Consider the following 72,089-nt stretch of genomic DNA (forward strand, 5'->3'; position numbering starts at 1 on the left):
TGGCATTATCATTATCATTATTTGCTCAGTACTCTGATGAACAAGTTAATGCATGAACATGTACATGTTACACCCCTGAAAACAGGGGGAAATGAATCACGAGAGTGATTATGACTTGCGTCTCTCATGCAGTAGTTTATTGCAGTGAAAATGAACAGAAACATTTCACATTCTGTACTGCTTAATGTCACATGGTGGAAGAAAACACTAAATAATAAACCAAAATACTAAAGTGCTTACTATACATATACTTGAGCAGTTTTCCTGACAAAATGGCTGACAATAGCGGCGTTTTTAGCTCCTACCGTTATCTTACTGGCCATTACACAGTACAAAACTGAGGCTCAAAACCGCCACGTATATGTGCACAAAACTGTAACATAATGCTTCTAAAGCTTACAAAACAATGAAGGATTACCTCTTAAATATCTTAACAGCGTACACATTGGAAATATATCAACTTTTAAACACTTTTACCTGAAAACAGGGGGAAATGAATCACGAGAGTGATTATTACTTGCGTCTCTCATGCAGTAGTTTATTGCAGTGAGGAGAACGCGTGAAAGCCCCCTAGTGGAGAATAGAGACACTACTAATCGATCCCAGAAAAGGCTTACTAGCCGATCACTGATGTATAGATTGCAGTTCTCTGAAGTAACATGAAGCCATTAATATAACATGAAAAATAATAAACTCTTAACCATTTTCTTACCGTATTTACATTATTTTTGTCCTTATATCAACTGATATGAATTAGTATTAAGTGAACAGTTTTATATGCAGTAGTCCTTCAACAGTTCTCCAACTTTTCCTTGCTATGCAAAAAATGATGGTATTTGTTTAAGAGATATACTGCGATTGTGTGTGTGTGTGTGTGTGTGTGTGTGTGTCTGCGTGTGTGTGTGTGTGTGCCCTCAATGAACTGTATCAGTCTCTGCAGTATCTTCCAGCTGCAGCAGTCACTTCAGTTTCTGTTCAGTCTGACTGAGGGAGGTTTTTGTACGACTGTTTTTCACTGTGTGCACACCCACTGACTGTTAGGATAGTGCCAACTCTGACAGTAATAAACTGCTGCATCTTCAGCCTGGACTCCACTGATGGTCAGAGTGAAGTCAGAGTTTGATCCACTGCCTGTAAAACGAGCTGGAATCCCTGATTGTCGAGTGCTAGCAACATAAATGAGCAGTTTAGGAACGCCTCCATCTTTCTGTTGGTACCAGGCTAACCAGTTGTTGTTATAAACATTCTGACTGGTCCTACACTTGATGTTCACAGTTCCTCCCACAGCAGAGCTCACTGCTCCAGGCTGAGTCAATGTATATTGTCCTCTGGACTCTGAGGATACAGAGACAAAAACATAAAGCAGCTTCATGGTTTTGTGGGCTTCATTTCAGAGGGACAGATGTTGATAGAGGAGAGGAGTTTGATTCTCTGGACTTTACCTGTGAAGCAGCAGCAGAGGAGAGTCCAGATGAGGACGCAGATCAAAGTCATGTTTTTGATGAGGAGGATTTCTGTGGCTTCTGTTGTGATGAAGGACAGCTGTCAGTCATCCAGTGTTCAACTCTCAGGACTATAAACTCTCCCAGAGCACTGGAGCATGGTGCTGCTGATGCAAAGTGCCTCTCTATGGAAATGATCTGACTCCAGCATGTCTACATAAGCAGTCATCATAATGGGAATGCAAAGGTGTCATTTCAATCTGCCAGCTTGTTTTGACTAAAATGTAAAATGATAAAATTAATTTTAGTTGGTCTAGAATGCACTTTCCAGGTCCAAGCGTGTTTTCTTTTTGTTTTGTTTTTAGTCTTTTATTCATTGATTGATTCAGGATCTCTAAGTTTTTTCCTGATGTACAATCTGGTGTCGCACATTAAAAACAGATTAAACATTCATTCACCTACTGCTATAAAAGTGATAAATGACATCTTTAAGGTAATGAACCTTGTGATGTGACTTTTCTCCTGGACTGACTCAAACGCAGGCTTGAATCAGTTTCATACTGGTGGTTAGTAATGGATCAGTCAAATTAACATTCTGATTGTATTTATATACATATGATTTACATTTTTCTTTTTTTACCAGATGCTCGAAAGTAATTGAACAACAGACCTAAAGCCATTTCATGGAAGGACAGGACTTGCTTTCTCATTATTCCAAGATAAATGGAAAAGATAAAGTATTTTGAGTTGAAGAGATGAACTTCTATGTATCAGCATGAGGTACAAAGAGATTTTGAATTGACTGAAAAACTAAAACAAATATAAAAGAGAGATAAAAAAAAAATCAGGACTGTCCAAATCAACAATCTGATTCATTCTTAAAATGAATGGATGTGCTGGGAAGCTCAGCAACACTAAAGAGACCCTAAAACCACAAAAGAAAACTAAAATGGATAAAATTCACAGTTAAGAATTCACTTAAAAAACAACCCTTCATTTTGGGTCATTTACAATACAAATATATAAGTCTAAAACACTGTGTAGGAGGTAGCTGTATCATAGTCAAAGTCTACTGTCAAAGGAAACCTTCATGAAAGGAAACAGTTACTGGTTGTTGTTACACTCAAGAACTGGAAGTCTGGATTAGACTTTGCCAGGAAAACATTTAAAAGAGCAGGAACAGTTCAAAGATGAAGTTTTTTCAGCATGATTGGAAGAGAAAATTACAAAGGAGAAAAACTGATCTAAAGCAAATCACATCATCTGTCAAAGATGGTGGAGCCAAAGTTATGGCACTGATGTTTTTGGCTGCCAGTGTAGCTGGGCCACTAGTGTTTATTGATAATGTTACTGCTAATAGAGGTAGCAGGGTGAAATGTGAAGTGTACACAGCTATACTCTCTGCTCACATTCAACCAAGTGCTGCAACACTCACAGGACAACCCTTCACAGTGCAAATGGATAATGACCCAAAGACAACTGTAAAAAACACGTAAGACTTTCTTAGGCAAGGAAATAGGATATTTTTAAATGGTCAAGTCACCTTGTTTCACCTCAACAGAGCATGCTTTCCTGTAATTAAATACTAAACTGAATGCAGAGAGACCCACAAACAAGCAGAAAATGTATTTGGACTCAGTAAAGGCCTAGTAGCATCCCAAGGGAGGAAACAGCATTTGCTGATCTCCATGGGTTCTAGACTTTAGGCAATCATTGTCTACAAACGATTTATTTCCAAGTATCAAAAATTATTAAATTTGCAATGATCTTTTATATGTCCAATTAATTGAAAATGGAGGCCATGTTTGAATATGGCTGTGATTCCTAAACAGCTGATACAAAACTAAACTCCAAAAACTCCTCATGCCCTTAAAGAATAAGGAGCTTGAAGGCCTGCACTTCAATGACATCCTAATTGTTTGAGTCAGAATCAAGTGTGTTGGAGTAAGAGTAAAATTGCAAAAATTTGTCATCATCCAAAAACTTATGGATCTAACTGTATTTAAACTAACATTGTATGATGTTATTTGAAGAAGTCATATCAGCTGAGTCATTGCTGCTGTGCAAACAGTGAATTATTTTGTTGAGTTTGTTTGTTTCAGAGTCAGAGAGCCGTGTCTCTCTACAGTCAGAGGTTTTTGTACGGCGCCTCAATGAGTTTGTATCACTGTGGTGGACTTTTGGTGGAGGAACCAGACTGGATGTTGGAAGAAAGTCACATTTAAACCTGTTTTTTTTTTACTAGCTGTTTTCTCCTAATTTTGTTTTACTTATCTGCGTGTGAAATTTTAATTTGTTAAATATAATTCTGAAGATTTACTGTAGACACAGTGGAATACAGTGTGCTTTATAAATGTATATGAAACTTAAATTTGAATCATTTAAAACATCACATTATTCCACGTGATGATTTTTCTTAATTTAGAGTTTTAATGGCTAAATTTTGAGGGTTTGTAGTTTTAGTTCAGTCTGACAGAGTCAGAGAGCCGTGTCTCTCTACAGTCAGAGGTTTTTGTACGGCAGCTCAATGAGTTTGTATCACTGTGGTGGACTTTTGGTGGAGGAACCAGACTGGATGTTGGAACTAAGTTTTTTCTGGTTTAATTATCAAATACTGTATTTGTATTAAATAAAATTTAAAAAGTATTGTATGTATGAATAATCACTTTAGAAATTCAAGTATCAAACTTGTTTTAATCATCCACTTATGACGCATAGAGTAATTCAGGTGAGATCTCACAAAATTTTATGTTTTCATTTTAGTCAAATTAAGAGAAAAAGGAATCTTGACTGGTAGAAAATAAAAGATAATCTCTGATTTGTTTAGTCTGTCAGTTATTGTTTGAAAATTAGTTTGAATTTATTTGACCTTTTAAATCCACTTTAAATATAAATGAACAGATTTTGTACCTGAAGATAGTCCCTATATATTTGTTTCCAGTTAATATTAATGTAAGTCATGTACAACATTGATGATTTTAAACTTGTTTTGTAAATGTTGCCACATCTGCTTCTTTTATTTCCAGTGTAGTTTGAACATATTTCAGGTCAAACTGTGTGATGATTCTCTCTGTGCTGATATGCATGAGAGGTTTCTTAAAGGGAAGTGAAACAATGTGTGAGTTAATGACTGGTGGAGCAGAAAAAACAGCTGACAGAAACTTCTTAACGGAGAAAATCAGCTCTTACAGTAAAGGTGTCCGACTGTCTGTGGTTTGATTGACAGCTGTGTGCTCCCTGTGCTCTAAGCTGATTGGTGTCTCCTAGGTGATACCCGTCCCATCCTGACAGTGTTGCCCCCCTCCAGTGAGGAGCTACAGCAGGGGACTGCAACAATCACATGTCTGGCCAACAAGGGCTTCCCCTCAGACTGGAGTCTGTCCTGGAAGGTGGATGGCAGTGGCAGCATCAGCTGGGAGGAGAGCAGGAGCCCCGTGGTGCTGCAGAATGACGGCCTCTACAGCTGGAGCAGCACCCTGAGGCTCCCTGCAGACCGCTGGATGAAGGTGGGCTCTGTGACCTGTGAGGCCACCCAGGGCTGCCAGGCTATGGTCTCAGAGCCACTGAGGAGAGTCCAGTGTTCCCAGTCCTGACCTGACTCAACCTGATACTGGTTTAATGCTCTCATTCTCAACTCTGTAACTGTCTCTCCATCTTTCTTTTTTAAGAACAAATAAAGACTAAAACTGTTATTTTCTTTCTCATAATGACAACATTCATGTTTTAGGTAATAAAGATGTTTTGCAAAGTGAACAAAGTGGTTGATATCAGACATTTTATTTTATTCAAAATCTACAAACCTGCACTTGATGAATATATTTTTCATTTCCAAGAATTTAGACCAACTCTGCACTCCAGCATGATGTCTTTATTTTACACTGGTGAAATAAAACACAGGCTGAAAGAACCATTAAGGAGATCTGCATTTTGGCAAAAGCTGAAAAAAGAGTTTTAAAATTGTACAGGTTATTTTTATGTTTATTTAAATTTACATGAATGTGTGTGGTAGGTTGTTGGTGGTGTTGCTCACCTGTACGGGACAGACTGGTTCATGAAGCAATGCTGGGACCTGGTTGCCATGGAAACAATTTCACCAGACTTCAAAGCAAGTCTAAAGAAGAAAGAGTCTTTAGTTTGTTCTTAGGAGAACTCACAGACAGGAGAGTCAACGAATACAAGGAGTGATTAGAAAGTTTTACAAAGTTTTAATTTCATTGACGAACAAGGAGAAGATTAAATGAATGATGATACGAACAAAATATGAAAACACCTTCAGTTTAATAACAGCTTTTTCTCTCATGTTAATATTTGATTATATGTTACAGTAAAATATTTAATTCACAAGTATATTGTTTTTATTTTGGCCCTCGCTGATCACATTTCCATATTTTTGTCTTCACATTCTTATCTGTCTTGTTATAGATGTTGTGGCTTTGCTCCACTTGTAAGGTCAAAGGTCATTACAAAGATTGATCTTGGTTTTCTGTTACTGGCCCACGTTTGTTCTTTACTTAATTAAGCACAAATCTGCACTGAATGTCATTGAGAAAAAATTGTGTTTGTGTGTGTGTGTGTGTGTGTGTGTGTATGTGTGTGTGTGTGTGTGTGTGTGTGTGTGTACGGGTTCGTACTATCCTGGTGGGGACCAAAATCTGACTTTTACTATCCTGGTGGGGACTTTCTGCACCGTGGGGACCAAAATCCAGGTCCCCTCGGGGTTGAAAGCAATTTTCACACTCAAAATGCGGTTTTACTGTCAGGGTTACAATTAGGTTATGGTTAGGTTTAGGGTAAGGGTTAGGGTTAGGCATTCATTTTTAATGGTTAGGGTTAGGGTAAGGGGCTAGGGAAAGCATTATGTCAATGGGATGTCCCCACGAGGATAGCAAACCAGACATGTGTGTGTGTGTGTGTGTGTGTGTGTGTCCTCAGTGAACTGTATCAGTCTCTGCAGTATCTTCCAGCTGCAGCAGTCAGTTCAGTTTCTGTTCAGTCTGACTGAGGGAGGTTTTTGTATGACTGTTTTTCACTGTGTGAACACATACTGACTGTTGATATAGTGATTACTCTGACAGTAATAAACTGCTGCATCTTCAGCCTGGACTCCACTGATGGTCAGAGTGAAGTCAGAGTTTGATCCACTGCCTGTAAAACGAGCTGGAATCCCTGATTGTAGAGCGCTAGCATAGTAAATGAGACGTTTAGGAACTCCTCCATCTTTCTGTTGGTACCAGGCTAAAAGATGGTAGTTGTTCCAAACACGAACATTCTGACTGGTCCTACACTTGATGGTGACTGTGTCTCCCACAGCAGAGCTCACTGCTCCAGGCTGAGTCACTGTGATCTGTCCTCTGGACTCTGAGGATACAGAGACAAAAACATAAAGCAGCTTCATGGTTTTGTGGGCTTCATTTCAGAGGGACAGATGTTGATAGAGGAGAGGAGTTTGATTCTCTGGACTTTACCTGTGAAGCAGCAGCAGAGGAGAGTCCAGATGAGGACGCAGATCAAAGTCATGTTTTTGATGAGGAGGATTTCTGTGGCTTCTGTTGTGATGAAGGACAGCTGTCAGTCATCCAGTGTTCAACTCTCGGGACTATAAACTCTCCCAGAGCACTGGAGCATGGTGCTACTGATGCAAAGTGCCTCTCTATGGAAATGCTCTGATCGATTCCATCAAAGACCCGGATCAGGCTCATGGTGTGGTTTATAAATGAATCAGCCAATTCATCATAATACTGAACAAAGACATTTTATAGTAAATTTAGGAAGAATCTAAGTTTTTTCTTCAGAATACATCTTATTTCAAATTTTCTGCTTTTATTTGAAAGTTTTGTTTCATGGCTCCTTTTTTAGATCTCTCTTAAATATCTTTTGTTTTAGAGGTTTTCCAATCTGGTTTTAAACCTTTTTATAGCACTGAATCAGCCCTTTTAAAAGTTTTTAATTACATATTTTTAGCTACTGATGCTAGGGACTGTGTTGCTATGGTGCTTTTAGATTTGACAGCTGCGTTTGATACAGTGGATCATGGCATTTTACTCTCTCATTTGGAGCACTGGGTGGGCATTAGGGGCATGGCACTGGCGTGGTTCAGGTCCTACTTGACTGGGCGAACTTTCTGTGTCAGTCTCTGTAACCATGTGTCGTCCTCCGCCCCTCTCTTGTGTGGTGTCCCACAGGGCTCTGTTCTAGGCCCCCTCCTCTTCTTCTTTATATCTGCTTCCTCTTGGTTCTGTACTGAGAAAGCTCGGCATTGCATTCCACTTTTATGCTGATGACTGTCAGATCTATGTCCCTCTAAAGAAAAAAGGCAGATACCTCACACAGCCATTACTCCAGTGTCTCGATGACATTAAGGCTTGGATGTCTGTTAACTTTTTAAAATTCAATGATAAAAAGACCGAGGTGATGGTTTTTGGTAGCCCCACTGAGACCCCCAATGTGTATTTAGATACCTTGGCCCAGTATGTTAAGCTAACTGTCACAAACCTGGGGGTCAAAGTGGACTGTGATCTGAAGTTTGAAAATCAGTGATAAAATCTAGCTTCTTTCAGCTCAGGCTGTTGGCAAAAATAAAGCCAATTCCTTCACGGGAGCACTTTGAGACAGTGATTCACACCTTTCTTAGCATTCGGCTGGATTACTGTAATGCACTTTATTTAGGGGTCAGCACATCATATATTACTCGTCTACAGAGGGTGCAAAATACTGCAGCTGGTCTTTTAACTCGCACTTGAAGGTTTGAGCACATTTCCCCTATTTTAGCTTCACTTCACTGGCTGCCCATTTCTTTTAGGATTCATTTTAAAATTCTTTCATTTGCTTTTAAAGCTCTCCATGGCCTAGTCCCATCTTATCTCTCTGAGCTGCTTCAGCCTTATACACCCACCTGCTCTCTCAGGTCAGCTGATCAGCTGCTCCTGAATTTACCCAGGACCGGGCGTAAAATTAGAGGAGATCATGCTTTTGCTGTAGCAGCTCCAAAACTGTGGAATGATCTGCCTTTAAAGATTAGACAGGCCACTGCACTACCTGCTTTTAAGTCACTCCTGAAAACCCACCTCTTTACCCAGGCCTTTGCCACCACGTGAGATGTTGGTTTTTATTTTGTAATTTTATTTTAGTTGTTTGTAGACGATTCTATGCTGTTTCATCTTGTTTTCTTTTTTAATATAGGGCTGTTTTATTTTTTATGTATTATGTGTTTTATTTATTTATTTTTTCTGTTTTCTGTTATTTTTTTTATTCTGTTTATTTTTTCTGTTATTCTATTCTATTAACTTATTTTCTGTACAGCACTTTGGTCCTGTGCTGGGTATTTTAAAGTGCTTTATGAATAAAATTGGATTGGATGTTTTAAATGAGGCTGTTATCAAAGCTGTTCATGCTGATAGCACTATCTATAAAACCTCTTTCGGTAGCTACATGATAACAGTCATTTATTTATAGAATGACAGTGGGGCAGACGAAGCATAAAAATGTTCACTATATGCTGATGATGTATTTTTTTATCAATTATAAAATTACTGAATTTTTCAATATAGAATCGATAAAGTCATGTGGATGATCAAAGTAAAGTCAGTTTCTAATCCACTGCCTGTAAAACGAGCTGGAATCCCTGATGTTGAGTGTCGGCATTAAAAATGAGCATTTTAGAAGTTTCACCATTTTTCTGTTGGTAGCAGAACATATCATTATCTTAATCTACCCTATGATTGGTTTTACATCTATGGGGGATGGAGACCAAAAACTTCTTTAGATGCAATAATACACACCATGTTTGGAGGTCAAAAAGCACTGCATATCACCTGAGAAACATACCAAAAGTGACGTTTTATATACTTATTTAATTAAAGGAAGTATGAATGGAAAATGTACCGAGGTATTCCTCATAATAATCTGCTGTCATCGACCAGGATGATGAAGATGAAACAAGGGTGGATGTTTCAGCAAATCAATGATCCCAAACACAGCCAAGGAAACTTTCAACTGGTTTTAGAGACAGAAAATGAAGCTGCCAGAGTCACCAAGCCAAACAGCTTACCTGAACCCAATTGAAAATTTATGGAGAGAACTAAAGGTCAGAGTTTATAGCAGGGGCCCAGAGAACTTTCAGGATTTGAAGACTGTTTGTGTGAAAGTATTGCCAAAATTTACATCTGAGCAATGCATGCACTTAATTTCTCCAAACAGGAGGCATCATGAAGCAAATGGGATATTGCACATGAGATAAAGTGGCAGAAGTGAGCAGCAGTACAAACTGAACAGTACAAAATTCTGAGTGGCAGTTAGTACAGTATTGCACAGAGTAAGTTTTTTTTTTTTTTTTATCCTAATAAGAGTGAAGTGACCAGTGCAGAGTGTACAATGTACTTGTTAAACTGTAGGACAGCTTCTGAGTGCATCCTGTGAAGTGTGGTGTGTTTGTTTAAGTTTTGTGGTTGAGATGTCGTATGGCTTGATGGTAAAAACTGTTTTTAAGTCTTGTAGTCCGAGCAGACAGACTCCTGTAACGTCTGCCAGATGGTAACAAGGAGAACAGCTGATGTGCTGGGTGGCTGTGGTCCTTGATGATGCTGTGTGTTTTGCGGAGGCACAATTGAAGGTAAATGTCCTGAATGGCAGGAAGACTCATGCCAGTGATGTGCTCTGCTGCCTTCACCACCCTCTGTAGTGATTTACGGCTGCTGGCAGAGCAGCTTCCGTACCAAACTGTAATGCAGCTCATCAGCAAGCTCTTGATCACACACCTGTAGAAATTTGAGGTGATGTTAGCGTTCATGCCAAACTTCCTCAGCCTCCTCAGGAAGTAGAGTCGCTGGCAAGCTTTCCTGATAGCAGTGTCTATGTGAAGGGTCCAGGAGAGATCCTCAGTGATGTTGACTCCAAGGAATTTGAAGTTGCTGACCCTTTCGACCTTGACACCGTTGATGTGGATGGGCTGGTGTTCCCTGACTGGTCGTTTCCGGTAGTCCATTATCATTTCTCTAGTTTTGCTGATATTGAGAGTCAGGTTATTTTCCAGGCACCACTTGTACAGCGCCATCACCTCATCTCTATAGGCCGTCTCATCGTTGTCGCTGATGAGACCTATGATGGTTGTGTCAGCTGCAAACTTGATAATAGTGTTGGACTTATGTTTAGCAACACAGTCGTGTGTGAACAGGGAATAAAGGAGGGGGCTAAGTACACAACCCTGTGGCGTTCCTGTGTTTAGGATGAGTGATGAGGAGGTGTGCTTACCAATTCTCACCACCTGGGGCCTATTTGTGAGGAAGTTTAGAATCCATCTGCAGATTGGTGTTCCTAGCCAAAGGTTGACGAGCTTCAAGGCAAGTTTGAGGGGATGATGGTGTTAAAAGCTGAGCTGTAGTCGATGAAGAGCATTCTTGCATATGTATTCCCTTTTTCCAGGTGAGTGAGGGCGCTGTGCATTGTCAGGCTGATGGCATCCTCTGTGGCTCTGTTTCTCCAATAGGCAAACTGAAGAGGGTCCAGTGTGTCAGGGAGGGAGGAGCAGATCTGACCTTTGACCAGCGGCTCAAGGCACTTCTTGATGAGGGATGTCAGTGCAACAGGGTGGTAGTCATTCAGACAGGAGACCAATGATTTCTTAGGAACAGGAATGATGGTGGATGTTTTGAGGGATGTGGGGACCACTGACTGCCTCAGGGAGAGGTTGAAGATGTTGGTGAACACCTCTGTCAGCTGGTCTGCACATGCTCTGAGAAGCCGGCCTGGGATGCCGTCTGGTCCCGGTGTTTTGTGAGGATTGATGTTTTTGAAAGACCATCTCACAGCTTCTGTTCTGAGAGTTAGAGTTACAGCCTCCCTGTGCTCCCGAGGATACAGGATCTGCTCTCTGTCGTCTGCATCAAAACGAGCATAGAAGTTGTTAAGCTCGTCTGCGAGAGATGCAGTGGGCTGAACCCTGTCTTTGTTTTCCTTCTTGTAGTCAGTGATGCAGCGTAGTCCATTCCACAGTCGCCTGGTGTCAAAGCTGTGGTAGCTGGACTCCACTTTGTCTCTGTAGTCCTTTCTGGCCTTTTTTATGGACTTTCGCAGCATCCACGGAGCTGATGGATATAAAGCACTGATTTCTTTGCATGTGTGGATTGGATGGGTTGTTACCAACATCTGGTGAGAATTTCATGTCAGCATCACCTTTAGAAATATGTATACTCTTAAAAAAAGACATTTTCAGTACTTATTTTAACCACTTTATATTTTCTCTACTTGTTTCCTCCAAATACAGAATGTGATGTGACTATGGTGATGATTTTGTAATGTTCATGTTACATCTCATGTTTTTATTTAATGTCATTTGAACATTATTCAGGTACAAATGTGTGATGATTCTGACTGTGCTGATATGCATGACAGGTTTGTGTTTCTGTGTGTTTGTGTGTGTGTGTGTGTGTCTGTGTCCTCATTGAACTGCGTCAGTTGAGTTTCTCTTCAGTCTCAGGGTTTTTGTATGACGGTTTTTCACTGTGTGAACACCCACTGACTGTTTACACTGAAACCACCCTGACAGTAATAAACTGCTGCATCTTCAGCCTGGACTCCACTGATGGTCAGAGTGAAGTCAGAGTTTGATCCACTGCCTGTAAAACGAGCCACAGTCCCAGGATCTCTTTTGCTTACATAATGAATAATACGTTTGGGCATTTCTCCATCTCTCTGTTGGTACCAGGCTAAACGATGATCTGGACTGCTGTAATACACGTTTGGACTTGTCATACAGCTGATGGTGACAGATCCTCCCACAGCAGAGCTCACTGCTCCAGGCTGAGTCACTGTGATCTGTCCTCTGGACTCTGAGGATACAGAGACAAAAACATAAAGCAGCTTCATGGTTTTGTGGGCTTCATTTCAGAGGGACAGATGTTGATAGAGGAGAGGAGTTTGATTCTCTGGACTTTACCTGTGAAGCAGCAGCAGAGGAGAGTCCAGATGAGGACGCAGATCAAAGTCATGTTTTTGATGAGGAGGATTTCTGTGGCTTCTGTTGTGATGAAGGACAGCTGTCAGTCATCCAGTGTTCAACTCTCAGGACTATAAACTCTCCCAGAGCACTGGAGCATGGTGCTGCTGATGCAAAGTGCCTCTCTATGGAAATGCTCTGAATCAAGGACATGTAATTATTTGTTTTATGCACTGTTTGGCTTTCATAATTATCAGCATCTGACATGAAAAGGTTTAGCTTTTCTGTACCAATAAACAGAATAGAGCCCTTTCATGAATGTGAAAACAGATCCTTGAACATATTTAATCAAAAAACTTTTAATAATTCTTGGTCTGTGATGCATTTTTCAGGTACAAAGAAGATTTTGTTATCATTTTTAATGAATTTGTAAAGGGCCCTTGAATTCTTTTACATTTAAAAGTGGAGTAGAACTAAACACAAAATAACCTTTAATTCTTCATCAGATGATGGTTTAAAGCAGGGGTCTCTAACCTGGGGGCCACATCAGCCCTATTTGTGGCCAGTATATTGACATTAAGAAATAAAGTGCAATGTTGCCCTTCAAGTTGTCTTTTTTGTTAGGGAGGGTTTTTTTGTTCAGTGAAATGTTAAAATAAGTTCTTTAAAAGGCAAAAAATGATTTAACCTCCTAGGACCCAAACTTTTCCATGGCATGGATTTTTTTATTTCTCTTTGCTATTTGGGTTGATTAGGACCTGATGAATGTAAAAACAAAGAATTACCTGATTTTTTTTTTAACCCGATTTTTGTTTCTGAGAAAAATAAGATTCACATATGAGGGCATTCAATTTAAATTTCAATAGAACAGCGGCAGTATAATGTCCCCATGGGTGGATATCAGGCCCTTGTAGAGCAAAATTTTGTATTTTGGTCTAGACAACCCAAACTATGATGTTCAATTCAATTCAATTCAATTCAATTTTATTTATATAGTGCCAAATCACAACAAAAGTCGCCTCAAGGCGCTTTATATTGTACAGTAGGTACAGAGAAAAACCCAACAATCATATGACCCCCTATGAGCAAGTACTTTGGCGACAGTGGGAAGGAAAAACTCCCTTTTAACAGGAAGAAACCTCCGGCAGAACCAGGCTCAGGGAGGGGCGGGGCCATCTGCTGCGACCAGTTGGGGTGAGAGAAGGAAAACAGGATAAAGACATGCTGTGGAAGAGAGACAGAGATTAATAACAGATATGATTCAATGCAGAGAGGTCTATTAACACATAGTGAGTGAGAAAGGTGACTGGAAAGGAAAAACTCAATGCATCATGGGAATCCCCGGCAGCCTGCGTCTATTGCAGCACAACTAAGGGAGGATTCAGGGTCACCTGGTCCAGCCCTAACTATATGCTTTAGCAAAAAGGAAAGTTTGAAGCCTAATCTTAAAAGTAGAGATAGTGTCTGTCTCCTGAATCCAAACTGGAAGCTGGTTCCACAGAAGAGGGGCCTGAAAACTGAAGGCTCTGCCTCCCATTCTACTTTTAAATACTCTAGGAACAACAAGGAAGCCTGCAGTGTGAGAGCGAAGTGCTCTAATAGGGTGATATGGTACTACAAGGTCATTAAGATAAGATGGGGCCTGATGATTTAAGACCTTGTATGTGAGGAGCAGGATTTTGAATTCAATTCTGGATTTAACAGGAAGCCAGTGAAGGGAAGCCAATACAGGAGAAATCTGCTCTCTCTTTCTAGTCCCTGTCAGGACTCTTGCTGCAGCATTTTGGATTAACTGAAGGCTTTTCAGGGAGTTTTTAGGACATCCTGATAATAATGAATTACAGTAGTCCGGCCTGGAAGTAATAAATGCATGAACTAGTTTTTCAGCGTCACTCTGAGACAGGATATTTCTAACTTTAGAGATGTTGCGCAAATGGAACATCTCTAAAGTTGTTACATATTTGTTTAATATGTGCGTTGAAGGACATGTCCTGGTCAAAAATGACTCCAAGGTTCCTCACAGTGTTACTGGAGGCCAAGGTAATGCCATCCAGAGTAAGAATCTGGTTAGATACCATATTTCTAAGATTTTCAGGGCCGAGTACAATAACCTCAGTTTTATCTGAATCAAGAAGCAGAAAGTTAGCGGCCATCCAGGTCTTTATGTCTTTAAGACATTCCTGCAGTTTAACTAATTGGTGTGTGTTACCTGACTTCATGGACAGATAGAGCTGCGTGTCATCTGCATAGCAGTGAAAATTTATGCTGTGTCTTCTAATGATACTGCCTAGGGGAAGCATGTATAATGTAAACAGAATTGGCCCAGCACCGAACCCTGTTGAACACCATAATGATGTCCACATATGTGAACGCCAGGTCCTAGGAGGTTAATATGAAGGCGATATGAGCAGAGAGTACAAACATGTTGAGGGATTGGCTGTGTTAATTCAGTAAGAGAGTCAAAAACTAATGTGTACACTTCTGTCTGCATGTTTATTTTGTTAAATATGAACAAAGGTATATCAGAAGTGCTGCCACGTGTCTGGTTAGAAAGAGAGGACCAATGTGTTTATTTGGTAGTTCAATGAAAGGCTTCAGTTAGTTAAATTGAGAAAGACAAATTTACGTTCACATTTGCAGTTTTGTCTTGTTATGCAATATTTGAAGTTAAAAAAACAAACAAAACACTACATTTTTGGAAATATTTGTTGGTGTTTTCTTGTTTGGTTGGGTTTTTGTACTACTTGAACACTAAATTGGCCCTGCAATGAGATGAATTGTAGTGTATTCCTCTCACTTTTCTAAATAAATTTTTGGTTAGTTCTTGTTTTACTTTGAAAGTAAAACCAGGTGTAGATTTTCCATGCAGACTGTCATGGTCCCTCTAGCTGTGTCTCAATTCATAGGCCGCATCTTTCGGAGGCCGCATTTGAAAGCGTTACGTCACAGCCAGGCAGCGAATGCTGTCCCTGTTTGAAGGCTGCTCCAAATGCGGCCCACAAATGCGGCCTCCTTTTCACCAGATTTGAAGGATGGGTCAGTGTACCTTTCATGGCCCAACCTATCCCAGGATTCATAGCACAGCGGTGGCTGTGGAATAATTTTTCGACAAAAATGGCAGATGGCTCAAGCGGTGTGGCTGAAGAGTAAACTTTTAAAAGTAAGTATTGAGTTTTATGTCACTTTTTTATGCAGCGATACCAAGGGCGTAGATTTGACATGGATGGAAAGGACATGTTCCCACCAATATCCAGCGATTATTGAATTGTCCCCACCAATAATTTGATCTCTTCGAGTAAAGAAAAACAAACCCGATAGAAAGGAAAAAAAAACGATCTGTCAACATCTCATTCACCTAGCGGTGCAGAAAGAGTTAAATTACGTTCTCTACCGGAGTCCTACCTCATGTGACAAATATGGCCAATGTGATTGGCTGTGCCTTTCAGGGAGCTCTGTTTATTTTTAGCAGCAGCAATCCTGCACTGCGAGGACCTGCAAGGAGGAGAGGAGGATGGCAGCAAAAAGGAAGAACCTGGATATAAGAAAGTATTTTTCAAAGAAACCTGTAAGGCACTTAAAGTCAAGTTCACTCATAAAATGTGTCCGTCATAATAACGTTACAGGCTATGCTATGCCATACATGCCAACACTCCCGATTTTTCCGGGAGAATCCCGAATTTCAGTGCCCCTACCGAAAATCTCCCGGAGCCACCATTCTCCCGAATTTCTCCCAATTTTCCACCTGGACAACAAAACTGAAGAACCATATCCCAGATTGGCCCAGCCAATTCTAGTTTCCAATGATGGCTACTACTACTGCAGCTACTTAGTTTTAATATTACTCTTATTACTCTTTCTGGGTCGCAAAATAAACTTTTAACATATTTTCAGGCGATAATGTAGCTGTGTAAACTTCAAATATCTGTGTTATTGTACTTACATTATAATCAATCAGCTTCCTTTTGTCCACTTAAAATATGTTTACAGAACTATTTTTGCATTTGTTGCAATTTCAGCTGTCCTCTTGGCCAGATTACTCTTAAGAGAGACCTTTTTAAAGTCAACAAGAATTTTTTGAGCTGCATAAACAAAGGATACATAAAAGTCACTGCCAAAAACTGATTGCGGCTTCTACCTTGTTACAGGAATGTTGTTTGTTGCTCAAGATGACTTGATATAATTCATGAGGGATATATTTGACATATGTTTCACATATTATAGACCAACAAGTGATTTAGAGAAGTGTAAATACAAGCAATCGGTTTTTCGCAAATACAGGAAATCACTTTTTGGCAGACAATCACTTTTTGGCACAACACCTGGTCCTCAGGTGGACGCAGCCTCTGAATTTGGACACCCCCGGCCTGTTTCTGGTCGGACAATAATAACAGTGACATTTAACTTATTTTATCCGATAAATAAACATTGTAACCCCCCCCCCCCCCCCCCAACAGCCCTTTTGATTGGCAAGTATGTGCTAGGCTTTGGTCCACATCAGTCTAAAATTGTATATAACCATGACTAACGTGTTACCATGTCCACCAGGAGAGACTGGACAGTATAGATGTAAAACAAATATGCCAGCAGTTTATCTCAGTTAATGAGAGGAGAAGGCATGTGTTTGGCTCCTTCACATAGTGGACATTGAGTTGTTGTGTGGGGCACCAGTAGTCCATGTCTGTAACAGTAGTTCATGTTTAGCATAAAAAATCCCAGCTCACTGATTTGATCGGGGCCTAACATGTTGCATAATTTTGCTGAGAGATCTTTTACTTTGTGGTAATCTTAGATGAGTAGTTTTATAGACAAAAACCACCAGGTCATTCAGTGTTCCCTTAGTGCTAATGTATAACAGATGTTGGTGTACTATAACTGAAGTAATGTTGTTAAGTCCTTAAAGTCATATTCTTTTATTGTCATGACTGTAATTGAAGCTATTTTTATTTTTGTATGATACCTGATTTATATGAAATATGGCTGAAATAAACTAAAGTCTAAAATACTTTAGTCAGTCATTTGTTTAATAGTAATTTAACATTATATAATTCACATATAAAACTATGAATTGTAATTTTAAATGGTTTAAAAGCATGTAGAATAGCATATGTAGGCAAGTATATTTCTCCTTTTTTTATCAAGAAGCAAAGACAAAAAGGAAAAAAAAAAAGAAACAGGGCAGGGTTCGGTGGTTGAATCATCCGTCCCCACCAATGCCAAAACCAAATCTACGCCCTTGAACGATACAAATGTTTAATAACAAAGAACATTAAAACATTACTGTTGGCCACATGTCGGCAAAGTTCTGTGACATTAGTGATGTTAGTAATTAAAGTCAGTAATATATCCACAAACAGAAGAAGCTGAAATGTAGAGAAGGTGTGAATGCCGCCTTGGTTTTCAGTACCGAATAATCACGGCATAAGCAGGATCCACCGCACTATTAGTGTTAGCTCGGTTATTTTGTTGCCTCTGTTCCGTGGTGTTGAGCCAAACGGACCAAACGGTTCACTCATTAAGCTAAATGAAAAGTGCTTTACAGGAGTCAAACATGTGGCAACTGTACCAGCTGGGAAGTCTTCATATGTAGTACTCCTGATAACACAAACAGAAAATACTCCTTCTGTTGCTGGTTTGTAGTAGTGTATACCACCTGAGATGTTATCTTTCTGTCTGTCCTGCACTTTTACTTTCTGATTCTCTCTGATTAATTTCAGTTCATCCCTTTGTTTGAATTTTCACTCTGACACCAACAGGATTACATATGCAGTCATCACAATGAATTCACAGGTATCATTTCAACCGGCCAACATGTTTTGAGAAAAATTGATTTTTTTATTTTATTTTTTTGGTCTATGATTCAATTCCCAATTTCAAGCATTTTGATTTTTTTATTTATTTATTCATTCGGGATCTTTAAGTCTTCTTCTGATGTACAAACTATGGAGCCCACTGGTGAGTCTAAAAGACTCTTTGGGAGGGAAATGGGCTGGTTCTTTTATACTGCTTTTCTATTGTAGCCTATCTGAGCACTCAAATCTCTATCTAAGCATTGGGCTGCACACAAGCAGCTGTGTGCTTTGCACAAGCACTTTAAACTTTACACAACATGTCTCATTCACCCACAGAGAAATGCAAGAACTTTTTTCTATGCTTTTCCTATATGCTTTCTACATAACATTCACAAACATTCAGACTCTAATGGATACATTAGACTGATGCTTCTGACCTACAGCCACCAAGTGTAACTGTATTTAAACTAACATTGTATGATGATATTTGAAGAAGTCATATCAGCTGAGTCATGGCTGCTGTGCAAACAGTGAATTATGTTGTTGAGTTTGTTTGTTTCAGAGTCAGAGAGCCGTGTCTCTCTACAGTCAGAGGTTTTTGTACGGCGCCTCAATGAGTTTGTATCACTGTGGTGGACTTTTGGTGGAGGAACCAGACTGGATGTTGGAAGTAAGTCACATTTAAACCTGTTTTATTTTTAAAGCTTTTTTCTCTTAATTTTATTTTACTTGTTTGCTGGGTGTGGAAGGAAAAATATATTTTTTAAGTATAATTATGAAGATTTACTGAATATTAAAAATACATTTTAATCATTTTAAAACATTAGAATAATCCATAAGAAGATTTTTTTCAGTTTACAATTTTAATGGCTGAATTTTGAGGGCTTGTAGTTTTAGTTCAGTCTGGCAGTCAGAGAGCCGTGTCTCTCTACAGTCAGAGGTTTTTGTACGGCGCCTCAATGAGTTTGTATCACTGTGGTGGACTTTTGGTGGAGGAACCAGACTGGATGTTGGAAGTAAGTTTATTCTGGTTCACTATCAAATACTGTCTTTTTATTAAAGTTCATTTAAAAATTTAATTTCTGATTTTTGAATGAGAGAAAAGCACGTAACTCTGCAACAAGTTTGATGAAGGAATTTTTAATTATCCTCTTACGTCGTGGAGGGTTAATTCAGATCTGCTGTGTCAAAATGTTATGTCTACATTTCAGTCAAATTAAAACTGAAAAAAAAAAAACCTCAAACAATAATATAAAGAAGAAGAACTTTCAAGTATTGTTTGAAATTAGTTTGTTTGTGTGAATTTTAAAAACTGCTTTAGATATACATGAAGAGCATTTCATTTCGCTGAATTAATTTTTTTATTCTATTTATTTGTTTCCAGTTAATATTAATGTAAGTCATGTAAAATATTGATGATTTTAAACTTGTTTTGTAAATGTTTCCACATCTGCTTCTTTTATTTCCAGTGTAGTTTGAACATATTTCAGGTCAAACTGTGTGATGATTCTCTCTGTGCTGATATGCATGAGAGCTTTCTTAAAGGGAAGTGAAACAATGTGTGAGTTAATGACTGGTGGAGCAGAAAAAACAGCTGACAGAAACTTCTTAACGGAGAAAATCAGCTCTTACAGTAAAGGTGTCCGACTGTCTGTGGTTTGATTGACAGCTGTGTGCGCCCTATGCTCTAAGCTGATTGGTGTCTCCTAGGTGATACCCGTCCCATCCTGACAGTGTTGCCCCCCTCCAGTGAGGAGCTACAGCAGGGGACTGCAACAATCACATGTCTGGCCAACAAGGGCTTCCCCTCAGACTGGAGTCTGTCCTGGAAGGTGGATGGCAGTGGCAGCATCAGCTGGGAGGAGAGCAGGAGCCCCGTGGTGCTGCAGAATGACGGCCTCTACAGCTGGAGCAGCACCCTGAGGCTCCCTGCAGACCGCTGGATGAAGGTGGGCTCTGTGACCTGTGAGGCCACCCAGGGCTGCCAGGCTATGGTCTCAGAGCCACTGAGGAGAGTCCAGTGTTCCCAGTCCTGACCTGACTCAACCTGATACTGGTTTAATGCTCTCATTCTCAACTCTGTAACTGTCTCTCCATCTTTCTTTTTTAAGAACAAATAAAGACTAAAACTGTTATTTTCTTTCTCATAATGACAACATTCATGTTTTAGGTAATAAAGATGTTTTGCAAAGTGAATTTTGGTTGAATCAGACATTTTATTTTATTCAAAATCTACAAACCTGCACTTGATGAATATATTTTTCATTTACAAGAATTCAGACCAACTCTGCACTCCAACATGATGTCTTTATTTTACACTGGTGAAATAAAACACAGGCTGAAAGAACCATTAAGGAGATCTGCATTTTGGCAAAAGCTGAAAAAGGAGTTTTAAAATTGTACAGGTTATTTTTATGTTTATTTAAATTTACATGAATGTGTGTGGTAGGTTGTTGGTGGTGTTGCTCACCTGTACGAGACAGACTGGTTCATGAAGCAATGCTGGGAGCTTGTTGCCATGGAAACAATCTCACCAGACTACAGAGCAAGTCTAAAGAAGAAAGAGTCTTTGGTTTGTTCTGAGGAGAACTCACAGACAGGAGAGTCAACAAGTACAAGGAGTGATTAGAAAGAATCTGAAGTACAAAGTTTTAATAACAGCTTTTTCACTCATGTTCATGTTTGATGAGATGTTTACAGTAAAATCTTAAATTCACAGGTGTGTTGTTTTTATTTTGACCCTCACTGATCAGGAACATTTTCAGGTTTCTGTCGTCAGATCTTTATGGCTTTATATAGATTTAGTGGCTTTTTTCCCACTGTTAAGGTCAAAGGTCATTACTAAGATTGATCTTAGTTTCTGTTACTGGCCAACGTTTGTTCTTTAGTTAATTAAGCACAATATTTGTGCTGAATGTCGCTGAGAGAAAATCTGTGTGTGTGTGTGTGTGTGTGTGTGTGTGTGTGTGTTTGTGTGTGTGTGTGTGTGTGTGTGTGTGTGTGTGTGTGTGTGTGTGTGTGTGTGTGTGTGTGTCCTCAGTGAACTGTATCAGTCTCTGCAGTATCTTCCAGCTGCAGCAGTCAGTTCAGTTTCTGTTCAGTCTGACTGAGGGAGGTTTTTGTACGACTGTTTTTCACTGTGTGAACACATACTGACTGTTGATATAGTGATCACTCTGACAGTAATAAACTGCTGCATCTTCAGCCTGGACTCCACTGATGGTCAGAGTGAAGTCAGAGTTTGATCCACTTCCTGTAAAACGAGCTGGAATCCCTGATTGTCGAGTGCTAGCATAGTAAATGAGAAGTTCAGGAACTCCTCCATCTTTCTGTTGGTACCAGGCTAAAAGATGCTGGTTGCTCCAAACACGAACATTCTGACTGGTCCTACACTTGATGTTCACAGATCCTCCCACAGCAGAGCTCACTGCTCCAGGCTGAGTCACTGTGATCTGTCCTCTGGACTCTGAGGATACAGAGACAAAAACATAAAGCAGCTTCATGGTTTTGTGGGCTTCATTTCAGAGGGACAGATGTTGATAGAGGAGAGGAGTTTGATTCTCTGGACTTTACCTGTGAAGCAGCAGCAGAGGAGAGTCCAGATGAGGACGCAGATCAAAGTCATGTTTTTGATGAGGAGGATTTCTGTGGCTTCTGTTGTGATGAAGGACAGCTGTCAGTCATCCAGTGTTCAACTCTCAGGACTATAAACTCTCCCAGAGCACTGGAGCATGGTGCTGCTGATGCAAAGTGCCTCTCTATGGAAATGATCTGACTGACTCACACAAGTAGTTTGATCAATCTGATGATGCGGTTTATTATAAAGAGAGAATTTTTCACAGCATATTTGGCATTTTCACACGAAATTTTCAGAAACAGTCTGAGAATCTGAATGCTGTTCTGTTGCAGAGAGCATTTTCTGAAAAGGTTGAAAACCATGTATTCCTTTAGAGTTGGTCTAAATGATCACCTTTATCCATTTCTGTCTTGTTATAAGTGGTGTTTTCTATAATGAAAACCTCTGAGGAATCACTGAATTATCTGATGAAGATTTAAATGTTATGAATACTATGCTGTATACTTCAAAGATATGTTAGAGCTCTCTGTCACCACCATATTATGACCTACGGGGACATCTTTTACCAAAATGGTCTTCTTCTCTTCAGCAGTGTTCAAATAATTGGAGAATCAGTTCCAAGGAGCAGTGAAGCTGTTATGTTCAGTGGTGGCTCAAAACCATAATCAAACACTTTATTTGGATTTTTTTCTTTTGGCTCCCTTCTGGTCGATTGTCTTATTTTGTCAGTGCAGAATGATGAACTTCAGATTGTTTGAAAATGGTCTTATAACTATTCACATGTTGATAGGCAGCAACAGTTGCTTCTATAAAATGGTTGCTGTTGTCAGCCCTCCTTTGCATTGTGTTAATAGACATCTGAATGCAAACTGCCAAACTTCTGCTTTTATACAGGTGCTCCCACTTGATGATGATCAATTAATCAAATACATCTGATTATCCACACCTGACTTATAATTACCTTCTTAATTCCTATAAAAGCAGTAAGGGTGTACTCAGTGTTTCACACGCTGCTTCTGCATTTTGACTTAGTTTTTGTTAAATACTGATGATATGTGTAGATATTAGTCTGTGGTTGTATTTACCTAATTTAAAACATGCTAATGTCTTAAATTATGTTTATTGTGTCCTGATATAAAAAATCTTAGAACTAAAAGACAGTGGACTATTTTTTTTGTCATGATGATACGTGTCATGATCCGAGGATTTGTACCCAGTGTTCTCGATACTGGACTTTTGATTCTGGTTTATTTAATATTCTCAGGCGAATTTCCTAGTTTGGGTTGTTATAGTTTTGATCTCTCTTTGTGTCTCCATTTGTTATCTAGCCTTAGGTTTTCTATTTTCATTCCCTGTCCTCTTGTGTCTAGTTTCCTCTTGCACATACAAACAGCAGCTTCCAAAAAAATGGCCCCCAAATCATTTCCTGCCAGCTTTATATACTCTGAGACCACGCCTCCTCAATTCAAACTGGCCTATAAAAGAACTGCAATTGAAGTGGGCTTCCTCTTTACAGGAAAAGCAAGATGGCTACTACAGAGGTAACTTGCAAACATTTTGCTGCATTAGTGCTTCCCAACATCTACCTATGCAGTGCACTGTAATCTCTACTGTTGTAGTGCAATCAACCTCCTCCCAGCATGCTCCCAGCATTTTTCAGGCCTAGTAAAATCGCTCAATAAAATGTGATGATCCCAAAATCCTATTTTAGGGTGCCAAACGATGTATCAGAATTCAGTACATGTATCAAAGGACCTAACAACTGTTGTTGCTCTGTTTACTAAGGTAATCAGGATTTAATACACTTACACATCAGGAACTGGCATGCCAGAAGAGCAATCTCTCTACTCTACATAATGTGCACAAGTAATTGTGAAATTTCTGCACTTTAATTTCTCTAGTCACTTTTAATCAGATCCGGACTAGAAAGTTTGAAACTCAGTAATCCATATACACCTTTCCTGTGTTTGTGATGTTTCGAGTAAATATATATCATTTGTAAAATGATTAGAAATGATTAGAAAGGTCACACCAATCACCACCATAATTTAAAAACACACTGAACTTTTTCAGACAAAACCAGCCTGACTGTTTAATCAGGTGATGTCTGCGTTCCATCACTGATTCCTCGTAGATGACACAGAACCTCGCTCTGTACGTCACTGAGCTGGAGCTTGGCACATGCTTGCTGGAGGAGTGCGCTCTTTCACCCCTCACTCTCTGTCGTTCCAACGCAGCTGTAGGATGAAAGGGCAGAGCACTACGTACACCCTTGTTGTCTTCCTCAACATCAACATTGAAATCTTTTAACCCTTCAGGTTATTACTGTGGTCCTGGAATCTTCTTGTGATGACTAGCAGGACCACAAGTGGCACGACTCTCTACCTTAACTGCTGTCTGCATTGTTAGCTGTGTGTGGACTGGTCCCTGCTTCCCTCTGAAGATTTCTCATCTGCACCCAGTCTCAGTCTGGAGTTTCCACTCTTGGGATGATTTCTTCCAGCAATGCTCTGGCTACTGCAGCTGTATCTCCTTAGTGGAAGGAAAAACTTCTAACCATTTTGAAAGCAAATCAACCCTCATTTTACCTTCTGTTCAGTGAACTTTACTTATGGGTTATCAAAAGCTTATCTGTACCACCTGTACAGTTTCAATACCTGTACATGAATTGTTAGTCACACAAATCATAAAAAAAAATCAAAGAAAAATTGCCAAATAATTTTAGAGTAAATCTGCTCCAGGCCTGTACACCTGTGTTAGGAGATGAAGTTAGTGTGGTTTTCATGTTAAGTCTGTTTAACTCCTGGTTTCACCTCTGCACCCACACTATAATTGCCTAGAAAAACAGAATCTTTGAGTTAATATAAACTAAACATTTACAAACAACTGTAGGTCAGAGGAGTAATAAGGCATCCAGCTCTGCAGCCATAAGTTTGTCATGTGCATTGGATTTCCATGAATCATTACAAACACTGCTGTTTCCATAAGGTGCCCAAATGATGGATCATCCCATGTGTTTATTCAGAAATATTGTAAATGCTGACTGACCTTAAGTAATGTCACTTACTTGTTTTAATGTTACGAGTTCAGCAACTTGAGCTGAGTAGTGATATGATAACGTGTCACGGTTGAGGCATGTGGAGTTATGAGACAACCCAAATGGAGGCACTGAGTTTGATGCAAGTGAGCTTTATTTACAAATGGTGAGAATACAGACTGAAGGACAGAAACTAAGAAAAACCTTAACTGGGAAAATCTAACAAACAAACCTGAGACCATAACTCACAGAATGACATGCAGGTATACGCAGGAAAACATGCAGGGTGAAACACAGGATGACACGCAGAGAGAACACAGCTGGGAGGAATCAGAGCTGACAAGACAAAGGGAAGCAAAACCAGACACACGACACACAGGACAGGGACTATCAAAGTAAAACAGGTGTGAAAGAAGTAACACTGGTTTTAAAAAGGTATATTTTCATATTGTATACACATTTCCCCCACTGTAACATTTGGCATTTTCTCAGCAATAAAATTCGATTCCATAACCAACACAGAGCTATTAAAACAGTTTCCTTCACACAAAAATCAGTGAGACAGAAAGGGGCAGCTAAATGATTAATTCTGCAGGGCCCACACACTCATGTCAACCTTCGCCGCTCCTACAAAAACAAACATTCACCCTTTTTTCACTTTTTGGGTGAATTAGGCATTAGTGCTAATCCTAAAATAGGTGCAGTCTTTAGTATTAGTTGCAAGTCAGTCAAAACTTGTCCCCATCATCAGTCCGTCACAGTGCAGTTACATGCATTCATGCTAATCATTGCTGATAGTGGAGCCTCTTGTGAACTGTCCCCCCCCCTCAAAAAAAATAGGCCTAGTTTAGGACATGTCCAAGCATAACTGTTCTCTTAGAAAGAGAAAGCAAACCAAAACTAACTGGCAGGATCAACTTTATATTAAGGAAACCAAAAAACATCAGCTAGATAAATCACAGAAATGTTTTGCTTCCTGGTGGAACAATATGGTGTAGGGATTAGAACTTCAGGTGCCGTGACATGCAGTGCTGCATTCACTCCTCCTGGCTTTAATTAATTACTGACTAAGTAAGGGGGAGATAAAGGAGAGGTGGAGGAAGATCTCAGCCTGGGCGTCTATTGTCTTGTGTAGTCTGGAAGATGAGTGGATGATGGGGTGGGTGCAGTTTTCTCTGTAGTGGGGTCGGGTGGGCTGTCCCGGGCTCTGTGGGGCCGGGCGGCGCTGCTGCACTGGGCCCTGGTCCGGATGGGCCTGGGCCCCCTTTCCCTGGCGGGTTGCAGAGCATGGGGGTGCCTACTGGGGTCAGCGGGGGAGCTGGCCCCAGGGAGGGGTCACTTGCCCCTCCCTTTCTTCCCTCCCCATCTCCAGCTGCCTCCCTCTTACGGCTCCACCACAATCACCCACACATGCAGGGCCTTGGGGTAGGGGTGTGTCACCAGGGTGCAGAGGAGGCATCCCCCCCCTCTGTCCCCTTCTGGCTGCCTCTGCCTCAATTTTATCTCACAACTTAGACATTCACATTACTCACACTCTCATAACACATACATATAGGATCTTGGGGGTGGGCTCACAACACGGACTCCAAATTACCATCAGGGTGTACACCTCACCCCTGGCGTAGTTGCCCACCTCTCAATTTTAAATACACGTAGACATTGAGGGCTATCAGGAGGGGCTATGCGCTTACCTGCTGCTCTCTGGCAGGTAGCTCCATGCCCTCCTGGGTTTTAATTGCACCTTAGAACACATATACATCAACACTACATATGAGCGGGTAGAGGGAGGTTTGGAGTCTTCTCACACCCCCGGTCTCTGCGGCCTGCTGGAGCGGGGGGGCTAGGAGGAGGAGTTGGCCGTCCGACTGGGGTCTGGTGTGTGGGGCCTCCCTGCTGCTGCAGAGTCGGGGCAGTCTGCTTCTCCCCACTGCAGGGAAAAGGGTAACACCACCTGGGTCTGGGTGCAGTTTCCCCCTCGATGGGCAAGGGTACCTAGACCCGGTTCTTAGAGTACGCTTGGGGAGTGTGATTGTGTGTACAGCGTCTCTTTATGTCTGTCTCCACGTTGGTTGAGTGTGGAGTAATTGCCTATGAGAGCATGAGGGTGGGAATGGATGTTTGTATTTGAGTGTGCCTGTATGTCTGTGTCTATATGTCAGGTTGGGTATCAGACGCCACCTCTCTGGGGACATCTCAGGCCCTCCAAGGTTTGGAGGCCTATCTCCCCCCACCACTTCCCCTGCCGGTGGCAGACGCCCTCAGACATCGATGCGTTGGTGGTTCTTTGTGTCCGGGGGTGGGCGTCCGGGTACACACCGGCTCACTCCTTGGTGGCTGCTTATCCGGGCCTGGAACCTGGGGCTCGCTCGGGCCACTTCGGGGGTGGGGTGCCCTCGGCCTCTCGGCCTGGGGCTCGGTCACTCAGGCACAGCTGGCTGCCGGCGGAGCTCACGGGCACGTCACTGCAACCCCCCCTGGCTTCTGCTCCGCGGCTGCTGAGTGACCCCTCATCTGGGACTCTCCTCAGCTCTTTCTGGGACAGTGGCGCGGCTGCCCCTCTGTTGGTCTTCCTTGGTCTCTTGTGTTCTGGGGGCCTCTGGATGTCTGGAGTTTTGATCTCCTCCATACCTGCTTCATGCCCTGGAGGATGGGACTGTGGCCCCCCACACCCTCTAGCAGATCATTACATTAAGGAACCTTTTAAATACAAGCGCGCTCATGCTCACAGGTGTACACACAGGTGATCACACACACAAACTACACCCTTTTTGGCTCCTACCTCAAAGCACACTGTGCGCTGTCGATCTTACGTGCTGCACAATAATGTTTAATATTAAGTATTTAGTGTTATATTCCCATATATCATTGTGATGTTGTTTATTCTATTACTCTCGTTTTCTTCTGCTTGTTTTCTTTTTTCTTTCTCAACAGGTGATCCAGGTGATCGATATATGTATTTTTTGTCTGCTTATTTTGTTGGTTTTTGTTTTTTGCCCTTTATCCCCGTCCCTCTTCTCCGCTGTTTTTTTTTTTTGTTTGTTTTGTTTTGTTTTGTTTTTTCCCCCCTCTTTCTTTCTCCCTTTTCTTCTCCCCTGTCCCGTATCTAGCAAGTAAAAAAAAAATAATAATAATAAAATAAAATAAAATAAACAATAAAAGGTAAATCAAATGGACCATTACGGCAAGGCTGGGATGGTCCATTTGGTAAAGTAAATCCGTTGGGCATCTTTCTTCGCCTTTAGACAACAATTCTGATGGCAAAAGAACCAAACGGGACAGGTTTAATTAAAAAAAAAAAAAAAAAAAAAAAAAAATTACTGACTAAGTCTGAAATCAGACTAGGTACCACTACCCCTTCATTTCCCTCACATCATATTTACTGGTTGCCCACAAGTGCTGTAGGACAGCAGTCCCCAACCCCCTGGACCAGGGACAGGTCGTTTGGTACTGACCCGCGAGAGTTGAGGCTTGGGTGTGAAATTTATGGTTTTCAGGGTTTTTATCAGTTTTTATTGTTATTTTTTAAAATCGTTTTTATTATTAACTTGGTTTTCCTGGGTCTTGTCTCGTGTGTTATGAATAAATCTTCTTTTTTTGGCACAGTTCATACAAGACTAATGTTCACTTTTAGATGCTTCCTAAACACTTTATTGCAATGTTTTATCCCTGAAACGTGAATTTCTTCCCTTGCACTCAGTTACGTACAGACCCAATCAATTTATGTAGCTTTAAAATAAAAACATGCAAAATGCTGTCATGTGTTTTACAAAGCAAGTTTGTTCCCATGTAATCGTCTGTTAGAGTCTCCACTATTTTAACCCTCAACAATATTCTTATTCTTATATTCACTTTTGTTATGATCAAGTCATCCGTCCCTAGGATAATAACAATCAACTAATTTACATATCAACTCATAACTCACCAAGTTGACAGGACAAGAGAAATGCATGTTTAAAATATTATCACAAAGGAGAATTTCCTCCATACAGTAAATCACTTGTGTTGCTCAATCAGCATGTAACCCACTCCTGGGTAAGTACACCTCACTCTAGGTTCGGGGAGGAGCTGGACATGAGTGCGATTAATCAGAATACGCAAAAATTTCAGTTAACTGTGACTTTAGTTTCAACAAGTAACAGTTTCACAGTAAAACAACAACTAGGGCCCTTAAAATAAAAATAGAAATAAAATGCATTGTCCTTAATCATTGAAATTGTCCCTTTGAAAGTATTTGTTAGGTTGCAACCTTATAGTTCAGTTTGTTCCTCAGAGTTTATAGAGGGTTTGTCAAGTCAAAGCACAGATCGGATGAGGGAATGATCTGTAATGGTCTGTCAGTCAGCAAAAAGGTCCAGTGAAGTTTCACACTTAGTGTTTTTATAGTCTAGAGTGCACTCTTTTTGTCTGTTCACTGTTGCCAGTCGGGGTGACTGGTGGAATCCTACCAGGTATCAGATAAACCATTGGCCATCTGACTGGTTGTGCACATCTGGATCCTGGAAATCACACTGGGAGGCTCGCCATCAATTGGAATCACTGGTCTTTCCTCATGGAGCTCATAGCTCACTAAAAGACCTGACCGAGACTCGTGGAACACTATTAACTTAGCCGCCACCTCTGCTGACTTCGGCAGCTCTGGCTAACATGCACTTCAGTCTTCAACAGTCTTAAACAGAGAGGACTGAACAAAAGCTAAATGAAACAGTGAGCAATGAGCACAAGCTGAATCTGGTCACAGGAATAGCAGGGGCAGGAACAGGGCAATGAAAGCTATGGCGAACAGGAACACTGAAATAAAAGAGATAATGATCAGAGTGGTCTGTGGAGTAGTGAAGGCATCCAAGATTTCAAAGTTGAGAGGTCTTACATGGTTGCAGGTGGAGATTAGCTGGGGGAGGAGGTGAACTGGATCGGGTGAGTACAGACTGCGATGTGGGTGCGCAGGGAGGAAGGCAGGTATGGATGGCGGTTTGCGTGAGTGAGCTTTCCCAGCAGCAGTGTGATTATGGGGAGAGTTGGCAAGATGTATCCAGGCGCCGTCTAGAGAACAGGAAATGATAGTTAAGCAAAACACGCTGAGGAACACAAGACAAACATGAGAGGCAGCGAACTGACTATGGTAGGCAGACAATCTGGCGAAGGTTCATTGTGAGCGCTGGTCATGAATACTGCTGGAGGAATTGCCAACAGGTGAGGAGCAGGGAGGAGCGAGGAAGGCTCCACCCAGGTGAGGAGAGACAATGCTGTGGAAAATTACTCAGACTCACCCAGATCATAACAAACTCTCTGTCATATGGGTGTCTCTGTCTACTGCTCACAGTGACTGGTGCTGGTCAAGCTGAGAGGGCAGTGGCTTTTTTCTGGTGGTTTGCACATGTGCATTGTGGATAAACCACTGGACTTTCATAGTAAATTTGTAGGAGACCAGTGTGCAAGGCAAGCTGCTGCTTACTCAGCTTTCACTGCTCTGAGATCAGTTATTGAAACACAGCTATCATCAGCAAGTAATCAAAAGTTTTCTCTTTTTGAAGGAAACTTGTGTTCAATTGTAACTTAAGAATTTGTTAAACTGTGTGTGTGTGTGTGTGTGTGTGTGTGTGTGTGTGTGTGTGTGTGTGTGTGTGTGTGTGTGTCCTCAGTGAAGTGTATCTGCAGTATCTTCCAGCTGCAGCAGTCAGTTCAGTTTCTGTTCAGTCTGACTGAGGGAGGTTTTTGTACGACTGTTTTTCACTGTGTGAACACCCATTGACTGTTAGGATAGTGCCGACTCTGACAGTAATAAACTGCTGCATCTTCAGCCTGGACTCCACTGATGGTCAGAGTGAAGTCAGAGTTTGATCCACTGCCCGTAAAACGAACTGGAATCCCTGATTGTTGAGTGCTAGACCAGTAAATGAGCAGTTTAGGAACTCCTCCATCTTTCTGTTGGTACCAGGCTAAATGGTGATAGTTGCTAGAAAAATAAACATTCTGACTGGTCCTACACTTGATGCTCACAGTTCCTCCCACAGCAGAGCTCACTGCTCCAGGCTGAGTCACTGTGATCTGTCCTCTGGACTCTGAGGATACAGAGACAAAAACATAAAGCAGCTTCATGGTTTTGTGGGCTTCATTTCAGAGGGACAGATGTTGATAGAGGAGAGGAGTTTGATTCTCTGGACTTTACCTGTGAAGCAGCAGCAGAGGAGAGTCCAGATGAGGACGCAGATCAAAGTCATGTTTTTGATGAGGAGGATTTCTGTGGCTTCTGTTGTGATGAAGGACAGCTGTCAGTCATCCAGTGTTCAACTCTCAGGACTATAAACTCTCCCAGAGCACTGGAGCATGGTGCTGCTGATGCAAAGTGCCTCTCTATGGAAATTTGTTGATTCAGTCCAGTGCATGTGCAACATAGTTAAATAAGGTTCAAGTTAAATCCCGTTAAATGGGACATTAGCATCACCTACTGTTGAAAATGTCACCCTGGAGTAACTACCAAGGGCAAGGAATTCTGGGTATTCCTCAGAGTAATGGAGGATTCCCGTAGAGGCAACGAATGTGCAAATGTGGTGGACAGAAAAATCATGTTGCTAGCTGTAACAGTAATACAAGTTGATCCAGTTATCTTTGGTTAAACATTATTTGCTGTGGGTTATTTCTTCCATCCTTATGTTGGGTTAAACGTTCTTTTATGTGAGACTTGTTTATCAGTAAAGAGACTCTGGAGTATAGCTAGCTAACACTGATGCCGCTTTTTCACACAGAGCCCACGCTGATTATCCACAAGAATTAAAACCATTCTACTTCTTGCCCTTTGTAATGAATGCAGGTATGTGACTGTGCACTACTGTCTGTGAAGGTTCTCAGTCATCCAGGTCATCGTAGTCAAAGGAGTTTGCAAAGAAAAGCGTCTGGACTTCTTTAAGTTGCTTGAAGACGTTTCACCTCTCATCCGAGAAGCTTGTTCAGTTCTAAGGTCAAATGGCCGAGAGTCCCAGATTTAAACCCAGTGGGAGTGTCCCCCCAAAGAGGGACAAAGGACCCCCTGGTGATCCTCTAATCACATGAGCCAAGGTGTGAAAGCGGGTGTGGGACCTAATCAGCCAGGGTTTCGGGTGAGCTCATTGTGAAACCTGGCCCCACCTTATCATGCGATTTCCTTTATGGATGATCTGAGAAGAATCATCCATAAAGAAGAATCCTTCACTCCGCACATTAAAGCCGTGGATAAAAACATCAAGTGTCTGTGAAGGTTCTCAGTCATCCAGGTCATCGTAGTCTAAGGAGCTTGGAAAGAAAAGCGTCTGGACTTCTTTAAGTTGCTTGAAGACGTTTCACCTCTCATCCGAGAAGCTTCTTCAGTTCTAAGGTCAAATGGCCGGGAGTCCCAGATTTAAACCCAGTGGGAGTATCCCCCCAAAGAGGGACAAAGGACCCCCTGGTGATCCTCTATTCACATGAGCCAAGGTGTGAAAGCGGGTGTGGGACCTAATCAGCCAGGGTTTCGGGTGTGCCCATTGTGAAACCTGGCCCCACATTGTCATGTGAATTCAGCCACATGTGAAGCCAGCCATGTGAAACAGCCACTTCACAAGCGCATGGCACAACATAGAAGAGCCACCTCCACAGGACAAGACTCAGCAGTCCATCTGCATCTAAAGGTCAAAGGTCACTCTTTCGAGGATGCCAATGTTCACATTTTGGACAGAGAGGACAGATGGTTTGAAAGAGGAGTGAAAGAGGCCATCTATGTCCACTGTGAGCGACCATCTTTGAACAGAGGCGGTGGTTTACGACACCAACTGTCTGCCATCTATAATCCAGTTTTGAGTTCCCTCCCCAGACGCCTTAATGCCTACTCACATCCTGGGCCATCTGACCTCAGGAATTCACATGACAATGTGGGGCCAGGTTTCACAATGGGCACACCCGAAACCCTGGCTGATTAGGTCCCACACCCGCTTTCACACCTTGGCTCATGTGAATAGAGGATCACCAGGGGGTCCTTTGTCCCTCTTTGGGGGGATACTCCCACTGGGTTTAAATCTGGGACTCCCGGCCATTTGACCTTAGAACTGAAGAAGCTTCTCGGATGAGAGGTGAAACGTCTTCAAGCAACTTAAAGAAATAAAAACATCAAGTTCACCAGGGAAGACACAAAGGATAACTGTTTCCTGGACTGCGCTGTGCACATTGAAGAGAATGGCAACCTCAACATCGAAGTTTACCGGAAGCCCACACACACGGACCGGTACCTCCTCTTTGACTCCCATCACCCTCTGGAACACAAGCTTGGAGTAATCAGGACCCTACACTACCGGGCAGAACATGTTCCCTCTAAGCCTGAAGGGAAAAAGAAGGAACACACACATGTAAAGGAAGCACTCAAAACATGCGGTTATCCTAATTGGGCGTTCATAAAGTCAGCAAAGAGGCACAAAAAAGAAGATCAGACACCAGTGAGGGAGGATAAGAAAGACAGACGCAACAACGTTGTCATCCCCTATGTAGCCGGTGTATCAGAGAAACTCAGGAGAGTTTTCTCCAAGCACGACATCCCAGTGTATTTCAGACCCAGCAACACACTCAGACAGAAACTGGTTCACCCGAAAGACAAAACTCCAAAACACAGACTTAACAATGTGGTGTATGCTGTGCAGTGTAGCGAGGAATGCCCAGACCTCTACATTGGAGAGACCAAACAGCCACTTCACAAGCGCATGGCACAACATAGAAGAGCCACCTCCACAGGACAAGACTCAGCAGTCCATCTGCATCTTAAGGATAAAGGACACTCTTTTGAGGATGCCAATGTTCACATTTTGGACAGAGAGGACAGATGGTTTGAAAGAGGAATGAAAGAGGCCATCTATGTCCACTGTGAGCGACCATCTTTGAACAGAGGCGGTGGTTTACGACACCAACTGTCTGCCATCTATAATCCAGTTTTGAGTTCCCTCCCCAGACGCCTTAATGCCCACTCACATCCTGGGCCATCTGACCTCAGGAATTCACATGACAAGGTGGGGCCAGGTTTCACAATGAGCTCACCCGAAACCCTGGCTGATTAGGTCCCACACGCGCTTTCACACCTTGGCTCATGTGATTAGAGGATCACCAGGGGGTCCTTTGTCCCTCTTTGGGGGGACACTCCCACTGGGTTTAAATCTGGGACTCTCGGCCATTTGACCTTAGAACTGAACAAGCTTCTCGGATGAGAGGTGAAACGTCTTCAAGCAACTTAAAGAAGTCCAGACGCTTTTCTTTGCAAACTCCTTTGACTGTGCACTACTGTTTAGAGTATGATATACATTATTTTATATACAGTTCTAAGGAAGCACCTTAAAGTAGCTTAAATATGTTTTAGTATTTTTCTGTATTCCTTTTGCTCATGAAATTTAAGATGCAGATTATTTCTGTTAAGGTTCTTCTATTTTATTTGCATAGATTTAACCACTATATGATCACACTGCCAGTGTAAATGTAATCCTCAGAGTAATGGAGGATTTCCGTAGAGGGCTCACGCTGATTGTCCGCAAGAGTTAAAACCATTCTACTTGTTGTCCGTTGTTGTGAATGCAGATGCTGAGTAAAAAGGGCTGTTGCTGCAACATCGACCTGACCCCGTTTGTTCATTTAAAGGCCTAAGAAGACATAATACAGAGGTCACACATGGTGCAGTTCGTCAGTGATCTGTTTTCAAAAAATATTTTTACAGAACTTTGCATTTGAAAATAGAAGCTGAAAAATGAATTTAAATATGCACAGATATAACTGAATTTTAGGTCAGCAAGGATGAAAATCAGACGACCACAATAACTGAAAGCACCGTCAGCACACCTAGTTCTAATTCTGGGAACATTTAAAAGATCTGCATCTGATGACCTGAGAGGCTGACGGGGTTGTAAACAGTGAGTATGTCCGAGATATACTTAGAGGCCAAACTACTGAAAGTTTTGTGAAGTAATAAAATTTGTTTTTTCTGAAATGATTTCATCATTATTTGCAAATAGAAATGATTTATGCATTAAAAAAAACTATTATATTGAGAAGTGGCATTTTGAAACTCCCTTCTACTGTTTACAAAAAAGAAACAAAAAAGACACTTTGGCTGAAAATGAGTCACCAAACAAATGTTATTTACAAAGCATTTTACCCATTTAAGCAAAACTGAACAAACCTCCATATTTCAACAAAAACTTTTTCATCTGTTTAAAACATGACTTGATTGAAGGTTCCACAACAGCTTCTACTGTAGCGATATCTTTATGTATTTAGTCTAATGTGCGGTGATCGTGGCTCAAGAGTTGGCAGTTCATCTTGTACTCGGTAGGTTGCCGGTTCAAGCCCCGGCTTGGACAGTCTCGGTCGTTGTGTCCTTGGGCAAGACATTTCACCTACTGCTTACTGATGTTGGCCAGAGGGGCCGATGGCGCGATATGGCAGCCTCGCTTCTGACAATCTGCCCCAGGGCAGCTGTGGCTACAACTGTGGCTTGCCTCCACCAGTGTGTGAATGTGAGAGTGAATGAATAGTGGAATTGTAAAGCGCTTTGAGTGTCTCGAAAAGCGCTATATCAATGCAATCCATTATTATTATTGTTATTATTAATAATGCTGTTTCAAAGGAGAAGAAAAATCTGAATTGATTATCATTGTTTTGATATTTTGATCATCGGGATTTAACAGCAGTTTCACATGCTGACGTTGGACACACTGGATACTGCAGATTCTACGTCTTGTGACACATGTAAGGACGTGGTGGTGTCTAGCCTGAGCGGCAGGCACCGATCACTAACATCAACAGCAAGAACTTAAAGGAATTTCACATCAGCGTCCTCCATGCATCTCCAGCTCAGAAACGTGATCCCAAAGTTAAACAAACATGAGATAAAACCATAGACAAAGATGGACTTGGTGAAATCTGGAATTAGTAACTGCTGTTTGTTGCGATGCTGCCACCTTGTGACGGAAGTTGGTAACATCAGGAAAGTGTGCCTTACCTTAATTAAAAACATTCAACAAAACACAGATTCAAAAAAAAGAGACAAGAGAACATGTTTACGGGCAGCCTAACATCCTGAGAGGAAACTTAGTCCAGATGGAAAACTCCATAATTGAATTAAGTTTATGATTTAACCACCCGCCTGTACTGGTGAAGGTGAAGAATTTCACAGTTTTCTCTTGTACTGTGGTACCGCTGAATATTAACAGTGATAGTTTGTCAGGTGTAACATAGTCAAGTAGTTGTAATGTGGCTATTTTATCATGTTCACTATTGATGTGATGGGATGTTCAGATATGTTTTTGTCTCTGGTCCAGGTCGGCAATAATCAGCACTTGGTTTTGAAGATGTCCAGTGCTTGTCAAAACTATTTAAACACAAGGACAATTCACTTTCATATTATAGGATGATATAATATTACAGTTTAAGACAAAGTTATCCTTGAAGCTAGAATTTAACAGTGGAAAAAAAGACAGAAGGAGAAATTTAATTATTTTACTAATTCTAAAGGAAAGTTTTCATTGGAAGCTGAATTTGTTACTGTCAAACAGATGTATTACACTGACTCACTGTCTTTGAAGACTTAATTGAAATTAAAAATTTTTGAGTGATGTATTGTTTTCTTTTTAATCAATAAAAAAATATTATTTTTCATTATGATGCATTATGAAATTTCGTCGGGTTTTATATAGACTCATTTGATTAGAGTACCATAAATTACATTTTCACTACATTGTGCACATGTGTGTGTGTGTCTGTGTGTGTGTGTGTGTGTGTGTGTGTGTGTGTGTGTGTGTGTGTGTGTGTGTGTGTGTGTGTGTGTGTGTGTGTGTGTGTGTCCTCAGTGAACTGTATCAGTCTCTGCAGTATCTTCCAGCTGCAGCAGTCACTTCAGTTTCTGTTCAGTCTGACTGAGGGAGGTTTTGTACAACTGTTTTTCACTGTGTGAACACCCACTGACTGTTAGGATAGTGCTGACTCTGACAGTAATAAACTGCTGCATCTTCAGCCTGGACTCCACTGATGGTCAGAGTGAAGTCAGAGTTTGATCCACTGCCTGTAAAACGTGCTGGAATCCCTGAATCTCGAGTGCTAGCAAAGTAAATGAGACGTTTGGGGGGGTTTCCATCTGCCTGTTGGTACCAGGCTAAACGCTTAGAGTCATAAACATTCTGACTGGTCCTACACTTGATGCTGACAGATCCTCCCACAGCAGAGCTCACTGCTCCAGGCTGAGTCACTGTGATCTGTCCTCTGGACTCTGAGGATACAGAGACAAAAACATAAAGCAGCTTCATGGTTTTGTGGGCTTCATTTCAGAGGGACAGATGTTGATAGAGGAGAGGAGTTTGATTCTCTGGACTTTACCTGTGAAGCAGCAGCAGAGGAGAGTCCAGATGAGGACGCAGATCAAAGTCATGTTTTTGATGAGGAGGATTTCTGTGGCTTCTGTTGTGATGAAGGACAGCTGTCAGTCATCCAGTGTTCAACTCTCAGGACTATAAACTCTCCCAGAGCACTGGAGCATGGTGCTGCTGATGCAAAGTGCCTCTCTATGGAAATCATCTGACTCCAGCATGACTACATAAGCAGTCATCACAATGGGAATGCAAAGGTGTCATTTCAATCTGCCATCTTGTTTTGAGTAAAATGTAAAATGATAAAATTAATTTTAGTTGGTCTAGGATGCACTTTCCAGGTCCAAGAGTCTTTTGTTTTTAGTCTGTTATTGATTGATTGATTCATTCAGGATGTTCAATCTGGTATCACACATTAAATACAGATTTAAACATTCATTCACCTACTGCCATGAAAGTGATAAATGACATCTTTAAGGTAAGGAACCTTGTGGTGTGACGTGGATCAGTCAAATTAACATAATCAAGATCTCAGAGTCAGTTTTCTAAAGTTCTGATTGTATTTATATACATATAATTTACATTTTTCTTCTTTTTACCAGATGCTCAAAAGTAACAGCTGACCAAAGGCCATTTCATGGACAGACAGGACTTGTTTCCTCATTATTCTAAGATAAATTAAAAAGATAAAGTATTTAAAAAGTATATGAGTTCAAGAGATGAACTCATATACTGATAAATACATATACTTGTATTTATCAGCATGAGGTCCAAAGAGATTATGAACTGACTGAAAAATCAAAACAATCATAAAAGAGAAATCAAAAAAATTCAGGACTGTCCAAATCAACAATCTGATTCATTCTTAAAATGAATGGATGTGCTGGAAGCTCAGCAACACTAAAGAGACCCTAAAACCACAAAAGAAAACTAAAATGGACAAAATTCACAGTAAAGAATTCACTTTAAAAAAAAACTTCATTTTGAGTCATTTACAATACAAATGTATAAGTGTAAAACACTGTGTAGGAGGTAGCTGTATCATAGTCTCAAGTCTACTATCAAAGGAAACCTTCATGAAAGGAAACAGTTACTGGTTGTTGTTACACTCAAGAACTGGAAGTCTGGATTAAACTTTGCCAGTAAAACATTTAAAAGAGCAGGAAGATGAAGTTTGTTCAGCATGATTGGAAGAGAAAATTACAAAGAAGAAAAACTGATCTGAAGCAAATCACATCATCTGTCAAAGATGGTGGAGCCAAAGTTATTGCACTGATGTTTTGGCTGCCAGTGTAGCTGGACCACTAGTGTTTATTGATAATGTTACTGCTGATAGAGGTAGCAGGGTGAAATGTGAAGTGTACACAGCTATACTCTCTGCTCACATTCAACCAAGTGCCGCAACACCCACTGCACATCCCTTCACAGTGCAAATGGATAATGACCCAAAGAAAACTGGAAAAAAACCACCTAAGACTTTCGTCTTGATGCACTCATTGTCTCTTGCTCTTGACGAAGGCGGTCGCACTTTTCTCCTCTCCTCCTCTCCCTTAGCTTCCCTGCTTAGCCTTTTGTGTCCTTGTCTAGTCTCGTGTTTTTTGTATTACTTTTCCCTGGAACACTCTCCCACAGTCTGTTCTCTAAAACCTAAAAGAGGAATTATGGATATGATTTGATCAACTCTTCCCTGAATGCAATTGACACGCTTTTCTCGACGAGAAGTCTGGGCTCGAGTGAGCCTGAGTGCTGAAGATATCGACCTATTCGGAACCATGATAACAGGGTTCTTGCTGATCGGAGCTGGCTTGGCCCTGGCTTATCGAAGAATTAAGGAAGCGGAACCAGCTGTTCAAACCTCTACAAGGCTGCCCGCTGGGATTGAAACGATGGAACGAGGCGTGAGTTTCTCAAAATGGGCTCATTGAGTGCAGCACGGATAAGATCTTGGAGAAGCTTACGGCTGCCGTGAACACTCAGAATAAGACCTCTGAGTGCAAACTGGATTACATCTTGGAGGGGTTCGCTCAGAATAACACCTCTGAGCGCAAATTGGATCACATCTTGGAGAAGCTCACTGCTGTCGTGAGTTCTCAGAATCGGCTCTTTGAACACAAGAATGACAACATCACGGAGCGTAAGTTTGATAACATCATGGAGAAGCTCACGGCTCTCCAACGGGAGATTGAGAGACCAGTGTTGGACTGTTAGAACAGCTTTGAAAATCATATGAGTTGTTCCCACTTAAGTAAAAAACACCATCACTTCATGCGGCGATCCTTTCGGTGCCAGCTGTGGTCTCAAGGCTGGAGCTGAACAACAACACCCTGATAACAACTGTGTTTAGACTGTTCTTCCCATTCTATGCAAGGCCACCTGGGTTGGCTGGAAGACTGTTTACTTAGCCTGGCAGGGCGAAGGACACTGTCTCAGCTGAACTCTGGACACATACACACACACGCACACAGACATATATATACTCATCCCCCCTCCCTGTTGGAGCTCAGTCTGGGGGGAGTTATTTTTTTCTCCTTATCTTTCCTCATGTTGTGCTTTTCCATGTTATACCCCTCTGACCTGTCTTCCCCATCTGATGTTTGTGTAATGTATGTATGGTCGGATGGGTAAAACGGCGCTGGCACGGCTGGCAGCGTTAACCCAATTTCCCTCGGGATGAATAACGTATGATCAATCATTCAATCAATCAATCAATCAATCAATCAATTCTCAATCATCCAGGAAGGCAAATCTCCAAAAGTTGATTCTGTTCATGTGGACGTAGCGTTTTGTGGGAGAAACATTTTGTCACTCATCCAAGTGACTTCTTCAGTCTCAGCTGACTGCAGGTTTCCCCAACCTTATAAACAGTACATTTGCATAATGACTGAAACCAGCCCACTGAAGGAACAATGGGCTGTGAGGTCAGTTCCTTAATCTTAATTATGCAAATTCTCATGACCATTGATCAACAACCACTGACCAAAACCCACTGATCAAAGCCCACTGATCAATGGCCATGAGTACCATTCACAGAGAGTTGGGGAATGGCTGCAATCACAGCATTGTAAGATGGTGACAGATGTACCCTTAGGCCCCCTCCTTGATTCAGAGATGGTCTTTCCCTTTTCACGTAAATGGCCTCCTTGACTCCGCCCTCAAACCAGCGTTCCTCCCTGTCCAGGATGTTACATCCTCATCACTGAAAGAGTGTCCACTGGCCTGTAGGTGTAAACAGACTGCAGAGTCCTGGCCTGACGAGGTAGCTCTTCTGTGCTGTGCCATCCGCTTCGCCAGAGGTTGTTTGGTTTCCCCGATGTATAAATCCTGGCAATCCTCCTGGCACTTAACAGCGTACACTATGTTACTCTGTTTGTGTCGGGGGACCCGATCCTTGGGGTGGACCAGTTTTTGGCGCAGCGTGTTTTGGGGTTTAGACTTTCTTAGGCAAGGAAATAGGATATTTTTAAATGGTCAAGTCACCTTGTTTCACCTCAACAGAGCATGCTTTCCTGTAATTAAATAATAAACTGAATGCAGAGAGACCCACAAACAAGCAGAAATTAAATTTGGACTCAGTAAAGGCCTAGTAGCATCCCAAAGGAGGAAACAGCATTTGCTGATCTCCACGGGTTCTAGACTTTAGGCAATAATTGTCTACAAAGGATTAATTTCCAAGTATTGTATTTGCAATTATCTTTTATATGTCCAATTAATTGTGTGCCTCTGAAAATGGAGGACCATGTTTAAATATGGCTGTGATTCCTAAACAGCTGATACAAAACTAAACTCCAAAAACTCCTCATGCCCTTAAAGGATAAGGAGTTTTGTGGGCTTGATGATCTGCACTTCAGTCACATCCTAATTGTTTGAGTCAGAATCAAGTGTGTTGGTGTACAGAGTAAAATTGCAAAAATATGTCATCATCCAAAATCTTATGGATCTAACTGTAATTCATCTCAATTTGTATGATGATATTTGAAGAAACCATATCAGCTGAGTCATTGCTGCTGTGCAAACAGTGAAATATTTTGTTGAGTTTGTTTGTTTCAGAGTCAGAGAGCCGTGTCTCTCTACAGTCAGAGGTTTTTGTACGGCGGCTCAATGAGTTTGTATCACTGTGGTGGACTTTTGGTGGAGGAACCAGACTGAATGTTGGAAGTAAGTCTATTCTGGTTTACTATCAAATATTATTTTTTTACTGCAGATCATTTAACAACTTCTTTTCTGATTTTTGAATAAGAGAAAAGCTCAAAAATTTACATCAAGATTGATGCTGGAATTTTTTATCATCCTCTTATTTCATGGAGGGTAATTCAGATCTGCTGTATGGAAATGTTATGTCTACATTTCAGTCAAATTAAAACTGGAAAAAGATATATATAAATATGATCTCTGATGTCTTTAGTCTGTCAAGTATTGTTTGAAACTACTTTGGGTTTCTGTGAACTTTAAAAATTGTTTTAGATATACATGAAGAGGATTTTTTGTCGCTGAATTAATTAATTTATTCTATTTATTTGTTTCCAGTTAATATTAATGTAAGTCATGTACAATATTGATGATTTTAAACTTGTTTTGTAAATGTTTCCACGTCTGCTTCTTTTATTTCCAGTGTAGTTTGAACATATTTCAGGTCAAACTGTGTGATGATTCTCTCTGTGCTGATATGCATGAGAGGTTTCTTAAAGGGAAGTGAAACAATGTGTGAGTTAATGACTGGTGGAGCAGAAAAAACAGCTGACAGAAACTTCTTAACGGAGAAAATCAGCTCTTACAGTAAAGGTGTCCGACTGTCTGTGGTTTGATTGACAGCTGTGTGCTCCCTGTGCTCTAAGCTGATTGGTGTCTCCTAGGTGATACCCGTCCCGTCCTAACAGTGTTGCCCCCCTCCAGTGAGGAGCTACAGCAGGGGACTGCAACAATCACATGTCTGGCCAACAAGGGCTTCCCCTCAGACTGGAGTCTGTCCTGGAAGGTGGATGGCAGTGGCAGCATCAGCTGGGAGGAGAGCAGGAGCCCCGTGGTGCTGCAGAATGACGGCCTCTACAGCTGGAGCAGCACCCTGAGGCTCCCTGCAGACCGCTGGATGAAGGTGGGCTCTGTGACCTGTGAGGCCACCCAGGGCTGCCAGGCAAAGGTCTCAGAGCCACTGAGGAGAGTCCAGTGTTCCCAGTCCTGACCTGACTCAAGCTGATACTGGTTTAATGCTCTCATTCTCAACTCTGTAACTGTCTCTCCATCTTTCTTTTTTAAGAACAAATAAAGACTAAAACTGTTATTTTCTTTCTCATAATGACAACATTCATGTTTTAGGTAATAAAGATGTTTTGCAAAGTGAATTTTGGTTGAATCAGACATTTTATTTTATTCAAAATCTGCAAACCTGCACTTGATGAATATTTTTTTCATTTAGAAGAATTTAGACCAACTCTGCACTCCAGCATGATGTCTTTATTTTACACTGGTGAAATAAAACACAGGCTGAAAGAACCATTAAGGAGATCTGCATTTTGGCAAAAGCTGAAAAAGGAGTTTTAAAATTGTACAGGTTATTTTTATGTTTGTTCAAAGTTACATGAATGTGTGTGGTAGGTTGTTGGTGGTGTTGCTCACCTGTACGAGACAGACTGGTTCATGAAGCAATGCTGGGACCTGGTTGCCATGGAAACAGCCTCACCAGAGTACAAAGCAAGTCTAAAGAAGAAAGAGTCTTTAGTGTCTCTTATGAGCTGTTTGTTCTGAGGAGAACTCACAGACAGGAGAGTCAACGAATACAAGGAGTGATTAGAAAGAATCTGAAGTACAAAGTTTTAATTTCATTGACAAACAAGGAGAAGATTAAATGAATGATGATATGAACAAATACTAAAAATATGAAAACACCTTCAGTTCAATAACAACTTTTTCACTCATGTTCATGTTTGATAAGATGTTTCAACCCGTTCTCACTCCCAAATCGTAACATTTTACGCTAGGTGACAAATCGTCAACATATTACGTTTTTGGGCACCCAAGGCGTTCCTACGTCACGACATCGGAAAACTGCGGACACATGAGAACCGTTTGGACTCAATCTACACATCTTCGCTTTTTCCCTTAAAATCGCTTTAGAAAACACTATTTCACCTCATTAAAGTGCTGTTTAAGGTTAGGAATAAGGTTATGGTTAGGTTTAGCGATAAGGTTAGGTTTAGGCGTAGGGATACGGTTATGGTTAAGGTTAGGAATAAGGTTATGGTTAGGCATAAGGTTATGGTTAAGGTTAGGCATAAGGTTATGGTTAGGCTTAGTGATAAGGTTAAGTTTAGGGCTGCAGTACAGGGCTGGAAACCGCCGCGTACCATAACAACGTGGAAGGTCACCTTTCGCGTTCCTCAGGAACGCCGCAGGACGTGACAAAACGTCGGGATGTTACGCCCCGGGAGTGAGAACGGGCTCGATGTTTACAGTAAAATATTAAATTCACAGGTGTGTTGTTTTTATTTTGACCCTCACTGATCAGAAACATTTTCAGATTTTTGTCGTCAGATCTTTATGGCTTCATATAGATTTAGTGGCTTTTTTTCCACTGCTAAGGTCAAAGGTCATTACTAAGATTGATCTTGGTTTCTCTTACTGGCCAACTTTTGTTCTTTAGTTAATTAAGCACATATTTCTGCTGAATGTCGGTGACAGAAAATGTGTGTGTGTGTGTCCTCAGTGAACTGTATCAGTCTCTGCAGTATCTTCCAGCTGCAGCAGTCAGTTCAGTTTCTGTTCAGTCTGACTGAGGGAGGTTTTTGTATGACTGTTTTTCACTGTGTGAACACATACTGACTGTTGATATAGTGCTGACTCTGACAGTAATAAACTGCTGCATCTTCAGCCTGGACTCCACTGATGGTCAGAGTGAAGTCAGAGTTTGATCCACTGCCTGTAAAACGAGCTGGAATCCCTGATACTCGAGTGCTAGCATAGTAAATGAGCAGTTTAGGAACTCCTCCATCTTTCTGTTGGTACCAGGCCAAATGGTGATAGTTGCTAGAAAAATAAACATTCTGACTGGTCCTACACTTGATGCTCACAGATCCTCCCACAGCAGAGCTCACTGCTCCAGGCTGAGTCACTGTGATCTGTCCTCTGGACTCTGAGGATACAGAGACAAAAACATAAAGCAGCTTCATGGTTTTGTGGGCTTCATTTCAGAGGGACAGATGTTGATAGAGGAGAGGAGTTTGATTCTCTGGACTTTACCTGTGAAGCAGCAGCAGAGGAGAGTCCAGATGAGGACGCAGATCAAAGTCATGTTTTTGATGAGGAGGATTTCTGTGGCTTCTGTTGTGATGAAGGACAGCTGTCAGTCATCCAGTGTTCAACTCTCAGGACTATAAACTCTCCCAGAGCACTGGAGCATGGTGCTGCTGATGCAAAGTGCCTCTCTATGGAAATTATCTGACTCCACCAAAGACCTGCATCATGCTCATGGTGCTGTTTATTAGTGAATCAGCGAATTCATCATGATATTGAACTGAGACATCTTAAAGTAAATTTCGTTAGAATCTAAGCTTTTTCTCCACCATATATCTTATTTCAAATTGTGTCCTGTCAATTAAATGTTTTGTTTTATGATTCATTTTTGATCTCTTTTAAATATCTTTTAAATGAGCCTGTTGTTAGACCTGTTCATGCTAATAGCACTGCCTATAAAACCTCTTTCAGTAGCTTTATGATCACAGTCATTTATTTATAGAATGACTGTGGGGCAGACCAAGTATAAAAATGTTCACTATTTGCTCATCTTATGATGTATTTTTTAATCACAAAATTAGTGAATTATTCAAAAGTGATCTGAAGCAAATCACATCATCTGTCAAAGATGTTGGAGCCAGTGTTATGGCACTGAGGTTTTTGGCTGCCAGTGTAGCTGGGCCACTAGTGTTTATTAATAATGTTACTGCTGATAGAGGTAGCAGGATGAAATATGAAGTGTACACAGCTATACTCTCTGCTCACATTCAACCAAGTGCTGCAACACTCACTGGACAACCCTTCACAGTGCAAATGGATAATGACCCCCCAAAAAATGTAAAAACCACCCAAGACCTTCTCAGGCAAGGAAATAGGATATTTTCAATAGTCAAGTCACCTTATTTCAACTCAACAGAGCATGCTTTCCTGTCATTATATACTGAACTGGATGCAGAGAGACCCACAAACAAGCAGAAATTGAAGATTGCTTCAGTAAAGTCAGAAGACTTTATGTTTTGAGAGTAGGGGTGGAGCCGAACCCTAATACGGTATTCGGATAGGCATGAATATCGTGTTTTTTATACTAATACTTATTTTGAACAAATACTTTAAAAAATATTTGTATTCGGGAACAAGAAAAACATTTTATCAAAATGCGGAGTTTCCTTATTAGACTGCAGTGCATGCCCGGATGAGTTAGTGAGTGACGTGTAAAAGGTGAGCGACATAGGCTGCTCCACACAGCAACAGAGAAGACTCGGCTGAGCGGTAAGAGAATGAATTGCATCACTATTTTTGTTGAATAGATTTTTTTGGTAACACTTTATAATAAGTGCACACTATTAAGTGTAGCGCCTCTACTCAGGACCAGTACACTTTCACTTCAAATAGAGACCCTAGACATCTTACTAGGTTCAGAAGGAGGTTTTGTTTTGGAGACTCACAAAAGGAGTTGGCTTGGAAGTGAATAACTAGGACCTTTATTGCCTCAGTACCATTCATAAACATGTACAACACAATAAACCAAATTGCACACTAATAGTGCATTTTAAAGGTGAATAGATGTAAAACAGAACAAAATAAAATCAAATAAAGACACTTAAATGGAAGACTTATACTGAATTGTATCAGAGCTCTTTTGAATGAATGAAACAGATTAAAGTGTTCCTCTTGTGAAGTCTGAATTGTCCTTTAAAGTCGTTGAAACCCAAACAGGTGTACTGTAGGGGAATTGTCAGTGTGCAAACCCTATTATCCGGGTAGGAAAAGTAGTGCATAGGGCTTATCTGAAATCCAGGGGCGCTTGAATCAGTTTCTCAGGCAAATCCCACAATCCGATCGCATGGCTGGCCACACCATTTCACGATCATCCAGGATCTCATTTGGGCCGTTCTCGCCGTCAGTGGTTCTCCAGAATCCTTTCTGGTAGTCAAAAAAACCAATCTACACAAACAGTGCAGAACAATGAATTTCTTTTCCATCTTTTGTTCTTAACATGAGCTCATTAACTTATTTCCCAAATGTATTAATAACAAATGGCATTCCCTTTAGCTTTACCAAGTTACAAGAGTTACAGTAACTTGTTTGTACCAGTATCAACTATTTTATCAAAATTATATCACAATAAAGAACACATTTGTGTGTCCAATCTGTAAGCATTGTTCTCATGTTTTTGTGATTGGCATCTTAAAAATACAGTGCGTTCTGGATCTACCCTGTGTGTTGTCATTTATTTTTTGTTACAATGTATTTTAAAGACTTTCACATCTATAAATAGGTAGTAAGGTATGGTCCCCACTTTAGATGGGCTCACTCAAGATACTTTACTAACAAGTAGTAAATGGTTTGTAACTTCCTAAATAAGTTTATTAAGGTATTTATGAGTATTTATAGATAATCTATTGAAAAAGAAGTTCGTCGATAGTGCATTACAGCTTTGGCAGCCTTTAAGTGACAGTTATAAATGTATTGTAAGACATCTGTTAAGATATAGCAGCTGAGTGATGTAACCCTGATATTCAGTGTTTATAAAACATCTAGTATGAAACTACTATGTGTAGTACATGTAGAGTTTATAGTATTATGTAGGGTATGTTAACCATCTACTTACCTTTTACCAATGATTTTGTATGCCATTGAACATCCTGAACTGACTGATTTGTAACTGATGCAGAGTAGTGTTTATAAATGATTAATCAATGAGTTTTAGAACATGAAAACATAATTATTAAAAAAGTGTTGAACATTAGCTTATTCATCATGAATAAAGTGTTTAAAGCAGTGCTTGTAAACTATTAACTGATTATGAGAAATACTTTGTAGATGCTGTAGAGATAATCAAGTAACCATTAACTAATGCTTAACAGATGATTAACTAATGCTTAATAGTGTGCACTTATTATAAAGTGTTACCGAAATATGCTCTCTCTTTCTGGTCCCTGTCAGGACTCTTGCTGCAGCATTTTGGATTAACTGAAGGCTTTTCAGGGAGTTTTTAGGACTTCCTGATAATAATGAATTACAGTAGTCCAGCCTGGAAGTAATAAATGCATGAACTAGTTTTTCAGCGTCACTCTGAGACAGGATATTTCTAATTTTAGAGATGTTGCGCAAATGGAAGAAAGCAGTCTTACATATTTGTTTAATATGTGCGTTGAAGGACATGTCCTGGTCAAAAGTGACTCCAAGGTTCCTCACAGTGTTACTGGAGGCCAAGGTAATACCATCCAGAGTAAGAATCTGGTTAGATACCATATTTCTAAGATTTTCAGGGCCGAGTACAATAACCTCAGTTTGATCTGAATCAAGAAGCAGAAAGTTAGCGGCCATCCAGGTCTTTATGTCTTTAAGACATTCCTGCAGTTTAACTAATTGGTGTGTGTTATCTGGCTCCATGGACAGATAGAGTTGGGTGTCATCAGCATAGCAGTGAAAATGTATGCTATGTCTTCTAATGATACTGCCTAAGGGAAGCATGTATAATGTAAACACACACCCTTATTTTGCTTCATTGCGGTTTATTTCACACCTCAAACATTTAGTAAACAATTAAGCAAATACAAGTAATCTGCAATAAATGACAGGTAGTAATAAAATAAACTACTAACTCTTTTGTGCTACGTCCGCACCTACACGGGTATTTTTGACAACGCAGCTGTTTCGTCCACACGTAAACGGCGTTTCGAATCACCGAAAACGGAGATTTTTTAAAACTCCTTTTTTGCGTTTACGTGTGGACGAGGAATACAGAGTTCGTCACGCAACGTCAAAGGTATGTGCCTTTTTTCAGGTCACACTGTGCACCACGTTATTGTTTACATGAGATGAATTGCAGAATGGCAGATAGAGACGAAATACTGTTACTGTTAATCTGACTATCTTCAGTTTTTAAAGGCTTACATAAACACACACAGTTACTGTCCCTCCATTTACAAAGGCAGAGGCATCACGGTGTGATTATTTTACATGTAGTTGTTTTTTTTTTCCCTGTGTAATAATATTCAACATTGCTATCAATACATTTTTCCAAAAATGTCTCTCTGTGCAAAATGGGTTCAAAAACAAAAACAGCTGTGGGATACTGTTTGTCCGTGATTTGAACCGAGGGAACAAATCGTGGCAGGATCAGCCTGATATTATTTGTATCCCGCTGTAACTTTACTGTATAAAGAGTTAACATCTCCAAAATGTCAGGAGTAGTTAGTCATTACAACAAGTGTTTGTGAACTAAAAATCAAGAATGTGGGATACTGTTTGTCCGTGATTTGAAGAGCCCAGCGTGTGCTCCCGACACAGGGAAAACCAATTCTGCTGAGGAGACCTACCTCGGCACTTGTGCAGGTGAAGCCAAAGGGAAGATATGCTTCACCATATTTTCTAGTCTTTGGCTTAGAATGAAGTTGGTTTGGAAACATATTCAGCGATGCTTCATCTCCTGCTTTGCGTTCATGTGGCCACCCCGTGCTAGCAGTGTCCAAGCGTTTTGTTTTTTTCCCCCCCTTTTCATACCCCCCCCCCCCCCCTGCAATGGCTCTGCACCCCACACTTTGGGAAGGTCTGCCTTAGTGTGTGAGGAGGACTCCCCATTTACATGCACAAATTGGAATCTATTAGATAGATATGATACAAACCACTGCAGCGCAGTACCTGTAATACCTACAGCGTGCCGGTCACATCCCGTGACTTTATGAGACTTTAGCGCGCGTGCAGACTGCAGGATAGTTGCCGTTGAGCTAGCATGTTAGCTAGCCAATAGCCTGGAATGGATCTGCTGAGTATAGTTGTGGATGAAATGGCTCTGGAAGGGCTGGACGGGATAACCATTCCCACTTTGTGGATATGACTGGAAGACAGGCAGCCCGGGTTTCCCCTCAAGCTCGACGACTGCACCAAGGAGCTCATATGGAAGTCACTGGTCATCAACACCGAGCTGACGTTTTACGAGCTCCCGGAGGAGAGAGAGGATGTCGTGCTGACCGACAGGTTTAAGGACATTGATGCCGAGACAGGCATCGAAGTGACTGACAGCTTTACCGACACTCCCAAAGACATCTACCCCATCGACATTGTTCCAGAAAACAAGGATGGGATTCAGGGCTCATGTGCCTTCTTCAAAACGAGGAAAGACATCACAAAGCAAGTCCACTCCAAGTCTCCGGTGACCCCATTGGTCAGATTGAACGAGGCTTTGGAAAGATACGGGAAAAAGCTGGTTGTCATGGCATCACAGTGTCTGCGATATCATGCCCTGATTGGCAGCGAGAGCGATCCTGATGTAAAACTTGGCAGCAACTCGTACTGCGTGCTGGAGAGAGTGGCTGAGCACGATGGCAAGGATAGCTGCAGAGGGATCTACATGGAGGCTCTTTCAAGGTGGATGCCCAAAAGTCTCTACTTCAGAAAGTCTCTTATCCGATACCAGTTGGTCACCATGCAGTCCTACATCAGGCGAATGAAGACCGGACAGCAGCAGCACTCCATCCTTCTGCTACTCAAACGCTTCCATGTAAACAAGAGGACCAAGTATGACATACTGATTGTTTCATTCCATCCTGGGATCCTGGGAAGCCCCCAGTCCAAGTCCCGGTCGTCTCGCTTGGTTGTAGAGACGATCCAGCAGGCACGCCATGACCAAGGGGGTCATACCCCTTACATATGGAATATGTAACGGAGTGGAGAGACAGTCTCTTACTCAGAGAACCAAGGTTACAATGTAACTGTACATTCATCTGTTTGTTTTCACATCTACTCTGTTAATGTGTTTCCTTGTGTGCCTCAGTTCCCTTGTTACTCCCAGTTTACTCCTTGTAGCTTGGTTCTGCTGCACAGCATCCTCCCAGCCTGAGATCATCTAATCAAAAGCTGTTGGTACTCCCACAAACAGAGGAAATAGATCTTTTAGAGCAGTCGCACCCAGGTTGTGGAATGCTCTCCCTCCATCATTACGTTGCCTTGATTGTATTTATTCTTTTAAAAAGCAGCTTAAGACTCATTTATTTAGATTGGCTTTTAATTAGATTTGTGCTGTATGTTTGATTGTGCTTTTTTTTATGTATTTCTGTTTTTATATTACTGTGAAGCACTTTGTGGTTTTTATCCTGTCAAGAGTGCTATATAAATAAATTGAATTGAATTGTTCCTAGCTCTGAGCCTCTAGCTTCAGACTTTCCTTTTAGTTTTGTGTTTCAGTAAATAAAGCTGCCTCTTTCAATTTGTCCATTTGTTTCTGAGTCCTGAGTCCTCTACCTGCCACAGTTGTACATAACAAGGAGAGTGTCTGAGCTTTAGTCGATGCTTGACTTTCTTATGACAAACAGCCCGTATAATCTGACTTTGTAAGTTAAGACCATCTTGTTTTGTGAAGTCTACTTTCCTGTGTTCTCCTTTATATCCAGGAAACCTGTGAAACGGAGCTGGGGAAAGAGGCATCTTGGAAAAAAAATGTCATCAGCTGTGTCAGCCTGACTGTACTGAGAGCTGGGATTAACACTGCTGTGGACTTTGTATGTTAAAACTGTTTATGAGCCTTTTTTCACTTGTCATTGAAGTCACTGTCTCTGCTAGAGGAAGTCCTGTGATTGAATCCTGCTTTTCTGCCCAGTGTCAAAACCTTAACACAAACACAACTACAGCCAGGACAGAAAGATTTGAAGACAAAGAAGGAAACAGAGAAGACCTTAAATAGCTCCATGATTTTGTTTCATTCTTTCTGTTTGTTTGATTACATTTAAATGTTTGATAATAAATATTAGTTTATGTGTAATACCAAAGGAGATTTTTTAAACCCTATTGCTCCTTTGCTTCAAAGGAGTTCTTGTGAAACACAAACTTTTAAATCTTTTAAAAATCTTTTAAATGAAGCTGTTATCAGAGCTGTTTCAGTAGATATGTGATGGCAGTCATGTATTTATTGAATGACAGTGGGGCAGATCAAGCATAAATGTGACTGGCTGACTGACAGCCACATCAACTCTCTCCTGGGCCTCCCCCAGTGAACAAACAGATTAGGGATGTTTAGAGATCTTTTGTTTCAATATTTTGGCATAGCTCACTGCCAAAGTCAGTAAATGGGTGTACTGCATTTACACTTGCTTTTGGTTTTGGCTTATTCTTGGGTGGAGATGGAGTCGGGAGACAAATTCTTGTTACACTGAGGATGTAACACATTTAATTGCATAATTTCGTGAGCAGCAAAAAACAACACTTACTATATTCAGCACTTCACTGCACCTTACTGAGTGCTGGCATTTGAGTCTTTCTCACTACTCTGTGTATAGAAATTTGTACATTACAGAGAGTGCAAGCATGCATATTTTTGATAGCCCTTCTTACAATCCACCTTAAATAAAGGTGGGATGAGGTTTTAGGTTTTAGGAAAGTGGAATTTGTTTTGGTCAGCTCAGATCATGCCAAAAAGTTTACTAATCCCTGAGAAAAGTATGTAATTTTTTTTATGTTGTAACTAGGGACCGAAAGTACTTAAAATCTCAGTGAAGCAGAGTAGGTGAGGTAGAAAGTCATTAAGATTACATGTTACATATCACGCATTGTCTCACTTTGTCTTAGAAAATTGTGTGTTTGTGTGTGTGTGTGTGTGTGTGTGTGTGTGTGTGTGTGTGTGTGTGTGTGTGTGTGTGTGTGTGTGTGTGTGTGTCCTCAGTGAACTGTATCAGTCTCTGCAGTATCTTCCAGCTGCAGCAGTCAGTTCAGTTTCTGTTCAGTCTGACTGAGGGAGGTTTTTGTACCACTGTTTTTCACTGTGTGAACACCCACTGACTGTTCAACCAGTGAGCACTCTGACAGTAATAAACTGCTGCATCTTCAGCCTGTTCTCCACTGATGGTCAGAGTGAAGTCAGAGTTTGATCCACTGCCTGTAAAACGAGCTGGAATCCCTGAATATCGACTACTAGCATAGTAAATAAGCAATTTAGGAACTCCTCCATCTTTCTGTTGGTACCAGGCTAAACAGTGAGAGCTGCCAGAGACATAAACATCCTGACTGGTCCTACACTTGATGTTCACAGTTCCTCCCACAGCAGAGCTCACTGCTCAAGGCTGAGTCACTGTGATCTGTCCTCTGGACTCTGAGGATACAGAGACAAAAACATAAAGCAGCTTCATGGTTTTGTGGGCTTCATTTCAGAGGGACAGATGTTGATAGAGGAGAGGAGTTTGATTCTCTGGACTTTACCTGTGAAGCAGCAGCAGAGGAGAGTCCAGATGAGGACGCAGATCAAAGTCATGTTTTTGATGAGGAGGATTTCTGTGGCTTCTGTTGTGATGAAGGACAGCTGTCAGTCATCCAGTGTTCAACTCTCAGGACTATAAACTCTCCCAGAGCACTGGAGCATGGTGCTGCTGATGCAAAGTGCCTCTCTATGGAAATTTGTTGACTCAGCCCAGTGCATGCTGCTGTCTGTCAGTGATCTTTTTTCAAAAATATTTTTACAGACGTTTGACTTTGAAAATATAAAACTGAAAATCATGAATTTCAATTGTTGTACTTTCTAAATCTATGCACAGATATAAGTGAATTTAGGTCAGCAAGGATGGAAATCAGACGACCACAACAACTGAAAGCATTTTCAGCACACCTAGTTCTAATTCTGGGACCATTTAAAAGATCTGCATCTGATGACCTGAGAGTTCTGACTGGGTTGTAAACAGTGAGCATGTCAGAGATATACTTAGAGGCCAAACTACTGAAAGCTTTGTGAAGTAATAAAACTATCTTTTTTTTCTTAAATGACTTCGTCATTGTTTGCAAATAGAAATTATTCATGCATTATAAAAAAACCTCTTATGTTTAGAAGTGGTATTTTGAAACTCCCTTGCACTGTTTACAAAAAAAGAAACAAAAAAGACACTTTGCAGGGCTGTAGACTAACTTTTTGCCACGGTTGCACTGGTGCGCCTAAATTTGTTTCTTAGGCGCGCCAGCACAAAAGTTAGGTGCACCCAAATTTTTCAACCGCATCGTTTAACACAGCAGTTTTACATGTGCACTTATTTTTTTTGGGGGGGGGGGGGTTATTGCTTTCCATACAGACAATATTGATTTGTAAATGATTAACTAACAATCTTGTGCTTGTGCTTAAAGTGCTTTGGCACTCTTTGGCAATATTGTAGACAATGTTAAACTTAATCATCATCCCGGCCTCCGATGATGACCTGTTTGCTGCTGCCTGCCGCTGAAAGGCAGTGGGGAGAGAGGACTGTTGGGCAGTGCATTTATCACGATTTGAGATGGAAAACTGTTCTTGAAGTACAGAGAGAGAGAGAGAGAGAGAGAGAGAGAACTGTGCATGAAGTGTGATTTTTGTCGTGGTGGAGGGAAAATAGCAAAAGTAAGAAGGAATTCATGACGATGTTTATCAAATGTGAAGCGTAGTTTGTTGCTTCTTTTGCTGTTGGTTCAGTAAATTTTGGTTGGAGAGAGACAAAACCTGCAGCTCAGAATCAGCGCAAAAAAGACGTAAACACAGCGCGGACCTGACGCATCAGAATCGGTGAGCTGTCAGCTTTCAGCCCCGATGCCATGTCCATGTACGGGCCGTCGGGTGAGAAAGCCGAGAAAGAGAAAGCTGATTCTGATGCGTCGGGTCCGCTCTGCGTTTACGTCTTTGTGTGGAGTCCGTGTACCTGCTCTCATTTGCTGTTTGGTGGTTGTTGAAATAGTTTTGTGAGCTTCAACCTGAGATTCTGACGTTTCTGGCAAAATACATTTATATTTAAAAGTCGATTCAGAATTTAATGAATCGATATCGCTTTATTCACCTGCCCTGCACTTTCAAATGTACACATGGACTACATGAATATCTGGACCACAACCAATCAGAGAGGTCCTGCCCCTGACTATCTTTGATTGGTTTAGACCACGATATGGCCATAATGTGTGTCTGCTGTTGACCACACGGAGACTTTCAGAGTTGCGGAGTATTTTTTTTTTTTTTGTTACTCAAACAGTTGGCCGCACCGGTGCGACCTAAGATTTTTTTTTAGTCGAACCATTGAAAAATTTGGTCGCAAATTGGTCGCACTCTAGAGCCCTGCTTTGGCTGTAAATGAGTCCCCAAACAAATGTTATTTACAAAGCATTCAAGAAGTTGTCATGTGTAATATTTTATCATGTTCACTAAACCATGGCTCAACATCGAGGTGTGAGCTTTACTAAAAGCATGTGACAGTGCCTTCAAATCAGGAGATCAACAAGTCTACAAAGAGGCACGCCAGTCTCTGCTTACAGGCATAAAAGAAGCCAAGCGCAAATACAAACACTGCATCAAGGAACACTTTAACACGAACAACTTGAGAAACATGTGGCAGGGGATCTCTTACTGGCTACAAAGACAATCGCACACAAACCCACTCCCCGGACATCAACTTACCTGACACCCTAAACCAGTTCTTCGCCCGCTTTAAACAACAAAACAGGGACACCATCACCCATCCTAATGTTTCAGAGAGGGACGATGCCCCATCCAGCTGGAACAGCATCAGGTCAGAACCACACTGCACAGAGTCACCGCAAGGAAAGGAGCTGGTCCAGACGGTGTAGCCGGTAGAGTGCTTAAAGCATGTGCAGACCAACTAGCAGAGGTTTTCACCACCATCTTCAACCTCTCACTGCTACAGTCTGTAGTACCATCCTGGTTTAAGTCAACCACCATCGTTCCAGTGCCCAAGAAGAACACAGTGAGCTGCTTGAATAACTACCGTCCAGTTGCTTTAACAACCACAATTACCAAATGCTTTGAGAAACTTATCATGTTGCACAATAAAGCTGCCATCCCTGCAAACCTTGATTCGTACCAGTTTGCATACAAGGTAAACAGGTCGACAGAGAATGCCATAATAACAGCTCTTCACGCAACCCTCACACACCTGGACAGTAGTAACATCTATGTGAGAATGCTGTTTGTAGACTTCAGCTCTGCCTTCAATACAGTTCAAATCCACAAACTGATTAATAAACTAAGCAACTTGGGACTCAGCAGCTCACTGTGCACCTGGATATTGGACTTTCTGTGCAACAGACCCCAGAACGTCAGGATGGGAAAGCACACCTCCTCCACCCTCATTCTGAACGTAGGCGTCCCACAAGGGTGTGTTCTCCAGTCCACACCAGTAACACCATTATAAAATTTGCTGATGACACCACCATCATAGGATTGATCAACAACAACGATGATTGAGCCTACAGAGAGGAGGTTCAGTATTTGAACTACGACTACGGAACAGAGCAGTTGTCAGCCACCTCCTGTACATGGATGACATCAAGCTGTATGCCAAGAGTGAACGAGACATCGATTCACTGATCCACACCACCAGGATATACAACAATGACATCGGAATGTCATTCGGACTGGAGAAATGTAGTCGGATTTTAACAAAGAGAGGGAAGGTAGTCAGAACGGAGGGGATTGAACTACCAGAAGGCAACATTGTAGACATAGAGGACAGCTACAAGTACCTGAGGATCCCACAGGCAAATGTGAACCATGAATTGGCCATCAGAAAAGCTGCAACCACCAAGTACCTGCAGAGGGTCAGGCAAGTCCTGAGGAGTCAACTGAACGGTAAGAACAAGATCCGGGCTATCACCACCTACACCCTGCCCGTGATCATGTACCCTGCTGGGGTAATAAGCTGGCCAAAGGAGGAGATAGAAGCCACTGACATAAAGACAAGAAAGCTCCTGACCATGCATGGAGGGTTTCACCCCAAGTCCAGCACCCTGAGGCTGTACGCTAAGCGGAAGGAAGGAGGCCGGGGACTGGTGAGTGTCAGCACCACAGTCCAGGATGAGACAAGAAACATCCACGAATACATCATGAAGATGGCCCCAACTGACAGCGTGCTCAGTGAATACCTGAGGCAGCAGAAACCCAAGAAAGAGAAGGAAGGCGAGGAACCATCATGGAAGGACAGGCCCCTGCACGGTATGTACCACCGGCAGATAGAGGAGGTGGCTGATATCCAGAAATCCTACCAGTGGCTGGACAAAGCTGGACTGAAAGACAGCACAGAGGCACTAATCATGGCAGCACAAGAACAAGCTCTGAGTACAAGATCCATAGAGGCTGGGGTCTATCACACCAGGCAAGACCCCAGGTACAGGCTGTGTAAAGATGCCCCAGAGACAATCCAGCACATAACAGCAGGGTGCAAGATGCTAGCAGGCAGGGCATACATGGAGCGCCATAACCAAGTGGCCGGCATAGTGTACAGGAACATCTGTGCCGAATGTGGCCTGGAAGTTCCGAGGTCAAAATGGGAGACGCCCCCAAGGGTGGTGGAGAATGACCGAGCTAAGATCCTGTGGGACTTCCAGATACAGACGGACAAAATGGTGGTGGCTAACCAACCTGACATAGTGGTGGTAGACAAACAGAAGAAGACGGCTGTAGTGATCGATGTAGCGGTTCCGAATGACAGCAACATAAGGAAGAAGGAACACGAGAAGCTCGAGAAATATCAAGGACTCAGAGAAGAGCTCGAGAGGATGTGGAGGGTGAAGGTAACGGTGGTCCCCGTGGTAATCGGAGCAGTAGGTGCAGTGACTCCCAAGCTAGGCGAGTGGCTCCAGCAGATCCCAGGAACGTCGCAGATATCTGTCCAGAAGAGCGCAGTCCTAGGAACAGCTAAGATACTGCGCAGGACCCTCAAGCTCCCAGGCCTCTGGTAGAGGACTGAAGGATAGACTGCTTGCAGGGGCGAGTGGGGAATTTTTTTTTTGTATGTATTGGTTTATCCGTATGTACGCATGTGTATGTATAACTTGTATATATCTTTTTTGTGTAAATGTAAATGCCTGTGCTATTGTGTAGATACTTACGTTATTTTATTTTGCACACAACGGATAGATGCCAAACTGTGTTTCATTGTTCTTGTAACAGTGACAATAAAGAGCTATTTTATTCTATTCTATTTTGTCTCTAGTCCAGGTCGGCCGTAATGAGCACTAGGTTTTGAAGATGTCCAGTACTTGTCAAAACTATTTAAACACAAGGACAATTCAGTTTCATATTATGGGATGATTTAATATTCCAGTTTAAAACAAAGTTATTCTTGAAGCTAGAATTTAACAGTGAAAAAAGAGACAGAAGGGGAATTTTAATTATTTTACTAATTCTAATGTGAAGTTTTCATTGGAAGCTGAATTTGTTACTGTCAAAAAGATGTATTACAGTGACTCACTGACTTTGAAGACTTAATTAAAAATTTCCATTATTTGAGTGACGTAATGTTTTCTTTCCGGTCGTTTTTCATTATGATGCATTATGAAACGTCCTTGTTTTTTCGATATAAGCTCATTGTATTAAAGTAGCATCAATTACATTTTCACTCTATCACTTGCTACCTCCCTGGACTTTTTGGGGGGAACAATAACAATAATAATAATAATAATAATAACAATGTGCAATAAAACATACACTCATACCTTTTATTCATACACTCATTCTTTTTATTTCTTATTTCTATTTTTTAAGTTAAGTTACTGTGTTGTGTTGTCTTGTTTGTGTTGTGTTGTGCGTAGTGCTGACGTGGGACAGTTTCCAGTTGTTCTAGGTATGAGTGTGCAGTGACAATAAAGAGTTATCTGTTATCTGTTGAAAGAGGACACACAGCACTTGGTGATCTCCGTGGGTTCTAGACTTTAGGCAGTTATTGTCTACAAATTTATATCCGAGTATTAAAAATAATTATTATATTTACAATCACCTTTATTTGTCAAATTAACTGTGTGCCTCTGAAAATGGGGGACAATGTCTAAATAGTGCTTGGAAAATGTATCATTGTCCAAAAACTTTTGGCTCTAACTGTATGTAAACTAACATTGTATGATGTTATTTGAAGAAGTCATATCGCTGAGTCATGGCTGCTGTGCAAACAGTGAATTATTTTGTTGAGTTTGTTTGTTTCAGAGTCAGAGAGCCGTGTCTCTCTACAGTCAGAGGTTTTTGTACGGTGGCTCAAAGAGTTTGTATCACTGTGATGCACATTCGGTGGAGGAACCAGACTGGATGTTGGAAGTAAGTTTATTCTCATTTACTATCAAATATTTTCTTTTTATTGAAGATCAATTAAATTTTGATTTCTGATTTTTGAATGAGAGAAAAGCACGTAACTTTACAACAAGTTTGATGAAGGAATTTTTAATTGTCCACTTGTCATGAAGGGTAATTCAGATCTGCTGTATCAAAATTACAACTGGAAAGAACAAAACAAAAATATAAAAATCATCTCTGTCTTTAGTTCCTTCTTTCACCCCAACCGGTCACAGCAGATGGCCGCCCCTACCTGAGGCTGGTTCTAAAGGAGGTTTCTTCCTGTTAAAAGGGAGTTTTTCCTTCAGACTGCGGTTAAAGTGCTTGCTCATAAGGGGGTCATATGATTTTTGGGTTTTTCTCTGTTTGTATTCTTGTACGGTCTACCTTACAATATACAGCGCCTTGAGGTGACTGTTGTAGTGATTTGGCGCTGTATAATTAAAACTGAATTGAATTGACCAAGGTTGGTCTTTGTATATGTTACTGGCCCACTTTTGTTCTGTGTGTGTGTGTGTGTGTGTGTGTGTGTGTGTGTGTGTGTGTGTGTGTGTGTGTGTGTGTGTGTGTGTGTGTGTGTGTGTGTGTCCTCAGTGAACTGTATCAGTCTCTGCAGTATCTTCCAGCTGCAGCAGTCACTTCAGTTACTGTTCAGTCTGACTGAGGGAGGTTTTTGTATGACTGTCTTTCACTGTGTGAACACACCTTGACTGTTAGGATAGTGATAACTCTTACAGTAATAAACTGCTGCATCTTCAGCCTGGACTCCACTGATGGTCAGAGTGAAGTCAGAGTTTGATCCACTGCCTGTAAAACGAGCTGGAATCCCTGATTGTCGAGTGCTAGCAAAGTAAATGAGCAGTTTAGGAACTCCTCCATCTTTCTGTTTGTACCAGGCTAAAAGATGGTTGTTGTTCCAAACATGAACATTCTGACTGGTCCTACACTTGATGGTGACTGTGTCTGCCACAGCAGAGCTCACTGCTCCAGGCTGAGTCACTGTGATCTGTCCTCTGGACTCTGAGGATACAGAGACAAAAACATAAAGCAGCTTCATGGTTTTGTGGGCTTCATTTCAGAGGGACAGATGTTGATAGAGGAGAGGAGTTTGATTCTCTGGACTTTACCTGTGAAGCAGCAGCAGAGGAGAGTCCAGATGAGGACGCAGATCAAAGTCATGTTTTTGATGAGGAGGATTTCTGTGGCTTCTGTTGTGATGAAGGACAGCTGTCAGTCATCCAGTGTTCAACTCTCAGGACTATAAACTCTCCCAGAGCACTGGAGCATGGTGCTGCTGATGCAAAGTGACTCTCTATGGAAATCATTGAAATGCCCTTGTCCATTATAAAAGGTTTACTCTGTGTTCAAGAATCAGTGATTTGGTATTTCTGTCTGCTGTAATTACATCTTTTTTTCCTCTTTCTCTTTTTAATTAATCCATTGAGTCATTCATAAAATCAGCAAATTGCATTTTGTTGATTATTTTTAAAAGCATTTTTTAAAGTTTCACATTGTGCATCTTTTTTTTTTTTTTTGTCTGTCCCATTTGGTTCTTTAGCCGTCAGAATTGTTGTCTGAAGACCAACAAGGATACCAAATGGATTTATTTTGCCAAATGGATCATCATGGCATTGCCGTATTGGTCCATTTGATCAACCTTTGTTGTTATTATTTATTTTATTTTCAGTTGTTACAGATGGGACAGACATGACTGGGGGATAGGAAAGGGAGAAAGAAAGAGAGGAAGGAAAAGAAAAACAGAAGGGAAAAGGGACAGTGAGAAAGGGCACTTACAAAGACAAAGAGAAAAAAAAATCTCCTGGATCACCTGTTGAGAGAAAAAGAATAGAAAACAAGCAAAAAAAAAAAAACAAAGCAACATACTAAACACAACACCATCACGTTAATCTAGCTAAGTGTGAACAGTAGTAAATACTAAATATTGAATGTTGTTGTGCAGCACGCAGGACAGACAGCGCACAATGTGCTTTGAAGTAGCAGCTAAGAAAGGTGTAGTTTATGTCTACGAACAGTGAACACCCGTGTGCACACCTGTGTGGATCAGTGCGCTTGTATACAAAAGGTTTCTCCATGTAACGGTCTGCTAGAGGGTGTGGAGGGCCATAGCCCCGTCCCCCAGGGCATGAAGCAGGCATGGAGGAGATCCAGGCTCCAGACATCCAGAGGCCCCAGAGTGCGAGAGCCCAAGGAGGACCACCGGAGGGGCATCCGTGCCACCCTCCTGGGAAGGGCTGAGGAGATCCCCAGACGAGGGGTCACCCAGTAGCCACGGAGCAGAAGCCAGAGGGGGCTGCACCGGCGTGCCCGCCGGCTCTGCCGGCAGCCAGCTGTGCCAGAGTGAACCGAGTCGCAGGCCCCGAGGCCGGAGGCCCGAGGGCCCCCTTTGCCCCGGAAGAGGCCTGACCGAGCGACAGGCACCAGGCCCCGCCAAGTAGCCACCGGGAGTGAGCTGGTGCATACCTGAGCGCCCAGCCCCGGACACCAAGAACCACCAATGCACCAACACCTGAGAGCATCAGTTACCGGCAGGGAGTGTGGTGAGGGGAGATAGACCTCCACACTTTGGAGGGCCTGGGTGTTCCCAGAAAGGTGGAGTGTAAGACCCGACCTGACATATAGACACAGACAAACAGGCACACACAGACACAAACATGCTTTCCCACCCTCATGCACACATATACAAACACTCAGCACTCACCCAACGTAGGGATAGATATACATGGACATGTACACACAATCATACTCCCCAAACATACTCTATATCCCGGGTCCAGGTACCCTCACCCCCAGAGGGGGAAACGGCACCCAGACCCAAGAGATGTGACCCTTTCCCCCGGGGTGGAGGCAAGCAGACCACCCCAGGCTCCGCAGCAGCAGGGAGGCCAATCAGACAGAGAGCAGCAGGTGTTAGCACGGCCCCTCCCGAGAACCCTCAATGTCTACATGGATTTAAAATTGAGAGGTGGGCACCGGCGCCAGAGGTAGGGTTGAATACACAGACCGTCCACTGGACGCCGTTAACGTGGTCACCCTCAAGGCCCTATATATATGTGTGTGTTATGAGAGTGTGAGGAATGTGGATGTCTAAGTTGTGGAATAAAATTGAGGCACAGGTGGCCAGAAGGGGACAGAGGGGGGGGAATGCCTCCCCTGCACCCTGGTGACACACCCGCACCCCAAGGCCCTACCTGTGTGGGTGGGTGTGGTGGAGCGGGAAGAGGGAAGCAGCCGGGGATGGGGAGGAAAAGAAGGGAGGGGCAAGATGCCCCTCCTTAGGGCCAGCTCCCCGCTGACCCCAGTAGGCACCCCCGTCCTCTGGTACCCACCAAGGCAAGGGAGCCCAGGCCCATCCAGACCGGGGCCTACGGCAGCAGCACCGCCAAGCCCCACAGGACCTGGGGCAGCCCACCCTACCCCACCGCAGAGGAAACTGTACCCACCCCAACATTCAATCATCTCCAGACTACACAAGAAAACAGACACCCAGGTTAGGTTTATTCTCCACCTCTCCTATGTCTCTCCCCCACCTGCAGAGTGGACTTCTGCAAGGATGGAACAACCTCCCTGCCAGTTGAAGAGCCCCCCAGTTAGGCCGATGCACCAGAGGCCCCCTGCGCCAGGGCTGAGCCCCCGTGCACCCACCCGCCCACAACCTCGGCGACACACCGACGAGGACCGAAGCCCCCAAGGCCCAGCCAGAGCCCCATCACGGAGACGAAGCACCCCCGAACCCCAAGCCCCCACGCCTGCCCCGGATCCACTCATAAGATGCACATTGTGCATCTTATGCTGAGCAAGCTTTGGTTGTGAGGTTTGGGCAGGCTATTCTGTGACATACTTAAAATCTGGCAATACAGTAGGTAAATATTTGCACGAAGAAAAGTCATCATTTCTTCATCTTGCTCTGTACTACACTATAAAGATTACAGCATAAAACAAATAAGAAGCACATCGTCAGAACTTATACTGAATCTTTGCACCAGACCGTGTGTCTTATTCATGGCCGTTGATCATTGGCTGTTGATTAATGGTCATGAGAATTTGCATATTAATGATCAAGGAACTGACCTCCCAGCCCATTGTTCATTCAGTGGGCTGGTTTCAGTTATTATGCAAATGTACTGTTTATAAGGTTGGAGAAACCTGCAGTCAGCTGAGACTGAAGAAGTCACTTGGATGAGTGATGAAATGATTCTCCCCTTGATAACATTACGTCCAGATGAACAGAATCAACCTTGTGGGTTATCAAGACACCATGTGTGTTAGTGCCTAATTATGAATAATATTACTCAGATATTGATCAGTGACAAACACAAAAGGCTACAGTTTCAAATATTTTAACTCTTTGACTGGTGAGAGTAAAATGCTGAACATTTGTCTCAATGCTAGATAGAAAGCACTCAGGCATAGAATTTAGTGTTTATATGAATGTCTGTGAATGAGGCATGTTTTATGAAGAGATTTGATTGCTCAAGCAGAGTAGAAAAGTGTTATATAAGAATCAGTCCATGTACCATTTACCATTCCTTTGTCTTCAGCCTGGACTTCACTGATGATCATAGTGACGTCAGAGTTTGATCCACTGCCTGTGAAACGAGCTGGAATCCCTGATGTTCTAGTGCTAGTGTAATAAATGGAAAGTTTAGGAGGATATTCAATCCCTCTGTTGAGGCTAGGCTAAACAGTCTGATACATAGACCTTATGACTGGTCCATTTGATGGTGACAGTGTCCCCCAGAGCAGAGCTCACTGCTCCAGACTGAGTCGTGGTGACCAGGACTCTGGTGCTACTAATGTACAGACACTCTCTATGGAAATGCTGTGAATCCAACTGGGACTTGGATAATTTGTGTCTTTATCAGTAGATCAATCATTTTTACAGTATTAAGGGAAATTGTTTTAAAACCTTTGGCATTTATACTAACTCAGTTCAGATGTTTATTATGTTGTTACATGGTTGACAAAACAATCAGATCATTTGACTGTTTATTGCAAATATGTGTTATTATATAAGTTATTTTTAATATAGCTCCCGTATTAAGAAACTGAATAATATTACGAATCTTTCTTGTAATATAACCATGAATAAAGTCCTTAAAACCTTTATAAATGTACCTGCACTGGAAAAAGAACTACTCTGGAGGTTTTCACTAATTCAGTAATTGCCAGTTTTAAAATTACCTGTGAAAGTGTGCAAATAAAAAGTCACAGACATGTTGCTCTCTACAGAAAGAAATCTTTGTTTTGTTCTGGGGGGTTTTTGGATTTGTTTTGGAAACTCATGTTCATGTCTGATGAGATGTTTACAGTAAAATCTTAAATTCACAGGTGTGTTGTTTTTATTTTGACCCTCACTGATCAGGAACATTTTCAGAATTTTGGATTCAGATTATTTTATCTTGATATAGATTCAGTGGATTTGCTCCACTTCTAAGGTCAAAGGTCATGAACAAGACTTATCCTGGTATCTGTTAATGGCCCACGTTTGTTCTTTAGTTAAATATATATTTGAACATTGAACACAACATGTATGCGATAGCAGTAGGACACAAATTTGTGATGAATCACTTTATTTTGTGTGTGTGTGTGTGTGTGTGTGTGTGTGTGTGTGTGTGTGTGTGTGTGTGTGTGTGTGTGTGTGTGTGTGTGTGTGTGTGTCCTCAGTGAACTGTATCAGTCTCTGCAGTATCTTCCAGCTGCAGCAGTCAGTTCAGTTTCTGTTCAGTCTGACTGAGGGAGGTTTTTGTATGACTGTTTTTCACTGTGTGAACACGCGCTGACTGTTAGGATAGTGAAAACTCTGACAGTAATAAACTGCTGCATCTTCAGCCTGGACTCCACTGATGGTCAGAGTGAAGTCAGAGTTTGAGCCACTGCCTGTAAAACGAGCTGGAATCCCTGATTGTCGAGTGCTAGCACCATAAATGAGCAGTTTAGGAACTCCTCCATCTTTCTGTTTGTACCAGGATAAATGGTCATTGTTATAAACATTCTGACTGGTCCTACACTTGATGTTCACAGTTCCTCCCACAGCAGAGCTCACTGCTCCAGGCTGAGTCACTGTGATCTGTCCTCTGGACTCTGAGGATACAGAGACAAAAACATAAAGCAGCTTCATGGTTTTGTGGGCTTCATTTCAGAGGGACAGATGTTGATAGAGGAGAGGAGTTTGATTCTCTGGACTTTACCTGTGAAGCAGCAGCAGAGGAGAGTCCAGATGAGGACGCAGATCAAAGTCATGTTTTTGATGAGGAGGATTTCTGTGGCTTCTGTTGTGATGAAGGACAGCTGTCAGTCATCCAGTGTTCAACTCTCAGGACTATAAACTCTCCCAGAGCACTGGAGCATGGTGCTGCTGATGCAAAGTGCCTCTCTATGGAAATGATCTGACTGAAAACAAGAACTTGAAATGTTTATATGTAACATACAGTTAATGCTAAAACTCACCAAATGTAACATTTTCAGTTTTTTGTAGTTCACAGCTGTCATTTTAGAAAATAAAATTAGGTGATGATATCAAAGAAAGTACATTCTCCTTCAGTTCTAATTCTTTACATGGTAGGACACAGACACAAAAAAGATTTTCACATTGTTAGAAAATTATTTAAAATTAATATCTGATGAACAACACCACAACATATTAAACTATATCACCTTTTATTAAAGAAGAATTGAGGTGTAATGGAGACACATTGTGTGAAAACTACACTCATAATCAACTTAAAACCCAGAATAACTTGAAGTAATACTTCCTGTAAGACTTTAGCATTTCTCATATCGTCAGTGGCACTGACATTTCTGATCTTTGATTTTCTAATCACATGCCTGTGATGGCTGAACTTGCTTTTCTCAAAAATAATCAAGAGTCTTAACTGTAAAGCTGAGCTCTGACTAAATAATGCAGCTGCCCAACCAATCAGACAGATGTATAGGAGAGCTGAGTGAAGATGGATGAAAGAGAAACAGGTGTCATATGTTGTACTACAAGATACTTAAACTCTCAGGAGGCTGCCATGAAGTACTTTCCTGATATTGTGTGACAGACCCCATACTTTATTTAGCAGTTTTAACGCTGTTGTTAATCCTCCTTGTGCTGCTCCTCTTGTAGAGTCTTAAGGAATGTGTGAGAATTTATTTAATATTTTGTTGACAGGATTGTCTGCAGTCTGTCTTTTGACAGTTTAAAGCAGGTGTTGCCTTCATTGTTGGCCAAAGCAGTTACCCACTTGAAACCTCATCTAAACAAAAATTGGGACTGGGCCATGTTCAACACTGTGTAGTATAATCTGTTCTTTTAACAACAGTCTATTAAAGTCTAAGAACTGTTGAGAAAGAAAGGGCTGGACTGCAGGTAGGCCAGTGCACCAACTGTACACTTTTACTATGAAGCCATGCTGTTTAATAGATGCAGTATGTGGTTCCGCTTGTTTAAATAAAATGTTGAGTTCAAAAACAAAATGTCAGATTCTGTAACATTTTGCAGTCTGATAACTCAGTCAGTGTAATGTGCTAGTGTCCATGTTTAACTCGTGTGTTTTGAAGGAGATCAGAGCTGCTATGAAATCACAACAGAAGGTCATTTTATGGAAGCAGAGAGTCTGTGCACCGTAACTTTGTTCTGTACTACATGTTAATGGATTAGCTTGTTCATCACAGCACTGAGCAAATAATAATCAAGACAATGCCATACTTGTATCTACACTGAATTGTGCTGTATTAAGTTGTTTTCTGGGAATATTTAATAACTTACAAGATATTCAAAATGTTTATTTATCAAGAGTATTAGTGGCACTGCATACAAACATTTTGAAATCGTAAAATATAAGCTTTTTAAATATAAACTTTTCTTTTATAATGTAATGTTTTTATAATATAAGCTTTTTTCTGACATTATAAAACAGAGATTATTAAAATAAAATGAAAGGAGTCGCTACATTTACTCTTAAAAGTTTTTTTTTTATCAACAATGCTGTTTACACTGTATTTTACTCTTCTAAGCCAAGTTGATGAGATATTTCAGTTCTCTATATTTCAATATTTTTAAGCTGAGTTCAAAGGTCATAGCTAAGCTTTTTTCAATACACAGCCCAGCTCTCTTTATCATCATTTTGCAAGCTGAGAGGAGATTCTCTAGACTTTCTCCAACTTTTGCTTACTACGCGAAAAATTATGGTAGTTATTTAAGAGATAACAGCGAGTATCTGTCAGTGTGTGTGTGTGTGTGTGTGTGTGTGTGTGTGTGTGTGTGTGTGTGTGTGTGTGTGTGTGTGTCCTCAGTGAACTGTATCAGTCTCTGCAGTATCTTCCAGCTGCAGCAGTCACTTTTCTGTTTAGTCTGACTGAGGGAGGTTTTTGTACGACTGTTTTTCACTGTGTGAACACACGCTGACTGTTAGGATAGTGCCAACTCTGACAGTAATAAATTGCTGCATCTTCAGCCTAGACTCCACTGATGGTCAGAGTGAAGTCAGAGTTTGATCCACTGCCTGTAAAACGAGCTGGAATCCCTGATGCTTTAATGCTAGCACCATAAATGAGCATTTTAGGAGTTTCTCCATCTTTCTGTTGGTACCAGGCTAAAAGGTGAGAGCTGCCAGAGACATAAACATTCTGACTGGTCCTACACTTGATGCTCACAGATCCTCCCACAGCAGAGCTCACTGCTCCAGGCTGAGTCACTGTGATCTGTCCTCTGGACTCTGAGGATACAGAGACAAAAACATAAAGCAGCTTCATGGTTTTGTGGGCTTCATTTCAGAGGGACAGATGTTGATAGAGGAGAGGAGTTTGATTCTCTGGACTTTACCTGTGAAGCAGCAGCAGAGGAGAGTCCAGATGAGGACGCAGATCAAAGTCATGTTTTTGATGAGGAGGATTTCTGTGGCTTCTGTTGTGATGAAGGACAGCTGTCAGTCATCCAGTGTTCAACTCTCAGGACTATAAACTCTCCCAGAGCACTGGAGCATGGTGCTGCTAATGCAAAGTGCCTCTCTATGGAAATGATCTGACAGGATCTTGAATTGAACTGATGATGCTGTTTATCTATGAATCTGTCACGGTCCTTGATCAGTGACTCAGTATTTTGTATTTTGAATTATTATATAGTCTTTAGTTCATTTTTTTATCATTTCGAGTCTCTTGGTTTCAGTGTTATCTAGAGGTCTTAACCTTTTTGGTTTCTCTCTCTCTGTTCCATATTTGCTCTGTATCCTCTTGTCAGGTGCGACTCTGTGTTATGTTTCCTGTTTTACTTTGACAGTCTGTATCCTGTGTTCAGTGTAGTGAGTTTTGCTTCCCCGTGTCTCGTTATGTCAGATTTCTCCCAGCAGTCTCTCCTTCTGTGTCTCATTCCCTCTTTATCCCTCTGTGTATTTAAGCCATGTGTCTCCTTCTGTTTGTTGCTGGTTTGTCTGCGTTTAATCTGCTGTTTCTCATCTTGTGTCTCATCTCATGTTTATGTCTCAGGCTCCTCGTTCCCAGTGTTCAGGTTTTTGTAATGTTTTCTTCTTTCCTCATGTTCTTTTGTTACTTTATCCCAGTTTAGGTTTTGATAGTTTGAGTCCCTCCATGTTCTCCTTTTGTTTACATTTTGTCTTTTCATTAAATAAACTCAGTCACCTCAGTCCCTGCACTTGGGTCCATTCTCTCTTCTCTCCACACAGTTGCCTGGCTAACTGTGACAGAATCATTCATTCATCATAGTATTGAGCAGAGACAGGGAGCTCTTGACCACCTGATGACTGAAAGCCACCTCACCCCTCTCTCCTGGCTTCCACCCCCAACAAACAGCCTGTGTTTCTGATGGTAGCTTTGTGTTCTGTGTGAAATCCTGAGTCAAAACCTTCATTAGTGAGTGTGAGTAAATGTGTGTGTCTGGTGTTATGAGTGCGAGCTGAGGTCTTTGTAAATAGTTGTAAATATCTTGATGCATGCTCAACCATCCAGGTGAGGAAATCCCCCAAAATTCTGTTCGTAGTGTTTTCAGTGAGAGAAAGTTTCATCACTTGGATGAGTAAAGAAACCTTTCTCCAACTAAAAATGGCACATCCAAAGAAACAAAATCAACTCTTTTGGGACAGTTGTAAATACTTTTGTAAATTAGGTAACCCTTTCTTTGACGGTATATGTTGAACACTGCAGCAGCCTCATAGCAGTGAGTCTTTGTTGTTGAAACCTGTGTTCCCTTGTTTTTCCAGTAGGAGTTTAGGGGAACAAATTGACTTTTTTTACTTTTAGTTTGGAAGAGAAGATTAGGGACCTTTAGAGATGTTCTGTTTGTTATGTTGGCACAGCTCACTGCCAAAGTCAATAAACGGCTGCACTGCATTTACACTTGCTCAGAGATTTTGCTCTTTCTTGGGTGGAGTTGGAGTGGGGAGACACATTCTTGTTACACCGAGGATGCAACACACTTTTGCATAATTTAGTGAGCAACAGCAAATGATATCCGGGGGATGGGAGATGTTCCCTCTTTTTATTTTTTTTCCCCTTACACGTGTTGCTGTGTCGGTGTTTATTTTTGTTAGAGCATATTGTATTGTTGCATGTTTTTGTATATATTGTTGAAGCCCCTCCCTTCTGCCTTCCTCCACTTTATTCTTGATTAGAGACACCTGAAGGGCAGCGAGAGGAGACGACGTAATGACAGGGGATGGAGAGAAGTGAACAGAGAAGTGAACTGAACGGCGAGCCAAACCGAGGGTTAGCAAAAAGGACGCCCCATATTAGAAAACTGGCCCAGTGAGCTGAGAGCGGTCGAGGGTAGTCTCAGTAGGAAACTATGGGCTCAAAATGTGGTCATAAATATTTTGTACTTGTAAATCAGTATTTGTATGTGTAAAAAGAATTTGTGTATGTGTAAAAAAGATTTGTGTGTGTGTAAAAAAGATTTGTGTGTGGACTTAGCCAAAAAAAACCCTGCAAGTTACAAGTACGAATTTCAACCCTATTTTTCTTCCTTTCATCTGATTGGTCAATGTCATGTCAATCACAAATGTAACAATCCAATCAGAGAACAGATGGGTTTGGCTGTCGGAGGGGCGCTTTTTTGAACTGCAGGTCTTTGAAGGGAATAAATGCCCTTTTACATGCCAACCCAGCGTTTTCTTTCATCACCATGAAGGAAAACGGTCTGTGGCCGTCCAAGTTTGGTGATTTTTGTGTCACAGGTCTAAGTGTTTAATACAGGGACTTCCACAGCCTTTTCAACAGCGCTGCTGACAGTGGGTGCTTGACGAAAGCTGACCATACGTTTGTACCCGGAGCAGCGGCGGGCGGAGTTCAGAGCTTGTTAAGATCCATATAATACCCCAGGAAATTGAGAAGAGTGACCGCCACTGCTCTCCTGTGCCTAGCGGAAGCTCGAGCGGAGCGGCGAGGTGACAACAGAAGACGCGGTCGGCCCGGCTCCCACTGGTGTAATCGGTGGATTCTTCATGGCCGGGAAGTGTGGCTGTCACGGCTTGCGGGGTGAGTCGTGTAGAATTTAACAAAGGACCCAAGATGTGGATATTGCAGTGAAGTGAGAGGGCTTTATTGAGACTGAGTGATTAACAAACAAAAGGTGAGAGTGACGAGAAACAGAACTCAGAAATAATCTATACTGGGAAAACTAAAACCTAGACAACAAACCTGAACATGAGTGGAGACAACAAGCAGGGAGAATTCACAGGATGACGCAGGGAAAGAACAGACGAACCAGCAACGCACACCAGAAAACACAAAGAGGCAATCAGGGAATGAGACACAGAAAGAGGGCACAGCTGGGAGTAATCAGACAAGACGAGACAGGGGAAACATAAACTGACATAAGACACAGACCTTCACAATAAAACAGGAAATACACAGAGATGCAGCGTGAAGAGAGAGAGAGTACACTGAGGAGCAGGAGGGAGAACACAGACATGATGGACTGGGGAAACATAAAATAAAACCCAATGAACTAAACAACTTAGGGCCGATAGGAACTCCAAAAATAACAAATGAACTTAACATGATACAGAAACACAGGAAGTGAAGAACGCTGGGTCAAAATGACCCAGGACCATGACAGTGGCAGAGCCTGACTCGGAACTTGGGACTTAGCTCATGGACTGAGCACCATTATATTTTTATTGTGCTGAGTTTTATGTTTTTATTTTTCTCTCCCCTGATCAGGGTATTTTAGTGTTTTTAACTGTTGTAAATAAAGTGTATTTATTTTTTATTGACTATTTTAACCGGGTAATACGTCTTCTGTATCCGTGATCACCCCCTGCTGCTCTCCCCGTTATAGAATGGGCTCCCTTTTAGCTTACGCCCGTGACACAAACAACAAATGATTATTGAGGAGGTACAATTGTTCAGCATTTCACTGCACCTTACACAGTGCACCAAAGACGTGCATTTTTTGATTGCCTTTCTTACAATCCCTGATTGTCGAGTGCTAGCACCATAAATGAGCAGTTTAGGAACTCCTCCATCTTTCTGTTGGTACCAGAATAAATAGCTGGAGCCATAAACATCCTGACTGGTCCTACACTTGATGCTCACAGTTCCTCCCACAGCAGAGCTCACTGCTCCAGGCTGAGTCACTGTGATCTGTCCTCTGGACTCTGAGGACACAGAGACAAAAACATAAAGCAGCTTCATGGTTTTGTGGGCTTCATTTCAGAGGGACAGATGTTGATAGAGGAGAGGAGTTTGATTCTCTGGACTTTACCTGTGAAGCAGCAGCAGAGGAGAGTCCAGATGAGGACGCAGATCAAAGTCATGTTTTTGATGAGGAGGATTTCTGTGGCTTCTGTTGTGATGAAGGACAGCTGTCAGTCATCCAGTGTTCAACTCTCAGGACTATAAACTCTCCCAGAGCACTGGAGCATGGTGCTGCTGATGCAAAGTGCCTCTCTAAGGAAATGATCTGACTGAAAACAAGAACTTGAAATGTTTATATGTAACATACAGTTAATGCTAAAACTCACCAAATGTAACATTTTCAGTTTTTTGTAGTTCACAGCTGTCATTTTAGAAAATAAAATTAGGTGATGATATCAAAGAAAGTACATTCTCCTTCAGTTCTAATTCTTTACATGGTAGGACACAGACACAAAAAAGATTTTCACATTGTTAGAAAATTATTTAAAATTAATATCTGATGAACAACACCACAACATATTAAACTATATCACCTTTTATTAAAGAAGAATTGAGGTGTAATGGAGACACATTGTGTGAAAACTACACTCATAATCAACTAAAAACCCAGAATAATTTGAAGTAATACTTCCTGTAAGACTTTAGCATTTCTCATATCGTCAGTGGCACTGACATTTCTGATCTTTGATTTTCTAATCACATGCCTGTGATGGCTGAACTTGCTTTTCTCAAAAATAATCAAGAGTCTTAACTGTAAAGCTGAGCTCTGACTAAATAATGCAGCTGCCCAACCAATCAGACAGATGTATAGGAGAGCTGAGTGAAGATGGATGAAAGAGAAACAGGTGTCATATGTTGTACTACAAGATACTTAAACTCTCAGGAGGCTGCCATGAAGTATTTTCCTGATATTGTGTGACAGACCCCATACGCCCCATATGCTCTGAACGATTCCATCAACGACCCAGATCAGACTCATGGTGTTGTTTATGACTGAATCAGCCAATTCATCATAATACTGAACAAAGACATTTTAAATTTA

The 72,089-nt window shown here is 41.5% G+C and overlaps 2 gene segments (V, D, J or C); both read left to right on the top strand.

Annotated features, from left to right (window-relative positions):
- The first annotated feature begins 18,774 nt into the window (after positions 1-18,774).
- Positions 18,775-20,365, top strand: LOC134619891 (Ig kappa-b4 chain C region-like). The segment is given in 3 exon segments: positions 18,775-18,831; positions 19,072-19,177; positions 19,872-20,365. Coding segments are annotated over 3 exon segments (489 nt in total).
- A 19,368-nt stretch (positions 20,366-39,733) lies between these two features.
- Positions 39,734-42,446, top strand: LOC134619790 (Ig kappa-b4 chain C region-like). The segment is given in 3 exon segments: positions 39,734-39,737; positions 41,164-41,271; positions 41,967-42,446. Coding segments are annotated over 3 exon segments (438 nt in total).
- The last annotated feature ends 29,643 nt before the right edge of the window (positions 42,447-72,089 follow it).

This window comes from Pelmatolapia mariae, linkage group LG22 (genome assembly GCF_036321145.2).
Source record: "Pelmatolapia mariae isolate MD_Pm_ZW linkage group LG22, Pm_UMD_F_2, whole genome shotgun sequence".
Taxonomy (NCBI): Eukaryota; Metazoa; Chordata; class Actinopteri; order Cichliformes; family Cichlidae; genus Pelmatolapia; species Pelmatolapia mariae.